Raw genomic sequence first — 66652 nt, 5'->3', positions numbered from 1 at the left:
AACCAAAAAATTAGATGAGTTTTAACATAAATCATAAAGAAACTGATTGTGAAACATCAAACAATCAAGAAAATAACCGAAGTAATAAACTTTAGAGAAAATGAAAACGGTTTTACTTCAGATTATATGATTAATTTTAATCAACTAGAAAAAAATAACAAGCTTAAATTCAAGCTTGACACAAAAAAACGGTTTTTTAATCAACCTAATCACTTACAGAGTTAGTCTCAAGAGCTTTCTCTAGAAAAAATAAGATTTTCTATTGCTTCAATACTGAAGAACTTTCAGTAGATATAAAAGATACTTTCGGAGAAGTATATCTACCTCTTCTAACTAAAGGAGAAATAGCAAAAAGACTTTTTGACTATGAAACCTGATGTTAAGAAGAACCATGAACATGGTGCATATAGGAGCAGTAAAAATTCTTCTAAAGGCACAATTTAGAGATGGAATTAATTTTCTTATAAAAAATGGCTCTAGTTGACAATAGAATTGTTACCAGACAAGATGCTCTTTTAGGAGAAGTACAAGGAAATTAGCATATGGAAAATTTATGTTTACCATATATCCTAAATTTGTCTTACATCGAGATTCAAAGATTTCGATAAAAACTTTAAGTTTCATACATCAGTGTGAAAGAACCGACCCTTATGGAACCGGGTAATAAAGTATTTACGATTAATTATTTAATTTCGTATGCTTTAACAAATAGTCTCATTCAATTGAGTATAAAGAGAAAGAGAGTATAACAATCGAAGATATATTCTTAGAAATTGGAACTGTCGAAGGAAGTAAATTTTCTGAACCATCACAGTTACAAGAAGATTCGGGCAATTAATATTGCTCGTAATAAACAACCTCTAGTGTCCCGACCTAGACACGGTTTTACTGGAAACCCTTTAAGAATAGGAGAATCCAGTTTTACTGAATCACAATTAATATGATCTATGTCTGAAAAGGTTGACAGATATGGTGAAATTCTTAAGGAAATAGCTGGGAAATGACATCGTCACAGCCAATCCATAAAAATTTAGAGCTTCTAAATGAAGAAATCATCTTAGAATAAGCTTCAATACATATTCTTCTTATAAGAATAGAGCAAGTTAAAGTAGATATTATGGACAAGTCATAAAACAAAAACTCTAAAAATAAAAGCTTTGAAAGAAGAAATTGTGGCTATTAAAAAGAAATATTAATAATCTCAAGGCTAGAAAAGCAATAATTTCTATAGCATGAGTCTAATAAAGATCGAAGAATCGATTAGAGAATTAATCAAAAAGGTAGAAGAATTAACTACCAACGAAGGCCTAGAAGCCATAGCGGCAAAAATTATCAAGATGTATCGGACAAAATTGATAAAATTAAAGAAGAAACGCCAAAACCCCGAAAAACATACAGAAAATACTTCTGAAGAGAAAAAGAGATTTCAAAAATACACTTTTCCCCAATTTTAAATGTTGGAAACCCTTAATTAGGAAGTTCTAAAAGTCCAAATGCATTGGAGTGGCCTTTCGGATCTACCTCAAAAGACTAATAAAAGTCAGATGAGAAATCCTAATCAAAAGATAAATCCAGAAATTAGAATGAATTATTCTAATCTTCAAAATATCTTTCAAAAATAAATGAGCTTCAAAATGACTTAAGCAGCCATCCATGTGATAGGCTTAAAAAACTAGATCTTTTGATGCAACAAAAAACGAAATTTCGAAAGAGAAATACAAGACCTTCAAAATAATAAAGCTATTTTGTCTTGTAAATAAATGAGTTCTATCACACAAAGATAAGAACAAATTTTTGACGAACAGCTGGAAAATTATTCAGCCGAACAAATACAAGAACCTCGTTCAACTCATGACCTTAAGTGATCAAGAGTGCGAAAAGAAATTTTCTGAAAATAAAAAATTAAAAGAAAAATATTTTCCCAGAAAACAAAGAAAAAATCTTTGCTATAAAAGAACCCGAAACTGAAGAAGAATATTCTTCGGAAGAAGAAGTTCCAAAATATAGGATGAATCAATCCAGCGCTGCTAGTAGTAGTAACCGCAAGCCATCCTACAGGAAAGAGAACACAAAATATGAATTCTCTATGCTCTATCATAAAAGGATACCAAATTCCGATAAAAATAATGGTAGTTCAACTGAAATTGGCACCATAAAAATTGATTGTATTTTTGATTTTAATCAAAGAAAAGAAACAATCGACAAATGGAATACTGAAATTAGTCTGATTATCCAGTCTAATCAAGAAGAATTTTCCAATGCCAAGGCCTTATGTTACTAATAGAACATAAGTCCGCAGGAATAGTCCAAGATTTTATTAAAGGAACAACTTGGAATGAAGAATTACATGGGGATGATCTCTTTGATCAAATTATCGATGCCATGTATATGATGTTCTTAGGTCTTGATTTTCTTACAAATAAAGATCATGATAATCAAAAATTGCTTGAAAAGGCAAGACAAATATTAACCTAATCACAACTTTATGATATATGTCTTTTAGATGACTTTACTTGTCTTTTTGAACAAAACTTATATAAGCTAAGCACAGGTGAATATCATTCTTGGATAGAAGTTTACCTAATGAAAATTCATATTGTTGGCGAAAAAGCTAAAGAACGATGGAATAAAGAAAAGAACGACTTAACAAAGCAATCACTAGGTTTTGCTACAAGAATTGTTAAAGAAGAAATTGCTGTTTACTGCGATTTTTCCAACAAGCAAAAACAGTTAAAAAGATTTAACAAAAATTGTTGTCATAAAATTGTTGTCAATTATCTTTTGGGTGTGATGAGGATAAAAACAAATATTTCAAAAAGAAATATAAAAGAAAATACAAAACTAAAAGAAGGTTTTGGAAACCCAAGAAAAGAAAATTCATCCCTGGAAAATACTTTTCAAAAGAAAAACCTAAGGTTTGTCCCCAAGGAAAAAAGAAACGTCATTGCTGGATCTGCGCGGAAGAAGGGCATTATGCCAACGAATGTCCTAATAGACAAAAGTTTCCGGAAAAGGTAAAACTCATTTATGAAGCAGAAATTGAAGGTTATTATCCTTCCGAAAATATTTTGATGACTATATGCAGGTATATTCATTTGAAATAACGTATGATTCATCTTCAAACAGTAGCAACAGCTCAAACATTTAAGAGATGAATAAAAATAAAACTTTTAATAGGGGGGGGGGGGGGAAGAAGACAAAATCCCAGAAAATAAAAATTTTTTTATTACAAAATGTTTGGGAGGTTTTCTAGATATTCTCTCGACATTGAGCATCTCAAGGGAACCAAGAACGTGCTGGCTGATTGCCTGACACGAGACTTTCAATAAACGTGAAAACTATTCACACCTTTTTTCATCTATTTAAAGAGCTAAAAACCCCTCAAATTGGTATAAACAATTCTTTTCCATAAAAAGAAAAATCTCATGGAAGAACTCAAGGCATTACGCCTTAAAGAAAAAATTCTTCTTATAGAATTAAAGTCTATTCAAGAAAAAATAGCACTCTATGACGAAAGTCTAGAAACAACTGCTAATTCAGAGCAGGAATCCGAAAGGAGACAATCTGAATCTATTCCCTTTCAAACAGCAAAGGGTAAAGAAAAAACAAGTCCGTTTACTCCTGTTGCTTTGAAGAACTAAGATCTTCATCTACTCCAGAAGCAAACGGCTCTAGTAAAGATAAATCAAATCCGTTGATGGCTGACAGTTTGCTAAAAACTGAAGAGGTCTCACTAAGACCAAGTTACTCTCAAATTACCCAGAGACCAGAAAATCCCAAAACAAGGTTTTATGTCATTTTTGACGGTGAGCATAGGGGGATATACGAAGACTGGTCAACAGTCAAAAGTTACGTAGATGGAAGCAGCCATCCATTCAAAAAATTTAGGACGTTAGCACAAGCCCAACAAGAAGCCACCCGCTATTCAGCAAATTTTGGAAAGAGGGAAATACCTTTGACGATAACACGTAAGCTCCAAGGCTTCACACCAAGTCTTCACTGACATAATATGCATGCTTAAGTAGGGTCAGGCATATTTTTCCTGAACCTTTAAAACCAGGAAAACAAGAAAGAACCATTGAGTTCAGAAAAGCTTCACCATTTCTCTCAAAAAAAAATTTTTGAGAAAAAAGAAGAAGAAGAATCCTCAGAGATTGTATCTCTTGATGAATTTAGATCATTATGGTCTAAAGCGCGGTCCTTAAGTCAAGATGACTTTGAAACTGAGCACATTTACACAGAAGATAAAGCTACTAAAAGTTTAATTGTCTTTTGTCCAGGCGCAAGCCCAGAACTTATCTCCTCAGCATTTTCTGCTGGGTTAGCTAAGTATATTTACCCTTCCTGTAATTTATAAGAAATTAATTTAATGGCCGAAGGAATGAAGAAATCTATCAAAAACTTTCGAAAAAAGATTGCAGCGGCAAAAGATGCTAACATCTTCATCAAGTGTACCTCTACACTCCCAGATTGGCATCAAGGAAAGACTTTCCAAAGTTACCATCATCTGGAAATCGGTCTTGCTAAAATAAGAACCGTAAATCCATCGAAAGTCATGGAAGAAAATTATGAATATCCGAGCAATTGGGTTGAAATAAGAGTCAAGAGTTTTCTAAAAATACTTGAAAACTTGCAAAAAATAAAAGCGGGAAGCTTTAATAAAGTAAACTATAACAGTCACCACTGTGAAATTACCAGCTTTAGTAGTCTTCCACTACCAAAGCACGAGAAATAAGCTTTAAAAAAGATGGAGCAAAGAATCATCTTTAATAAAGTAGAAGCAGGACCAGTCACAAAAGAAAGACTTTGTCAGGAGCTTCAGCGCACTTATGGAAATCATAATTGCAAATACTGTCCAGTCAGTATAAAAGAAGATAATAGCTCTCAACTTTACAGCTATTACTCGGATGAAGACACCAGGGAACTGGACCCAACACATGGGTATGTCGATTAAAAACGTGATGCATGACGAATTAAGAAGGGAATTTTTGTCCATTGTATAAATCTTCTCCTCCTATATAAAGGAGAACGATTCTTAAGTTTAGGCATCCATTCTTAGTCGCACTCTTTCCTATCTTTCTTTTCTCTACTTGTAATCATGTGTAATAGTGAGTAATCTCCTTGCTAAAGGAGAGTATTATGTAAATACCAAGAAGTTCTTCCCTCAGGAAGAACAGTTGTGAAATAAAAATACCAGTTCTTATTATCCATCAAGTTCATCTTTAAGAATTTTGCAAAACCTGGAGCCCTGGAGCCATAAGAGTACCATTGAGGCAGGAGGCCGTAGGGAACAAGTTGGTTGGGTTGGTCACTTGAAAAATTTAAAAGATTTTCTTAGTTGGATAAGAAGAAGAGGTATGATTTATTTTATGACTGTTAATTTACTTCAAAAGTATTTATTATAATCTCTCCTTAAGCATCTTTACAAAAATTTGATTTCTCAAAACAAAACTCGATTAATCTTTATCGAAACTAAATGATTTCTCTTTGGGAATTTAATAAAACTAAGAACACAAATGAAGACTTCATGTCTTTCATGAATACAAAGACATATACACATGTCTTATAAAAAATTAATAAACAAATAAAAAATTGTTAAGAGTTGTCGTTCAACTTTCACACAATTAAAGAATTACCTATGTCTTTCACAAAGATAAAAATAAATGAAGAGTTGTCAGATAACTTTCATGCAATTGAAGACCTTTTTATGTCTTTCACAAATTTCTTCATACACATGTTGAATATAAAACTCATTTTTAAAAAATGGTTTATAGACATTCTTAAATTGCTTTACAACATAATGAACATTTATAAATTGCTTAACGGCATAACAGACATTTATAAACTGCTTAACGGAAATAAAGATTTCCGCATTCTGGTATCAGGGTTAATTCTTCTCCTCTCCGCGGAGCTATTAACGTTGGTAAATCGATTAAACATTTATTTACTTCTTAGAAGGCTTGCTCTGCTTCCGGTGTCCACCGGAATTGTGATTTCCTAAAGTGATTTCTCGCACTTCTCACTTTAATAGGGATGATTTATTTTGAGAACCATTTGAGTTTTAAGAACTTAAGAACCAATCATATGGACCAGATTCAACCACATCATATATTCATTAAAATAATAAAAGGGTAATGAGGTCTTTTACACATCACATTATCTCTTATAATTAAATTCAACACACTATGTATCTTCATTATTACCATTTAACATCCTTATATTTTATAATTAAAACATTATATATTTATCTCTATTATTCTATTATCATAATTTTACATTAATACTTTTTGTCTAGCCATAATCAAATAATAAAGTTAAACAACTCAACGTGGTTAAATTGGAAGTTTCAATTTCTTTATAATGTTGAGTAAAATCGTGTACTTGTATGGTTAAAAAAAAGTCGGTAAGTAGAATGTATCCAACATGGTTATCACACATTTTTCATATTATTTTTAGGATATTATAAATTTGTATATGTTTTAAGTTTTGGTTTTTAGTTACACAATAGCATTAAACTTATTCAATCAGTGATATTTTATGTAACATGTGTAATGTGTATTATTATATGTAATATGTGTATTTTGTGTCATATAATTTATGTACTTTGTGTAGTATATGTAATTAATGTAATTTGAATAATTTGTGTAATCGGTGTAGGTGTAATTTCGGCAACTTATGTCATTTTGTGTATTGTGTAGCTACTTGAGGTAATTTATGTAATTTGTATGGTTTTTTTTTAATTGTGTAGTTTGAGTAAATTATATGTTTGTCTATGTAATTCTCTATAGAAACTAAATTGATGATTTTTTAGATTTGATTAATCTAAATATTGAAAAATGTGATAGTTTGAGCAAGATGCTATTACATATAGATACTTGTTGGTTTATATATAAACTCATTTTTTGTAGAAAAAATTATTGAACTTTAATTTTTATGTGAACAATTGTCAAATCTATATTATAAAAAACTTATTTAGTTTAGAGGTCAGTTTTTTATATTAAAAAATTGATTTGGTTAAAAATAAATAAATATTAGAAAACAATAAATGAAAGACATTATGATTGATGTTTTGTCTTTTTTTTTTTTTTTTGCATTTTACTTAAATACCCTTATACCATTTAATATTATCGTTTCTCTCTCATTATGTAATTTTTGTTGTGGTTTAATTAACAACAAATCCTCAAATACTTAATTAAACATGTGGTTCATATTTAGTTTTTAAAGTTCTAACAACTCATAAGATTCTCAAAATATACCTCCCATATATATATATATATATATATATATATATATATATATATATATATATATATATATATAAAGAGAGAGAGAGGTTAGCGTACAATAATCAATTATCGTACATTAGGTACGCGAGCTTTTTGAACGTCGATGTTAATTTCACGCGGTGGCAGTTTTGTAAATAACCCAAACAGTAGTTCGTGATCAAATTCATCGATTTAGCATCGATTCCAATCCAAATTCTGAACTCCTTAATCTATCTCATCCAATTTCTAAACTCTAATCACAACTTACAGTATGAAATCTCAAAAGTCAAAAAAAATTGAAATAGAACGTCACTGAACATTAAAAATCTTCAAATTGATAAAAAAAATTGATGATTTAATCAATCGAATTGATGTTTAAGAGGCTTTAGAATCATCAATCAATTATGAAAATACATATTAACACACTTAAGTGAGGTATGATTAGGGTTCATGTTTAAATGTTCTGCTCAAAGTTTATACGTTCTGACCAAAATGAACTCCAAAATGATGATTTAATCAATCGAATTAATGTGTAGAAGTATTTAGATTCATCAGTCGATTATGGAATTGCAGAAATAATGCACTCAATCGAGCTCTGATTAGGGTTCAAAATATTATGTTTAAACGTTCTGAAACAAAACTGAAAACCTATAAACGTTCTGATACGTTCAATGAAGTTCTGGGTGTTAAAAAAAATGAACATCTTTAAACGTGCTAATACTTTCAATGAAGTTCTGGGTATTAAAAAAATGAACATCTATAAACGTTCTAAGAAGTTCTGGGTGTTCAAAAAAGTTTAAAAGTTCTGAACTTCTAAACTAACAAAAAAAAATTAAACACCTGTAACATAAAATTGAACACTGAAATCACTTCATACATTCTCGTAATCATCAAACAATTATCAATCAACCGTCAATTTGATCATTGATTCGATCATATGAACAAAATATGGAACGTCTGCAACTAGGTTTCAGCAAATGGCGTATTTCAATTCAAAATCAATTGAAGTGTGTGTATGCAAATGACGCCGGTGAAGATGGTGGAATCGATGCAAAGGTTAATTAGGATGGAAACGATTTGAAATAATTTACAAATTTGTCACCGCGTGTTTTTTGAAATATAGGGTTGAGGGTGTCGCGTACGTAATCTACGATAAACAATTTTCGTATTTGATCCTTTATATATATATATATATATAATATATGATCTAATACAATAATCTCTTATCGTGCAATAGGTACGCGAGTGTCTGGAACGTCGATTTGTGGAAACACGCGGTGGCAAGATTGTAAATTTGTTCAAGACCGATTTCGTCCCTAATTAAATCCTTCGCTCATCAACCACGATCATACATCGACTCATAAATTTCAGAACAAGATCAGAAACATAATCAAATTTAAATTGAAAATGGAACGGTGTTCTCCATCCTTGTTCTAGTTTATGGAGTCAGACTAATTAAAGATTGAGAATTGGACTAATCGAGCAATTTAACATAACGAACAATAATGAGCCCTCAATTTTGTTTTAGAGTAATACATCTAAAACCTAATTTTAACAGATCTGAGCCATTGAACGTTTAAACGTTCAAAGGTTTGTTTAGTACAAAAAGTTTAGAAGTTCAGAACTTTTAAACTTTTTGAAAACCTAGAACTTCTAATTTTTTAACGTATTAGTTGAACGTATTAATTTAGTGGCATTTTTCTGGTTTTGATTAATAACTCTATTCGTTTAATCGTGTTGAACGTTTGAAGATTTTGGCTTGAACGTTTAAAGGTTTGTGTTTCTGGGTGTTCAAAACTAAGAACTTCAGTATAAAAAGTTTAGAAGTTCTGAACTTCTAAAATTTTTGTTCTGGACTTTTTTGTTCAAAACGTTTAAAGTTTGTGCAGAATGTTTAAACATGAACCTTTATTCAGAGCTCAATTGAATGTATTATTCTGCTATTTCATAATCGACTCATGATTCTAAAGCCTCTTACAGATCAATTCCATTGATTAAATCATTTTTTGATCAATTTGAAGATCATTGATATTCAACGGCGTTTTATTTCAATTTTGGTTTTTGACTTTTGAGATTTCGTACTTTAAGCTGTGATTAGAGTTTAGAAATTCGATGAGATAGAGAAACGAGTTCCGAATTTGGGTTAGAGTCGATTTGTAATCGATGAATTTGATCGCTAACTACTGTTGGGTTATTTACAAAATTGCCCACCACCGCGTTTTTTTAATCTAACGCTCTGTAAGGTCGCGTACGTAATGTACGATAAGCCATTATTGTACGTTAACCCACCCCTATATATATATATATAGGTATTGGATCATTTCAGAAGTTTTTTTATAGCGAGAAGTGCGAGAAGTAAATGTGTAACTCCATTAATCCCTAATTTCACTCCATTTCTTATGTGTATGTGCGTTGTGTAGGTGCATATGTATGTGTGTAGGTACGTATGTTTGTATATGTGTACGTATGTTTTGTATATGTGTAAGTATGTTTGTATGTGTGTAGGTACATAGGTTTGAATGTGGCTCGATACATTTATATGTTTGTAGGTAGGTTTGAATATTTAATTAAGACATAAATACAATCAACCTACATATATGTATGTAACATCATATGAAAAGGAGTGAAATTAGGGATTAATAGAGTTATACATTCACTTCTCGCTGTAATATCACTTCTCGCAAGATCCATCCCCTATATATATATATATATATATATATATGAGTATATATATATATATATGAGGAAAAGTTAACATACAAATGAAATTAACGTGCTAAACGTGAGAATCAAGTAGAGTTATTATGTATTTACATCATAGAAGAATTATCATTGAGTAATTGCATAATTACTCTACTTGTATATATAATTACTATACTTGATTCTCACGTTTAACACGTTAATTTCATTTGTATTTGATTCAAACCATATATATAAATATATATACACACACATAATACATGAATTCCTCCCTCACAGGCTCACATGCGTTTGCAAAAGAATTTTACTAAGACCGGTAATCTTCGTAGACATGACCATTCTCAGCATCATTGTTGTTTCCACCCTTCTCAAATACTTTCGAAAGACCAAAGTGCCAGTTCCTTCTTTCACGTGGTACTATTCCATTAGAAAACAAACTTTTTTAATAAAAACAGCAAAAAGTATTTATATTTAAAGTGGATTCAAGGAACATATAGGTGAATGTTGTTGACATTTTAAAGGTGGAGTGTTTTTTATAACAAAACAAAATTCTATTACTTGAAAGACTTGAACCCCAGATCACCCACACTTTAGTGTTTTAACGGCTTCGTCTTTACTAATAGACCACCTACCCCATTGATATTTTAGTGATGGAGTATGGTGGTAGATGTGATGAGGGTTCTAAACTAGTAAGCTATGGTACCTTCCACCCTTGTTTATAAAATTTCATTTAGACATTAAAGTCTTAAGGTTGGCTCCAAACACTCCCCTTGCAATGAAAACCACCCTTCCTAGCAACTTTCTCATCCTCATACTCATAATGCATGATGCTTGCGTATATGCATGTATACTCATGTCTGACTTGACCGCCAATGCGTCAGAGTTCATTTTGATATTCAGTCACCATTTCTTATTTAGAACATCAACAAAAACAAAGTATAAACTTTGACCCGTGCCATAAATGAGTATACAAATATAAACTCCCAGAAATACAAAAGGCTGTAGCCATCAGAAGCTGCTAATATCCAAATGGTCATGATGTTTTAGCTCGCTACGATCATGTTGCACTCTTCCACTAATTTCCAAACACAAACCTGTAGATATCCCTTTTCGCACATGGGTTCCCTTCACATCTACACTTTTCTTGCCCTGGCTCGGGTCTATGAAGATCGGTTGTATCTCAAGAGTCGGGTTGGGCTTGATCCGGTTCACTTCTCGTTCAGTTGCAGGTTTTAGCAAGATACTTTTCTCTAATTGATCCAAGGCTTCATCTTCATTCAACAGCACCTAATATGAAACTCCAACCTCTCAATTTTAAGTAATAATGTTACAATTTACTGTTTCACAGCTGTAGATGATATACACGTACATATATATCATTGTACAAACAAGGGTTAATGTTCGAAGTGCAACTGCATAAGAATACCAGAGTAATTAATTATTATTACGCTGCTTTAATGTTGTAGTGTAATAATAACTACTCTAGTTCAAGCATCGGTACTCTTAAGTATTCGTACGCTTCGCACATTAACAGCCGTTCGTTTCTAATATATATATATATGTGTGTGTGTGTGTGTGTAGCTATATATATCAATAAGTTTTTAAAAAATATAATTTAAATTCTAATTTTTTTTTCTTAACAGTATTACTAACTAGGATTGTTCATAAACAGTTAGAACCAACTATTATTAACAACGAAAATCAAGAGTACTAGTCTTCCAAAAAAAGATAAAAAGATGGATATATAAGCTGGAATGAAACCTGTTATTCAAACTATATGACCCCTATATAATCAACTCAACATTAACATAATCATTTCATCAAAACGCAGATACAAACGCTCTCTTATCTTAAAGACGACGTCTTAAACCGTGCCAACCTTCACAATTTTTAGCATATGAAAGATAAAAGATTAAATATAAGTGACAAAAACAGTTACCTTACGCCCAACTAGATCGAAAGATATGACAACTTTGTTGCGGTTGGCACGTTCCGCCTCTTCAATCTCCTCTTTCTTCTTCCTCAAAAGTTCCTTTTCCTATATACCATTAGATATTAGAACTTCAAACGACCACATATTCAAAACTTCAAATTATACAAATAATATTAATAATCAATAAACCAAGTAAAGATTATACCTCCATTGACAACCAAGTATTCCCTTCCATCTCATAATAATCACTTTGATCATCAATAACCGTGGTACGCGCAGCAGAGTTTCTATCATAATCAACAAGCCTCTTGGCATAAGCTTCAGCCGCCACCTCAGCATCCGACATTGGGCCCACTTGTTCCTCAAGCCCCGCGTATGTGCTTCCTTCTCGCAAAACAAGGGCCCCACAAAAACTGCAGGGTCCTTCACCTTCTTGTTCGCACACAATCTTCCCACATGATAAACAATTACTCACAAGCCTGTGTCTGCGCGCTTCACACGAACAGGGTTTCCCCTTTTGAAATATTATAGACCCTTTCGAAGCTTCTTCAAGTGATATAACTTTACCTGTTTTTTTCTTCTTTGACTTTGTTGGTTGTTGGTTTTGTGTCTGTTTTGGAGTGTTTTGTTTGACTGGTTTTTTAGCAATTTTGATTGGTTCTTTTGCAGGCGGTTTTATATACTCACGAAGTTGACTGGTTTGACCGTCTAAAGAATTGTCGGCGGTCTCTGCATAACCTCTTCTTTTCAGATATTCATCGATTACGTGTCGACCGGCTTCCTCACCAACTATATTCTGTATGCACGTAAATGATTGAATGGAATGATGATATAAATGAATGGTTGTTCGAAATAAAATTAAAGAAAGAGATAGATGAATGAATTACGTGGAGGTACTCTTTGGCGTCAATAGGAGGAGCAAGATCGCAGTAGGAGACTAAACCTGCGATGAGATCTCCGTCTAAATCCAAACCCTCCGTCTTCCGGCAAACATCCACCAGCGCCTTCTCCAGCCACTCTCCCGCACTCTCCATTATATTCTAGGGTTTCTTTCTTTCTTTCTTTCCTCCTTTTTCTTTTTCTTTTACGTTTACAAGGACCGGACGACTTATTATTAACCTGTTAATCACGTAACAAATATAAGTGTTTGGGGTTCGTTTAAACATTGAAATCGTTTAAACAGGTTATTGGTTTGACTTCTTTTTTCTTTTACTTTCGGTTTATTGGTCGGTTTCAAAATTTCCAAAATGTAGTGAACGGTTGGTTCGTTATTTATACCGGCAACCGGCTATATGAAACCAGACCAGACTGTAAATGTTGAATGCATTTTAATGTTTTTTATTATTAATTATTAGATATGTTTTGTAATATATATTAGATATAGTTAAAATTTAATTGAACGTAATCTTTGTATTACAAATAACTTGGCTATACAACTTCAAATTAACCTAATTGCAATGTGATTCATTTTGTGATCTTTGTTGTTATTATTTCACGTCCTAGATCTTCCATTAATATTTACCATTTATGTGGTTAAGATTATCATTTTTTATTTATAATCCCCTCAAGTATCATATTATGTTGGTTTTTAGTTAAAATTGATGGTACATTTAAATTAATTATTATTTTAAACTAAATTTATTATTAAATTTTAAACTGTGAAACCAAACTGGAATCAGGCCGTTAGTAACGATTCGGTTTCAACTTTCAATGGTTGAGTTTGGTTTTGGACGACAAAAAAATCAGTATTAACGGTTGGACTCACCAGTTTAACTTAAAAACCATCAAAACCGACACTAAACACCCCTACGTAACATATTAATTTATTTAAAATGAAAAAAATTATAACAATATCATATCCAAATTAAAGATAATAAAATGCTCGTTTTTATGATGTAATTTTTATATAAAAATATTAGCGTTTGAAAAGCCTATAGTCATTTAAAAATCATGGGTGAGAAGTTAGTTTACAACTTAAATTAAAAACATAATATGTTTAAAGATGAGGTACCAAACTTGTAGGTTGAATGGATTGTGTTTAAAAGACAAGTTTACCCTTACTAACACATGTACCTCATGCTTTAAATGTTGTAAATTACTTAAAAATTGATGTCTTAATTTGTCCTTTTTTGATGTATTATATATAGTATAGATTATTATTGTTATTATTATTATATAAGTTTTTAATTGAGATGTTTTATTTATACAAACACCGATGTTTGTGTCTTTTCTCAATCCACTAGCAGGACAGCCCCTACCGCTCTGTTTGATGTGGATAGATATAGGGTTTTTTTTTAAAAAAAGTGGGATCAGTAACCAAAAAATTAGATGAGTTTTAACATAAATCATAAAGAAACTGATTGTGAAACATCAAACAATCAAGAAATAACCGAAGTAATAAACTTTAGAGAAAATGAAAACGGTTTTACTTCAGATTATATGATTAATTTTAATCAACTAGAAAAAAATAACAAGCTTAAATTCAAGCTTGACACAAAAACGGTTTTTAATCAACCTAATCACTTACAGAGTTTAGTCTCAAGAGCTTTCTCTAGAAAAAATAAGATTTTCTATTGCTTCAATACTGAAGAACTTTCAGTAGATATAAAAGATACTTTCGGAGAAGTATATCTACCTCTTCTAACTAAAGGAGAAATAGCAAAAAGACTTTTGACTATGAAACCTGAGTTAAGAAGAACCATGAACATGGTGCATATAGGAGCAGTAAAAATTCTTCTAAAGGCACAATTTAGAGATGGAATTAATTTTCTTATAAAAATGGCTCTAGTTGACAATAGAATTGTTAACAGACAAGATGCTCTTTTAGGAGTAGTACAAGGAAATTTAGCATATGGAAAATTTATGTTTACCATATATCCTAAATTTGTCTTACATCGAGATTCAAAAGATTTCGATAAAACTTTAAGTTTCATACATCAGTGTGAAAGAACCGACCTTATGGAACCGGGTAATAAAGTATTTACGATTAATTATTTAATTTCGTATGCTTTAACAAATAGTACTCATTCAATTGAGTATAAAGAGAAAGAGAGTATAACAATCGAAGATATATTCTTAGAAATTGGAACTGTCGAAGGAAGTAAATTTTCTGAACCATCACAGTTACAAGAAGATTGGGCAATTAATATTGCTCGTAATAAACAACCTCTAGTGTCCCGACCTAGACACGGTTTTACTGGAAACCCTTTAAGAATAGGAGAATCCAGTTTTACTGAATCACAATTAATATGATCTATGTCTGAAAAGGTTGACAGATATGGTGAAATTCTTAAGGAAATAGCTGGGAAATGACATCGTCACAGCCAATCCTTAAAAATTTAGAGCTTCTAAATGAAGAAATCATCTTAGAATAAGCTTCAATACATATTCTTCTTATAAGAATAGAGCAAGTTAAAGTAGATATTATGACAAGTCATAAAACAAAAACTCTAAAAATAAAAGCTTTGAAAGAAGAAATTGTGGCTATTAAAAAGAATATTAATAATCTCAAGGCTAGAAAAGCAATAATTTCTATAGCATGAGTCTAATAAAGATCGAAGAATCGATTAGAGAATTAATCAAAAAGGTAGAAGAATTAACTACCAACGAAGGCCTAGAAGCCATAGCGGCAAAAATTATCAAAGATGTATCGGACAAAATTGATAAAATTAAAGAAGAAACGCCAAAACCCGAAAAACATACAGAAAATACTTCTGAAGAGAAAAAGAGATTTCAAAAATACACTTTTCCCAATTTTAATGTTGGAAACCCTTAATTAGGAAGTTCTAAAAGTCCAAATGCATTGGAGTGGCCTTTCGGATCTACCTCAAAAGACTAATAAAAGTCAGATGAGAAATCCTAATCAAAAGATAAATCCAGAAATTAGAATGAATTATTCTAATCTTCAAAATATCTTTCAAAAAATAAATGAGCTTCAAAATGACTTAAGCAGCCATCCATGTGATAGGCTTAAAAAACTAGATCTTTTGATGCAACAAAAACGAAATTTCGAAAGAGAAATACAAGACCTTCAAAATAATAAAGCTATTTTGTCTTGTAAATAAATGAGTTCTATCACACAAAGATAAGAACAAATTTTTGACGAACAGCTGGAAAATTATTCAGCCGAACAAATACAAGAACTCGTTCAACTCATGACCTTAAGTGATCAAGAGTGCGAAAAGAAATTTTCTGAAAATAAAAAATTAAAAGAAAAATATTTTCCAGAAAACAAAGAAAAAATCTTTGCTATAAAAGAACCCGAAACTGAAGAAGAATATTCTTCGGAAGAAGAAGTTCCAAAATATAGGATGAATCAATCCAGCGCTGCTAGTAGTAGTAACCGCAAGCCATCCTACAGGAAAGAGAACACAAAATATGAATTCTCTATGCTCTATCATAAAAGGATACCAAATTCCGATAAAAATAATGGTAGTTCAACTGAAATTGGCACCATAAAAATTGATTGTATTTTTGATTTTAATCAAAGAAAAGAAACAATCGACAAATGGAATACTGAAATTAGTCTGATTATCCAGTCTAATCAAGAAGAATTTTCCAATGCCAAGGCCTTATTGTTACTAATAGAACATAAGTCCGCAGGAATAGTCCAAGATTTTATTAAAGGAACAACTTGGAATGAAGAATTACATGGGGATGATCTCTTTGATCAAATTATCGATGCCATGTATATGATGTTCTTAGGTCTTGATTTTCTTACAAATAAAGATCATGATAATCAAAAATTGCTTGAAAAGGCAAGACAAATATTAACCTAATCACAACTTTATGATATATGTCTTTTAGATGACTTTACTTGTCTTTTTGAACAAAACTTATATAAGCTAAGCACAGGTGAATATCATTCTTGGATAGAAGTTTACCTAATGAAAATTCATATTGTTGGCGAAAAAGCTAAAGAACGATGGAATAAAGAAAAGAACGACTTAACAAAGCAATCACTAGGTTTTGCTACAAGAATTGTTAAAGAAGAAATTGCTGTTTACTGCGATTTTTCCAACAAGCAAAAACAGTTAAAAAGATTTAACAAAAATTGTTGTCATAAAATTGTTGTCAATTATCTTTTGGGTGTGATGAGGATAAAAACAAATATTTCAAAAAGAAATATAAAAGAAAATACAAAACTAAAAGAAGGTTTTGGAAACCCAAGAAAAGAAAATTCATCCCTGGAAAATACTTTTCAAAAGAAAAACCTAAGGTTTGTCCCCAAGGAAAAAAGAAACGTCATTGCTGGATCTGCGCGGAAGAAGGGCATTATGCCAACGAATGTCCTAATAGACAAAAGTTTCCGGAAAAGGTTAAAACTCATTTATGAAGCAGAAATTGAAGGTTATTATCCTTCCGAAAATATTTTGATGACTATATGCAGGTATATTCATTTGAAATAACGTATGATTCATCTTCAAACAGTAGCAACAGCTCAAACATTTAAGAGATGAATAAAAATAAAACTTTTAATAGGGGGGGGGGGGGGAAGAAGACAAAATCCCAGAAAATAAAAATTTTTTTATTACAAAATGTTTGGGAGGTTTTCTAGATATTCTCTCGACATTGAGCATCTCAAGGGAACCAAGAACGTGCTGGCTGATTGCCTGACACGAGACTTTCAATAAACGTGAAAACTATTCACACCTTTTTTCATCTATTTAAAGAGCTAAAAAACCCCTCAAATTGGTATAAACAATTCTTTTCCATAAAAAGAAAATTCTCATGGAAGAACTCAAGGCATTACGCCTTAAAGAAAAAATTCTTCTTATAGAATTAAAGTCTATTCAAGAAAAAATAGCACTCTATGACGAAAGTCTAGAAACAACTGCTAATTCAGAGCAGGAATCCGAAAGGAGACAATCTGAATCTATTCCCTTTCAAACAGCAAAGGGTAAAGAAAAAACAAGTCCGTTTACTCCTGTTGCTTTGAAGAACTAAGATCTTCATCTACTCCAGAAGCAAACGGCTCTAGTAAAGATAAATCAAATCCGTTGATGGCTGACAGTTTGCTAAAAACTGAAGAGGTCTCACTAAGACCAAGTTACTCTCAAATTACCCAGAGACCAGAAAATCCCAAAACAAGGTTTTATGTCATTTTTGACGGTGAGCATAGGGGGATATACGAAGACTGGTCAACAGTCAAAAGTTACGTAGATGGAAGCAGCCATCCATTCAAAAAATTTAGGACGTTAGCACAAGCCCAACAAGAAGCCACCCGCTATTCAGCAAATTTTGGAAAGAGGGAAATACCTTTGACGATAACACGTAAGCTCCAAGGCTTCACACCAAGTCTTCACTGACATAATATGCATGCTTAAGTAGGGTCAGGCATATTTTTCCTGAACCTTTAAAACCAGGAAAACAAGAAAGAACCATTGAGTTCAGAAAAGCTTCACCATTTCTCTCAAAAAAAAATTTTTGAGAAAAAAGAAGAAGAAGAATCCTCAGAGATTGTATCTCTTGATGAATTTAGATCATTATGGTCTAAAGCGCGGTCCTTAAGTCAAGATGACTTTGAAACTGAGCACATTTACACAGAAGATAAAGCTACTAAAAGTTTAATTGTCTTTTGTCCAGGCGCAAGCCCAGAACTTATCTCCTCAGCATTTTCTGCTGGGTTAGCTAAGTATATTTACCCTTCCTGTAATTTATAAGAAATTAATTTAATGGCCGAAGGAATGAAGAAATCTATCAAAAACTTTCGAAAAAAGATTGCAGCGGCAAAAGATGCTAACATCTTCATCAAGTGTACCTCTACACTCCCAGATTGGCATCAAGGAAAGACTTTCCAAAGTTACCATCATCTGGAAATCGGTCTTGCTAAAATAAGAACCGTAAATCCATCGAAAGTCATGGAAGAAAATTATGAATATCCGAGCAATTGGGTTGAAATAAGAGTCAAGAGTTTTCTAAAAATACTTGAAAACTTGCAAAAAATAAAAGCGGGAAGCTTTAATAAAGTAAACTATAACAGTCACCACTGTGAAATTACCAGCTTTAGTAGTCTTCCACTACCAAAGCACGAGAAATAAGCTTTAAAAAAGATGGAGCAAAGAATCATCTTTAATAAAGTAGAAGCAGGACCAGTCACAAAAGAAAGACTTTGTCAGGAGCTTCAGCGCACTTATGGAAATCATAATTGCAAATACTGTCCAGTCAGTATAAAAGAAGATAATAGCTCTCAACTTTACAGCTATTACTCGGATGAAGACACCAGGGAACTGGACCCAACACATGGGTATGTCGATTAAAAACGTGATGCATGACGAATTAAGAAGGGAATTTTTGTCCATTGTATAAATCTTCTCCTCCTATATAAAGGAGAACGATTCTTAAGTTTAGGCATCCATTCTTAGTCGCACTCTTTCCTATCTTTCTTTTCTCTACTTGTAATCATGTGTAATAGTGAGTAATCTCCTTGCTAAAGGAGAGTATTATGTAAATACCAAGAAGTTCTTCCCTCAGGAAGAACAGTTGTGAAATAAAAATACCAGTTCTTATTATCCATCAAGTTCATCTTTAAGAATTTTGCAAAACCTGGAGCCCTGGAGCCATAAGAGTACCATTGAGGCAGGAGGCCGTAGGGAACAAGTTGGTTGGGTTGGTCACTTGAAAAATTTAAAAGATTTTCTTAGTTGGATAAGAAGAAGAGGTATGATTTATTTTATGACTGTTAATTTACTTCAAAAGTATTTATTATAATCTCTCCTTAAGCATCTTTACAAAAATTTGATTTCTCAAAACAAAACTCGATTAATCTTTATCGAAACTAAATGATTTCTCTTTGGGAATTTAATAAAACTAAGAACACAAATGAAGACTTCATGTCTTTCATGAATACAAAGACATATACACATGTCTTATAAAAAATTAATAAACAAATAAAAAATTGTTAAGAGTTGTCGTTCAACTTTCACACAATTAAAGAATTACCTATGTCTTTCACAAAGATAAAAATAAATGAAGAGTTGTCAGATAACTTTCATGCAATTGAAGACCTTTTTATGTCTTTCACAAATTTCTTCATACACATGTTGAATATAAAACTCATTTTTAAAAATGGTTTATAGACATTCTTAAATTGCTTTACAACATAATGAACATTTATAAATTGCTTAACGGCATAACAGACATTTATAAACTGCTTAACGGAAATAAAGATTTCCGCATTCTGGTATCAGGGTTAATTCTTCTCCTCTCCGCGGAGCTATTAACGTTGGTAAATCGATTAAACATTTATTTACTTCTTAGAAGGCTTGCTCTGCTTCCGGTGTCCACCGGAATTGTGATTTCCTAAAGTGATTTCTCGCACTTCTCACTTTAATAGGGATGATTTATTTTGAGAACCATTTGAGTTTTAAGAACTTAAGAACCAATCATATGGACCAGATTCAACCACATCATATATTCATTAAAATAATAAAAGGGTAATGAGGTCTTTTACACATCACATTATCTCTTATAATTAAATTCAACACACTATGTATCTTCATTATTACCATTTAACATCCTTATATTTTATAATTAAAACATTATATATTTATCTCTATTATTCTATTATCATAATTTTACATTAATACTTTTTGTCTAGCCATAATCAAATAATAAAGTTAAACAACTCAACGTGGTTAAATTGGAAGTTTCAATTTCTTTATAATGTTGAGTAAAATCGTGTACTTGTATGGTTAAAAAAAAGTCGGTAAGTAGAATGTATCCAACATGGTTATCACACATTTTTCATATTATTTTTAGGATATTATAAATTTGTATATGTTTTAAGTTTTGGTTTTTAGTTACACAATAGCATTAAACTTATTCAATCAGTGATATTTTATGTAACATGTGTAATGTGTATTATTATATGTAATATGTGTATTTTGTGTCATATAATTTATGTACTTTGTGTAGTATATGTAATTAATGTAATTTGAATAATTTGTGTAATCGGTGTAGGTGTAATTTCGGCAACTTATGTCATTTTGTGTATTGTGTAGCTACTTGAGGTAATTTATGTAATTTGTATGGTTTTTTTTTAATTGTGTAGTTTGAGTAAATTATATGTTTGTCTATGTAATTCTCTATAGAACTAAATTGATGATTTTTTAGATTTGATTAATCTAAATATTGAAAAATGTGATAGTTTGAGCAAGATGCTATTACATATAGATACTTGTTGGTTTATATATAAACTCATTTTTTGTAGAAAAAATTATTGAACTTTAATTTTTATGTGAACAATTGTCAAATCTATATTATAAAAAACTTATTTAGTTTAGAGGTCAGTTTTTTATATTAAAAAATTGATTTGGTTAAAAATAAATAAATATTAGAAAACAATAAATGAAAGACATTATGATTGATGTTTTGTCTTTTTTTTTTTTTTTTTGCATTTTACTTAAATACCCTTATACCATTTAATATTATCGTTTCTCTCTCATTATGTAATTTTTGTTGTGGTTTAATTAACAACAAATCCTCAAATACTTAATTAAACATGTGGTTCATATTTAGTTTTTAAAGTTCTAACAACTCATAAGATTCTCAAAATATACCTCCCATATATATATATATATATATATATATATATATATATATATATATATATATATATATATAAAGAGAGAGAGAGGTTAGCGTACAATAATCAATTATCGTACATTAGGTACGCGAGCTTTTTGAACGTCGATGTTAATTTCACGCTGGGGTGGCAGTTTTGTAAATAACCCAAACAGTAGTTCGTGATCAAATTCATCGATTTAGCATCGATTCCAATCCAAATTCTGAACTCCTTAATCTATCTCATCCAATTTCTAAACTCTAATCACAACTTACAGTATGAAATCTCAAAAGTCAAAAAAAATTGAAATAGAACGTCACTGAACATTAAAAATCTTCAAATTGATAAAAAAAATTGATGATTTAATCAATCGAATTGATGTTTAAGAGGCTTTAGAATCATCAATCAATTATGAAAATACATATTAACACACTTAAGTGAGGTATGATTAGGGTTCATGTTTAAATGTTCTGCTCAAAGTTTATACGTTCTGACCAAAATGAACTCCAAAATGATGATTTAATCAATCGAATTAATGTGTAGAAGTATTTAGATTCATCAGTCGATTATGGAATTGCAGAAATAATGCACTCAATCGAGCTCTGATTAGGGTTCAAAATATTATGTTTAAACGTTCTGAAACAAAACTGAAAACCTATAAACGTTCTGATACGTTCAATGAAGTTCTGGGTGTTAAAAAAAATGAACATCTTTAAACGTGCTAATACTTTCAATGAAGTTCTGGGTATTAAAAAAATGAACATCTATAAACGTTCTAAGAAGTTCTGGGTGTTCAAAAAAGTTTAAAAGTTCTGAACTTCTAAACTAACAAAAAAAAATTAAACACCTGTAACATAAAATTGAACACTGAAATCACTTCATACATTCTCGTAATCATCAAACAATTATCAATCAACCGTCAATTTGATCATTGATTCGATCATATGAACAAAATATGGAACGTCTGCAACTAGGTTTCAGCAAATGGCGTATTTCAATTCAAAATCAATTGAAGTGTGTGTATGCAAATGACGCCGGTGAAGATGGTGGAATCGATGCAAAGGTTAATTAGGATGGAAACGATTTGAAATAATTTACAAATTTGTCACCGCGTGTTTTTTGAAATATAGGGTTGAGGGTGTCGCGTACGTAATCTACGATAAACAATTTTCGTATTTGATCCTTTATATATATATATATATATAATATATGATCTAATACAATAATCTCTTATCGTGCAATAGGTACGCGAGTGTCTGGAACGTCGATTTGTGGAAACACGCGGTGGCAAGATTGTAAATTTGTTCAAGACCGATTTCGTCCCTAATTAAATCCTTCGCTCATCAACCACGATCATACATCGACTCATAAATTTCAGAACAAGATCAGAAACATAATCAAATTTAAATTGAAAATGGAACGGTGTTCTCCATCCTTGTTCTAGTTTATGGAGTCAGACTAATTAAAGATTGAGAATTGGACTAATCGAGCAATTTAACATAACGAACAATAATGAGCCCTCAATTTTGTTTTAGAGTAATACATCTAAAACCTAATTTTAACAGATCTGAGCCATTGAACGTTTAAACGTTCAAAGGTTTGTTTAGTACAAAAAGTTTAGAAGTTCAGAACTTTTAAACTTTTTGAAAACCTAGAACTTCTAATTTTTAACGTATTAGTTGAACGTATTAATTTAGTGGCATTTTTCTGGTTTTGATTAATAACTCTATTCGTTTAATCGTGTTGAACGTTTGAAGATTTTGGCTTGAACGTTTAAAGGTTTGTGTTTCTGGGTGTTCAAAACTAAGAACTTCAGTATAAAAAGTTTAGAAGTTCTGAACTTCTAAAATTTTTGTTCTGGACTTTTTTGTTCAAAACGTTTAAAGTTTGTGCAGAATGTTTAAACATGAACCTTTATTCAGAGCTCAATTGAATGTATTATTCTGCTATTTCATAATCGACTCATGATTCTAAAGCCTCTTACAGATCAATTCCATTGATTAAATCATTTTTTGATCAATTTGAAGATCATTGATATTCAACGGCGTTTTATTTCAATTTTGGTTTTTGACTTTTGAGATTTCGTACTTTAAGCTGTGATTAGAGTTTAGAAATTCGATGAGATAGAGAAACGAGTTCCGAATTTGGGTTAGAGTCGATTTGTAATCGATGAATTTGATCGCTAACTACTGTTGGGTTATTTACAAAATTGCCACCGCGTTTTTTTAATCTAACGCTCTGTAAGGTCGCGTACGTAATGTACGATAAGCCATTATTGTACGTTAACCCACCCCTATATATATATATATAGGTATTGGATCATTTCAGAAGTTTTTTTATAGCGAGAAGTGCGAGAAGTAAATGTGTAACTCCATTAATCCCTAATTTCACTCCATTTCTTATGTGTATGTGCGTTGTGTAGGTGCATATGTATGTGTGTAGGTACGTATGTTTGTATATGTGTACGTATGTTTTGTATATGTGTAAGTATGTTTGTATGTGTGTAGGTACATAGGTTTGAATGTGGCTCGATACATTTATATGTTTGTAGGTAGGTTTGAATATTTAATTAAGACATAAATACAATCAACCTACATATATGTATGTAACATCATATGAAAAGGAGTGAAATTAGGGATTAATAGAGTTATACATTCACTTCTCGCTGTAATATCACTTCTCGCAAGATCCATCCCCTATATATATATATATATATATATATATGAGTATATATATATATATATATGAGGAAAAGTTAACATACAAATGAAATTAACGTGCTAAACGTGAGAATCAAGTAGAGTTATTATGTATTTACATCATAGAAGAATTATCATTGAGTAATTGCATAATTACTCTACTTGTATATATAATTACTATACTTGATTCTCACGTTTAACACGTTAATTTCATTTGTATTTGATTCAAACCATATATATAAATATATATACACACACATAATACATGAATTCCTCCCTCACAGGCTCACATGCGTTTGCAAAAGAATTTTACTAAGACCGGTAATCTTCGTAGACATGACCATTCTCAGCATCATTGTTGTTTCCACCCTTCTCAAATACTTTCGAAAGACCAAAGTGCCAGTTCCTTCTTTCACGTGGTACTATTCCATTAGAAAACAAACTTTTTTAATAAAAACAGCAAAAAGTATTTATATTTAAAGTGGATTCAAGGAACATATAGGTGAATGTTGTTGACATTTTAAAGGTGGAGTGTTTTTTATAACAAAACAAAATTCTATTACTTGAAAGACTTGAACCCCAGATCACCCACACTTTAGTGTTTTAACGGCTTCGTCTTTACTAATAGACCACCTACCCCATTGATATTTTAGTGATGGAGTATGGTGGTAGATGTGATGAGGGTTCTAAACTAGTAAGCTATGGTACCTTCCACCCTTGTTTATAAAATTTCATTTAGACATTAAAGTCTTAAGGTTGGCTCCAAACACTCCCCTTGCAATGAAAACCACCCTTCCTAGCAACTTTCTCATCCTCATACTCATAATGCATGATGCTTGCGTATATGCATGTATACTCATGTCTGACTTGACCGCCAATGCGTCAGAGTTCATTTTGATATTCAGTCACCATTTCTTATTTAGAACATCAACAAAAACAAAGTATAAACTTTGACCCGTGCCATAAATGAGTATACAAATATAAACTCCCAGAAATACAAAAGGCTGTAGCCATCAGAAGCTGCTAATATCCAAATGGTCATGATGTTTTAGCTCGCTACGATCATGTTGCACTCTTCCACTAATTTCCAAACACAAACCTGTAGATATCCCTTTTCGCACATGGGTTCCCTTCACATCTACACTTTTCTTGCCCTGGCTCGGGTCTATGAAGATCGGTTGTATCTCAAGAGTCGGGTTGGGCTTGATCCGGTTCACTTCTCGTTCAGTTGCAGGTTTTAGCAAGATACTTTTCTCTAATTGATCCAAGGCTTCATCTTCATTCAACAGCACCTAATATGAAACTCCAACCTCTCAATTTTAAGTAATAATGTTACAATTTACTGTTTCACAGCTGTAGATGATATACACGTACATATATATCATTGTACAAACAAGGGTTAATGTTCGAAGTGCAACTGCATAAGAATACCAGAGTAATTAATTATTATTACGCTGCTTTAATGTTGTAGTGTAATAATAACTACTCTAGTTCAAGCATCGGTACTCTTAAGTATTCGTACGCTTCGCACATTAACAGCCGTTCGTTTCTAATATATATATATATGTGTGTGTGTGTGTGTGTAGCTATATATATCAATAAGTTTTTAAAAAATATAATTTAAATTCTAATTTTTTTTTCTTAACAGTATTACTAACTAGGATTGTTCATAAACAGTTAGAACCAACTATTATTAACAACGAAAATCAAGAGTACTAGTCTTCCAAAAAAAGATAAAAAGATGGATATATAAGCTGGAATGAAACCTGTTATTCAAACTATATGACCCCTATATAATCAACTCAACATTAACATAATCATTTCATCAAAACGCAGATACAAACGCTCTCTTATCTTAAAGACGACGTCTTAAACCGTGCCAACCTTCACAATTTTTAGCATATGAAAGATAAAAGATTAAATATAAGTGACAAAAACAGTTACCTTACGCCCAACTAGATCGAAAGATATGACAACTTTGTTGCGGTTGGCACGTTCCGCCTCTTCAATCTCCTCTTTCTTCTTCCTCAAAAGTTCCTTTTCCTATATACCATTAGATATTAGAACTTCAAACGACCACATATTCAAAACTTCAAATTATACAAATAATATTAATAATCAATAAACCAAGTAAAGATTATACCTCCATTGACAACCAAGTATTCCCTTCCATCTCATAATAATCACTTTGATCATCAATAACCGTGGTACGCGCAGCAGAGTTTCTATCATAATCAACAAGCCTCTTGGCATAAGCTTCAGCCGCCACCTCAGCATCCGACATTGGGCCCACTTGTTCCTCAAGCCCCGCGTATGTGCTTCCTTCTCGCAAAACAAGGGCCCCACAAAAACTGCAGGGTCCTTCACCTTCTTGTTCGCACACAATCTTCCCACATGATAAACAATTACTCACAAGCCTGTGTCTGCGCGCTTCACACGAACAGGGTTTCCCCTTTTGAAATATTATAGACCCTTTCGAAGCTTCTTCAAGTGATATAACTTTACCTGTTTTTTTCTTCTTTGACTTTGTTGGTTGTTGGTTTTGTGTCTGTTTTGGAGTGTTTTGTTTGACTGGTTTTTTAGCAATTTTGATTGGTTCTTTTGCAGGCGGTTTTATATACTCACGAAGTTGACTGGTTTGACCGTCTAAAGAATTGTCGGCGGTCTCTGCATAACCTCTTCTTTTCAGATATTCATCGATTACGTGTCGACCGGCTTCCTCACCAACTATATTCTGTATGCACGTAAATGATTGAATGGAATGATGATATAAATGAATGGTTGTTCGAAATAAAATTAAAGAAAGAGATAGATGAATGAATTACGTGGAGGTACTCTTTGGCGTCAATAGGAGGAGCAAGATCGCAGTAGGAGACTAAACCTGCGATGAGATCTCCGTCTAAATCCAAACCCTCCGTCTTCCGGCAAACATCCACCAGCGCCTTCTCCAGCCACTCTCCCGCACTCTCCATTATATTCTAGGGTTTCTTTCTTTCTTTCTTTCCTCCTTTTTCTTTTTCTTTTACGTTTACAAGGACCGGACGACTTATTATTAACCTGTTAATCACGTAACAAATATAAGTGTTTGGGGTTCGTTTAAACATTGAAATCGTTTAAACAGGTTATTGGTTTGACTTCTTTTTTCTTTTACTTTCGGTTTATTGGTCGGTTTCAAAATTTCCAAAATGTAGTGAACGGTTGGTTCGTTATTTATACCGGCAACCGGCTATATGAAACCAGACCAGACTGTAAATGTTGAATGCATTTTAATGTTTTTTATTATTAATTATTAGATATGTTTTGTAATATATATTAGATATAGTTAAAATTTAATTGAACGTAATCTTTGTATTACAAATAACTTGGCTATACAACTTCAAATTAACCTAATTGCAATGTGATTCATTTTGTGATCTTTGTTGTTATTATTTCACGTCCTAGATCTTCCATTAATATTTACCATTTATGTGGTTAAGATTATCATTTTTTATTTATAATCCCCTCAAGTATCATATTATGTTGGTTTTTAGTTAAAATTGATGGTACATTTAAATTAATTATTATTTTAAACTAAATTTATTATTAAATTTTAAACTGTGAAACCAAACTGGAATCAGGCCGTTAGTAACGATTCGGTTTCAACTTTCAATGGTTGAGTTTGGTTTTGGACGACAAAAAAATCAGTATTAACGGTTGGACTCACCAGTTTAACTTAAAAACCATCAAAACCGACACTAAACACCCCTACGTAACATATTAATTTATTTAAAATGAAAAAAATTATAACAATATCATATCCAAATTAAAGATAATAAAATGCTCGTTTTTATGATGTAATTTTTATATAAAAATATTAGCGTTTGAAAAGCCTATAGTCATTTAAAAATCATGGGTGAGAAGTTAGTTTACAACTTAAATTAAAAACATAATATGTTTAAAGATGAGGTACCAAACTTGTAGGTTGAATGGATTGTGTTTAAAAGACAAGTTTACCCTTACTAACACATGTACCTCATGCTTTAAATGTTGTAAATTACTTAAAAATTGATGTCTTAATTTGTCCTTTTTTGATGTATTATATATAGTATAGATTATTATTGTTATTATTATTATATAAGTTTTTAATTGAGATGTTTTATTTATACAAACACCGATGTTTGTGTCTTTTCTCAATCCACTAGCAGGACAGCCCCTACCGCTCTGTTTGATGTGGATAGATATAGGGTTTTTTTTTTAAAAAAAGTGGGATCAGTAACCAAAAAATTAGATGAGTTTTAACATAAATCATAAAGAAACTGATTGTGAAACATCAAACAATCAAGAAATAACCGAAGTAATAAACTTTAGAGAAAATGAAAACGGTTTTACTTCAGATTATATGATTAATTTTAATCAACTAGAAAAAATTAACAAGCTTAAATTCAAGCTTGACACAAAAACGGTTTTTAATCAACCTAATCACTTACAGAGTTTAGTCTCAAGAGCTTTCTCTAGAAAAAATAAGATTTTCTATTGCTTCAATACTGAAGAACTTTCAGTAGATATAAAAGATACTTTCGGAGAAGTATATCTACCTCTTCTAACTAAAGGAGAAATAGCAAAAAGACTTTTGACTATGAAACCTGAGTTAAGAAGAACCATGAACATGGTGCATATAGGAGCAGTAAAAATTCTTCTAAAGGCACAATTTAGAGATGGAATTAATTTTCTTATAAAAATGGCTCTAGTTGACAATAGAATTGTTAACAGACAAGATGCTCTTTTAGGAGTAGTACAAGGAAATTTAGCATATGGAAAATTTATGTTTACCATATATCCTAAATTTGTCTTACATCGAGATTCAAAAGATTTCGATAAAACTTTAAGTTTCATACATCAGTGTGAAAGAACCGACCTTATGGAACCGGGTAATAAAGTATTTACGATTAATTATTTAATTTCGTATGCTTTAACAAATAGTACTCATTCAATTGAGTATAAAGAGAAAGAGAGTATAACAATCGAAGATATATTCTTAGAAATTGGAACTGTCGAAGGAAGTAAATTTTCTGAACCATCACAGTTACAAGAAGATTGGGCAATTAATATTGCTCGTAATAAACAACCTCTAGTGTCCCGACCTAGACACGGTTTTACTGGAAACCCTTTAAGAATAGGAGAATCCAGTTTTACTGAATCACAATTAATATGATCTATGTCTGAAAAGGTTGACAGATATGGTGAAATTCTTAAGGAAATAGCTGGGAAATGATATCGTCACAGCCAATCCTTAAAAATTTAGAGCTTCTAAATGAAGAAATCATCTTAGAATAAGCTTCAATACATATTCTTCTTATAAGAATAGAGCAAGTTAAAGTAGATATTATGACAAGTCATAAAACAAAAACTCTAAAAATAAAAGCTTTGAAAGAAGAAATTGTGGCTATTAAAAAGAATATTAATAATCTCAAGGCTAGAAAAGCAATAATTTCTATAGCATGAGTCTAATAAAGATCGAAGAATCGATTAGAGAATTAATCAAAAAGGTAGAAGAATTAACTACCAACGAAGGCCTAGAAGCCATAGCGGCAAAAATTATCAAAGATGTATCGGACAAAATTGATAAAATTAAAGAAGAAACGCCAAAACCCGAAAAACATACAGAAAATACTTCTGAAGAGAAAAAGAGATTTCAAAAATACTCTTTTCCCAATTTTAATGTTGGAAACCCTTAATTAGGAAGTTCTAAAAGTCCAAATGCATTGGAGTGGCCTTTCGGATCTACCTCAAAAGACTAATAAAAGTCAGATGAGAAATCCTAATCAAAAGATAAATCCAGAAATTAGAATGAATTATTCTAATCTTCAAAATATCTTTCAAAAAATAAATGAGCTTCAAAATGACTTAAGTAGCCATCCATGTGATAGGCTTAAAAAACTAGATCTTTTGATGCAACAAAAACGAAATTTCGAAAGAGAAATACAAGACCTTCAAAATAATAAAGCTATTTTGTCTTGTAAATAAATGAGTTCTATCACACAAAGATAAGAACAAATTTTTGACGAACAGCTGGAAAATTATTCAGCCGAACAAATACAAGAACTCGTTCAACTCATGACCTTAAGTGATCAAGAGTGCGAAAAGAAATTTTCTGAAAATAAAAAATTAAAAGAAAAATATTTTCCAGAAAACAAAGAAAAAATCTTTGCTATAAAAGAACCCGAAACTGAAGAAGAATATTCTTCGGAAGAAGAAGTTCCAAAATATAGGATGAATCAATCCAGCGCTGCTAGTAGTAGTAACCGCAAGCCATCCTACAGGAAAGAGAACACAAAATATGAATTCTCTATGCTCTATCATAAAAGGATACCAAATTCCGATAAAAATAATGGTAGTTCAACTGAAATTGGCACCATAAAAATTGATTGTATTTTTGATTTTAATCAAAGAAAAGAAACAATCGACAAATGAAATACTGAAATTAGTCTGATTATCCAGTCTAATCAAGAAGAATTTTCCAATGCCAAGGCCTTATTGTTACTAATAGAACATAAGTCCGCAGGAATAGTCCAAGATTTTATTAAAGGAACAACTTGGAATGAAGAATTACATGGGGATGATCTCTTTGATCAAATTATCGATGCCATGTATATGATGTTCTTAGGTCTTGATTTTCTTACAAATAAAGATCATGAGAATCAAAAATTGCTTGAAAAGGCAAGACAAATATTAACCTAATCACAACTTTATGATATATGTCTTTTAGATGACTTTACTTGTCTTTTTGAACAAAACTTATATAAGCTAAGCACAGGTGAATATCATTCTTGGATAGAAGTTTACCTAATGAAAATTCATATTGTTGGCGAAAAATCTAAAGAACGATGGAATAAAGAAAAGAACGACTTAACAAAGCAATCACTAGGTTTTGCTACAAGAATTGTTAAAGAAGAAATTGCTGTTTACTGCGATTTTTCCAACAAGCAAAAACAGTTAAAAAGATTTAACAAAAATTGTTGTCATAAAATTGTTGTCAATTATCTTTTGGGTGTGATGAGGATAAAAACAAATATTTCAAAAAGAAATATAAAAGAAAATACAAAACTAAAAGAAGGTTTTGGAAACCCAAGAAAAGAAAATTCATCCCTGGAAAATACTTTTCAAAAGAAAAACCTAAGGTTTGTCCCCAAGGAAAAAAGAAACGTCATTGCTGGATCTGCGCGGAAGAAGGGCATTATGCCAACGAATGTCCTAATAGACAAAAGTTTCCGGAAAAGGTAAAACTCATTTATGAAGCAGAAATTGAAGGTTATTATCCTTCCGAAAATATTTTGATGACTATATGCAGGTATATTCATTTGAAATAACGTATGATTCATCTTCAAACAGTAGCAACAGCTCAAATATTTAAGAGATGAATAAAAATAAAACTTTTAATAGGGGGGGGGGGGGAAGAAGACAAAATCCCAGAAAATAAAAATTTTTTTATTACAAAATTTTTGGGAGGTTTTCTAGATATTCTCTCGACATTGAGCATCTCAAGGGAACCAAGAACGTGCTGGCTGATTGCCTGACACGAGACTTTCAATAAACGTGAAAACTATTCACACCTTTTTTCATCTATTTAAGGAGCTAAAAACCCCTCAAATTGGTATAAACAATTCTTTTCCATAAAAAGAAAAATCTCATGGAAGAACTCAAGGCATTACGCCTTAAAGAAAAAATTCTTCTTATAGAATTAAAGTCTATTCAAGAAAAAATAGCACTCTATGACGAAAGTCTAGAAACAACTGCTAATTCAGAGCAGGAATCCGAAAAAAGACAATTTGAATCTATTCCCTTTCAAACGGCAAAGGGTAAAGAAAAAACAAGTCCGTTTACTCCTGTTGCTTTGAAGAACTAAGATCTTCATCTAGTCCAGAAGCAAACTTCTCTAGTAAAGACAAATCAAATCCGTTGATGGCTGACAGTTTGCAAAAAACTGAAGAGGTCTCACTAAGACCAAGTTACTCTCAAATTACCCAGAGACCAGAAAATCCCAAAACAAGGTTTTATGTCATTTTTGACGGTGAGCATAGGGGGATATACGAAGACTGGTCAACAGTCAAAAGTTACGTAGATGGAAGCAGCCATCCATTCAAAAAATTTAGGACGTTAGCACAAGCCCAACAAGAAGCCACCCGCTATTCAGCAAATTTTGGAAAGAGGGAAATACCTTTGACGATAACACGTAAGCTCCAAGGCTTCACACCAAGTCTTCACTGACATAATATGCATGCTTAAGTAGGGTCAGGCATATTTTTCCTGAACCTTTAAAACCAGGAAAACAAGAAAGAACCATTGAGTTCAGAAAAGCTTCACCATTTCTCTCAAAAAATTTTTTTGAGAAAAAAGAAGAAGAAGAATCCTCAGAGATTGTATCTCTTGATGAATTTAGATCATTATGGTCTAAAGCGCGGTCCTTAAGTCAAGATGACTTTGAAACTGAGCACATTTACACAGAAGATAAAGCTACTAAAAGTTTAATTGTCTTTTGTCCAGGCGCAAGCCCAGAACTTATCTCCTCAGCATTTTCTGCTGGGTTAGCTAAGTATATTTACCCTTCCTGTAATTTATAAGAAATTAATTTAATGGCCGAAGGAATGAAGAAAGCTATCAAAAACTTTCGAAAAAAGATTGCAGCGGCAAAAGATGCTAACATCTTCATCAAGTGTACCTCTACACTCCCAGATTGGCATCAAGGAAAGACTTTCCAAAGTTACCATCATCTGGAAATCGGTCTTGCTAAAATAAGAACCGTAAATCCATCCAAAGTCATGGAAGAAAAATATGAATATCCGAGCAATTGGGTTGAAATAAGAGTCAAGAGTTTTCTAAAAATACTTGAAAACTTGCAAAAAATAAAAGCGGGAAGCTTTAATAAAGTAAACTATAACAGTCACCACTGTGTAATTACCAGCTTTAGTAGTCTTCCACTACCAAAGCACGAGAAATAAGCTTTAGAAAAGATGGAGCAAAGAATCATCTTTAATAAAGTAGAAGCAGGACCAGTCACAAAAGAAAGACTTTGTCGGAGCTTCAGCGCACTTATGAAAATCATAATTGCAAATACTATCCAGTCAGTATAAAAGAAGATAATAGCTCTCAACTTTACAGCTATTACTCGGATGAAGACACCAGGGAACTGGACCCAACACATGGGTATGTCGATTAAAAACGTGATGCATGACGAATTAAGAAGGGAATTTTTGTCCATTGTATAAATCTTCTCCTCCTATATAAAGGAGAACGATTCTTAAGTTTAGGCATCCATTCTTAGTCGCACTCTTTCCTATCTTTCTTTTCTCTACTTGTAATCATGTGTAATAGTGAGTAATCTCCTTGCTAAAGGAGAGTATTATGTAAATACCAAGAAGTTCTTCCCTCAGGAAGAACAGTTGTGAAATAAAAATACCAGTTCTTATTATCCATCAAGTTCATCTTTAAGAATTTTGCAAAACCTGGAGCCCTGGAGCCGTAAGAGTACCATTGAGGCAGGAGGCCGTAGGGAACAAGTTGGTTGGGTTGGTCACTTGAAAAATTTAAAAGATTTTCTTAGCTGGATAAGAAGAAGAGGTATGATTTATTTTATGACTGTTAATTTACTTCAAAAGTATTTATTATAGTCTCTCCTTAAGCATCTTTACAAAAATTTGATTTCTCAAACAAAACTCGATTAATCTTTATCGAAACTAAATGATTTCTCTTTGGGAATTTAATAAAACTAAGAACACAAATGAAGACTCCATGTCTTTCATGAATACAAAGACATATACACATGTCTTATAAAAAAATAATAAACAAATAAAAAATTGTTAAGAGTTGTCGTTCAACTTTCACACAATTAATGAATTACCTATGTCTTTCACAAAGATAAAAATAAATGAAGAGTTGTCAGATAACTTTCATGCAATTGAAGACCTTTTTATGTCTTTCACAAATTTCTTCATACACATGTTGAATATAAAACTCATTTTTAAAAAATGGTTTATAGACATTCTTAAATTGCTTTACAACATAATGAACATTTATAAATTGCTTAACGGCATAACAGACATTTATAAACTGCTTAACGGAAAAAAAGATTTCCGCATTCTGGTATCAGGGTTAATTCTTCTCCTCTCCGCGGAGCTATTAACGTTGGTAAATCGATTAAACATTTATTTACTTCTTAGAAGGCTTGCTCTGCTTCCGGTGTCCACCGGAATTGTGATTTCCTAAAGTAGTTTCTCAATGTTGTTAAAAATGGGAATGACTTGGTAGCATGGTTTGCTAAGAACCTGTTCATGGCCATTAGTCTTCCGTTTAGCGTTTGAACTTCTTTTAAAGACTTCGGAGATGTCATGCGTGAGATTGCTTGCACCTTCTCAGGGTTGGCCTTAAAGACGTCTTTTGTCTTTATGACCCCAAGGAATTTCTTTTCCTCCATTCCAAACGAACATTTGCTTGGGTTAGTTTCATGCCGATCTTCCGTAGTCTTTTGAAGGTATCTTCTATGTCTTTGAGCATTTGGTCTTCCTCTAGGCTTTTGATGATCAAGTCATCCATGTACACTTATAGGTTGTTACTGATCTGTTCTCCGAACTGTTGATCCATCAGACTTTGGTATGTGGCTCCCGCATTTTTCATTCCAAAGGGCATCCATTGTAACACAATGTGCCTTTGTTTGTGCGGAATGATGTCTTGTCTTGGTCTTTTTCCGCCATGTGAATATGATGGTACCCCTTGTATGTGTCTAAAAAACATTTGAAGCGATATGGTGCTAGTGCGTCTACCTTTATGTCTATCTTGGGCAATGGATAACAGTCTTTAGGGCAATCTTTGTTTAGATCTTTGTAATCGATACACATTCGCTATGCTCCTTTGTTTTTAGGTATCATTACTGGGTTTGCCACCCACGTTTGATACCTTATTTCTCGGATAATCCTTGTCTTTAACAATTCTTGCACTTGATCATTCATTGCTTTCGTCTGATCTAGGCCCATTTTCCGTCTCTTTTGGATGATCAGGGTGAATGATGGGTTAACTTTCAAGGTGTGTTCCTCTATGTGTCGTAGAACTCCTATCATATCGACCGGTTGCCAAGCAAACACATCGATATTTAAGCATCAATTGCTTCATATTTAAATTCACACTGCTGGATAAAGTAGGTCCTATGGTGATCGTTTGATCCAGGAACTTGGCGTTTAACTTCCATTTCTTCGGCTCAGCGTTATCAGTGATTTTCAATGCCTTTGGGGGGTTTTGAATAGTTAATGCATTGTTTTGCGTTTCGATCTTTGTTTAATGTACTTGGAAAATAGTTTAAAGTATAGGGGTAGTTTGGTAATTAATGTAATGACTCATGTAACATCCTACTTTTGGTTATAATAATAAAATAAATTTCGTTTATTTTATATTGTGTCGTTTATCGGTTTAGATAATAAGCTGTACACGGTTGGGCTTGGACTTTAAAAGTTGGAATATAAGATGGAATTGGCCTTAGGTCTATGGGCTTAAGGGAGTATAAATACCCCTTAAACCCTAAACCTTTCGATTTTCTTCCATCTCTACACCATAGCGTACACCATAAAAAAAACACACACACAAACACTATCCTATAACCCAAGTCAAGATCTGAAGGAGAAAACCCGAGATTGTTGGTGCTAGAACGTTGTGGCGAACCGAACCTACATCAAATACCAGCTCATGTTCGTATACCGACTCGTTTAAGGTACGCATATAATTAGGAATCTTTCATTTAGGTCCGGATTCATTTAGATAATCTTAGATCTGTATACATATGGTAAAAACGAACCAAACGTGATGATTCTTGCTGAAAACCATTAACGATTGATAGGTTAATTGCTAACCTAAAGAACCCGTAACATATATGCCTAAAATTGCACCCCTTAAACATGATTATTTGGATGATCAAAGGGTTAGGGTTTGTAGGCGCTGCAATTCCGAATCCAACGATACCAGATTCGTGTGTTTTCGTTAAGTATTGAAGGTCTAATTGCAGATCTGGCTATAGTTGACCAATTCGTGTTCTTATTGATTTTGACTTTGACCCTGAGTCAAAGTCTGAAAAAGATTGGTTTAAGGTAACGAATCAACTAGCCAATTCGTTAAGGCAAGGTAATGAATCAATTCGCCAATTCGTTATGTCCAAACGACGAATCAGTTCACCCATTTGTTATGCCCAAATAACGAACTAGATAACGAACCAGATAACGAATCAGGTGATTCGTTACTCGCCAATTCGTTCAGAATAAAGTAACGAATCAGGGCTTGTTCAGATGACGAATTGGAATGACGAATCAGATGATGAGCAGATGACGAATCAGTTAGCGAACTAGATTATGAAAGTAACGAATTAGCTAACGAATTAGGCTTAATTCGTTATGGCGAAGGAGTTAGCGAATTAAATAATAAATTAAAATCTTAATGGAAAATGTGTTAAGACAGTTAATAGAAATAAAATTTTTCCAAGCTGACCTGGCAGCTCGACCCCAGCCAGAGGCTCTGCCCCTTGGACCCTGCTAGGGGTTGCCGCCCCTAGAACCCCGTTGCGAGGGGCGCTGCCCCTGGACCCCCATTCGTTGAGGTTTATAATTAAACTAGATAGCATGATTCGAGTAGTGATAGTTAATTGATGTATGTAATTATTATTCAGTTAGCCGTGCACAATTAAAGAAAGGGATTACTATTTTCTCTGAGCGTAACCGGATCCAGGTGAGTTTCTAGCCCCATTTCCTTGTTATGTTTTCGGGGCTGTGTGCATACTCGATGTGATAGTTAATACACTTACCTTAAATGGTAAGTGTATGCCATGTATGATTTATATGTTATGTATGTATATCTTAAATGTGAATGAAAGTTTGTCGATACGTGAACGATATTCGGATATTGCACGTGTTGACAAGGGAGGTATGTATATGATGGTTGAATGTGTATGATAGATATTTGTATAACGTATGGATGTGTATGAATGATTAAAGAAAGTATATGTATGTTGTAACACCCCGTAACCGCAGCGGAAACGTAAACGGGATGCGACAGACACCTCTGATATCAACCACATTGTTTATAAAGAAAACTGAATGCATTAATATACTTCAAAATTTCATTATCTCGTATTTCATTACCGTCTAGGTGATACACACATCATACAATATGATACATAATTCTATCTGTTATAATGTTTCCTAACATCCCGCACGCAAATCTTACACACATCAAGCACTTAGCACGTAAGCAATCACTTCATCTTAATTGTACCTGAAAAGCATGTGAGAAAACGGGTCAACTACGAATAGTTGGTGAGTTTCACAATTTTAGTAAACCATGATAAATCCATATCATAATATAATATTATCTGGGGACACTGTTAACCCAGTACTGTACTCACTCCGGGGGCAATGTTAACCCGGAAACACTTCTAGGAACCCCTGGGGACACTGTTAACCCAGTACTGTACTCCCTCCGGGGGCAATGTTAACCCGGAAACACTTCCAAAGACATCTGGGGACACTGTTAACCCAGTCCTGTACCCATTCCGTACGATTCCCGTACAATCAAATATTTATAAACACACGCAAGTCCATGCGTTCAGTATGTACTTAAACATTTTAATAGAAACATGCTTCCGCCCCGGGAAAATATTTGAAAACAATTCAGAAAAAGGGGCTCGTGAAACTCACCTTAGCACATGTAAGCAGGTAACAACAATCATTATCAATTAACACGTCCAATCTGTAATATGATCCCTACGATCGTTATTATACAATTATTGTTTATATAATCTTTAACCTTATCAATCGGTACATCTGGGGACACTGTTAACCCAGTACTGTACCTGTTCCGGGGGCAATGTTAACCCAGAAACACTTCTCCGGACTCAGATTGTGATGTCGTTTAGAGTTCCATGGTCCCAATTACTATTAGTCGTTTTTCTCGTTTTGGGTGCCTAGCACGGTTATTCGTTTTTATGTTTCAAAAATGAGTTTGGTCACACACGACCCGAAAATAGTCATTGACTGATAGTTTAAGTAAAGTTGTGAAATTTGAGCTCGGTTTAGACGCCCCGTTTGGCCGCGGGACCCGTTTCCGTCTTTAGCGTACCAGAAACTTGTTAAAATAGGTTAAAATTACTCAAATCATCCGAATTATTTTCGGATGATTTATTTTTACTTGTTTAACTCATTTATATGAAAATAGTTCATTTTTAGGGTTTTTATACATCAGTCAGCTCGCTTAAGCGAACTTCACTGGTTTACGCGTTTTAACTTTAAAAGTTTGATAATTAGCACAAATAATTATCCGTTTACTCTCGGATCTTGAAATTTTGTACAAATCACTTTTTAACAGTGGGGAATTTTATAAAAATATTTCCAGAATTAATTTCTATATTTAAAATTTATTTATCTATTTTTAAACACCATTTAAACACTAAATATGTCGTAAATACCAAACGATCTTAGAAAAATCCCAAATTTTTCCTGGATATCCCCTGCCATCCACATAGTCCCCTGTAATTTTTCCAGAACCAAAATCTTCTTTTACATGCCTTTTTTACTAAAACCGAGCTAGAACACCCTAGAACTCGTTTAACCGAAAAGCCTACTTAGACTTCTCCAACTGAACTAAAATTTTGTGTGTGACTTATACATGATATAAAAAGCTTATCTGCAATTTTCCAGAATTTTTCATGATATTTAACTATTTTTCACCATTTTTGGCCAAAACCGAGCATTAAATTCACCAAATATTCATCCTTTATCCAAAAATTACCAAAATTTCACAGAACTCATATTTTCATGTGTTTAACACCTCTGTAAAATTTCATGACCTAACTCTAAAGCATCAACAATCTATCCAAATTTCCCAAAACCGAACATAACCGAATATACCTTTCGTTTTCCGCCACTACGAGCTACAAACTCGTCTTTCCGCCTTATCTACCACTAAATACAGAGCCTAAAAACAACATACCACAATACCAAGCAAGTTACACTCACGATCAAGCCATTTCTTTCATGGTTTCGGTTATGATTCAAAAACAAAGGTTTAAACCGTAAAAATTCGTTTTTGGTTCGTTTAACTCCTTTCTTGGACCAAGATCCCTTGTATAACCCGTATACATCACTTGATCATGCAAGAATCGGTTTTCATCTTTGAAACCTCATTTTCTTGCAAACAAACTCAAGAAACGAAGATGAACACGTATATAACACGATTTTTACCTCGGTTTTCTTGCTCAATTTCCGGATTTTTGGATGTTAAAGTTGAGAGAGATGAAGGATTGTTGATAAGTTGTAAAGAAAAATGAAAATGTAAGGGGTATAACACCCCTATATTCCGATCGGCCCTCATGTGGGGGTGGGGTGGGACCCACAAGTTCATTTTTGGCCACTCATTTGGATATCCGCAATCGGATAATGTTTTGGATAATCTGGTTCAGTTCGTTTCTCGGTTAAACGTTTAATTCGGCTTAAAACGAGGCCAAAACGGTTGTTTTTTCGGCTAAAAAATGAAATTTATATAAAACCGATTTAAAAACTTTAAAAACTTAAACCATGACATTTATTAACTCAAAAAATCATATTATTAATTATTGTGCATCTTTTTCGGCTTGATCGATCGTCTCTTGCTCGGTTTGGTATTAAAGGTTTCGTTTAACGTACCGACGTACTATTAAATCGAAATCCTTTTTCTGTGCTTTAATCCACTTATCCCGAAGCTTTAATACTTCGTAACATCACTAAATATCATATATCTCGTCTATAATTGAACCCTAGATTCGTTAGGGTTTCAATAACTATCGATCGATTGATCGCATATTCAATACGATGAATTATATATTCACGTGCAATCCATACAGTGAACCCTGTATTCTCGTATAATTACTATGGTAATTCATGTACCCGACATTAAATATGACGTAACTACAGTCTACCGGTTAGGGTATACCTGGTTTCGTCGGAATCGTTACATATGTTATGGGTATGTAAAGGTAGTATTCACAAAGATGAAGAAAGAGAGATCAGACCCTTATAATATCTGAGATAGAGAAGAAAGGGATCAAACCTTAATAATATCTGAGATAGAGAAGTAAAAAGGGATCAGACCCTAATAATATCTGAGATAGACAAGAAAGAGACCAGACCCTAATAATATCTGAGATAGACAAAGGAAAGAGGGATCATACCCTAATAATATCTGAGATAGAAAAGGAATGGATCGGACCCTAATAATATCCGAGATAGAAAGGACAGAAATTTATGTAGTACGAAAGTAATAAAGTATGAACGAATGTATGAACTTATGTTATGAAAGTAAATCAGTAAAGTAATTATTATGTATCTTCGGATGCATAATTGAAGGTAAGTGTATGTATTGTATAATGTGTGAGTAACTAGAAACAATCAGCATAGCTGAATTTTAGTAGGCACGCAGGTGATAAGAATGAGACAGCTGGCTTGAGCGGGGACACATGGCGGAAGAATAAGAGTCTGGCATCTGAAGACTCAAAATGTTTTATATTTAATGTTTTAATTTTGAAAGACAAGAATGTTGAGACAAGTTGAGAATTATTATGTAATGTTTATGAATGTTTTATATTCCGCAAATGTTTTAAATAACTCTGATGATTAGAACTATGTCGATGAGTAAATCCAACGTCCAAATGTGAGGCACCGTTAACGGGGCCTTACAACTCATTCGTCAGATAATGGTAATGAATGAGTCAGTGTCTTTTGTGCCTCATTCGTTAGATATGTTAACGAATTAGGGTAATGCATGTAGTGTCATTCGTTAAGGTTTGTTTATCGAATGACTTAATGTATGAGAGACAAATGAGAGGCTCATTCGTTAGAAATGGCTAACGAATGAGACATGAATGTCTCATCTCCTATATACCCTGTATCTATTTCTAAATTAATAGATTTTTTATTTTTTATACGTTTGAGCCTTGTACGCTGCTCAAAGTGTCTCTCACCACACATAGTACAATTCTTATCCAAGACTTGTATCATTTAATGATGCCATGTGAATCGCTAGAAACATGTGAAGTGTATGGCTAACCCAACAACGAAAGTTTCGTAAGGGGACTGGAGCAGGCTACCATGAGACAAAAGATCTTCTTTCTAAAGAGATTCGATTCACACAATCAACGTAATCATACATAAACATAATCATATCAACGACTAGATCATATGTAGTGAATCAGACACTGGATTTTCAAGTGGTATCAGAGCCATTTGTCTAATTGATTATGTTTACAGCCTGATTTAGGCTAAATTGATCTGTTATTTGAGATGTAATTGTATTAGAGATTGTACGGAAGTGATTTTGGACTGTACGGAAATAAGAATCGATCAATTGAAGTTCATAGAGATGATAAGTGATTATGATTTGATGTCATGGTTGTTCGTATGGATCTGCTGATTGTCTAGACTCAATTAATTGTATTGAATTGATGTTTATCATTGATTTCGGATTTAGCGGGAAAGTGTTTGTCTCTAAGCGTATAGTTTTGAATTTATGAGTCAAAATTAAAGGTGAATTGGACTGGATTGAGTGTTCATATTGGTTCGGATTAGTTAGAAATTGGTTTGTGAGTAATTTGGTGTGATTTGGACTGGTTTGATGTAGTTTAGATTGACTTTGTTTCTGGACAATGTATAGATGATGATGAACTCATACATTAATTTCTTGGAAATTATGAGTTCATTCGTTATAGTTAATTAAACTTATTTGTTAAGCGGTTATCAGGTTGTTATAACCATTTTAACAACCCATTCATTACACTGTTTATACATTCGTTACATTGTTCACACATTCGTTAATATGTCATTCGTTACGTGGTCACTAATTTGCTAAATCTCGTTCGTCTTGATTCATTAATCACTGCTCATTCGTTATTGAGCAGTGTCAATCGTTTAAACTCATTCGTATCATCCTATGTTGGTTATTCGTTAAACCAGAATTCCTCATTCTTTTACCTGAAAACTTCTCATTCATTATAACAGTTTCAAATTAATCAAGTTTCACCCTTTAATTTTCAAATTAATAGTTTCAAACCCTTGAGCTTGTCATATTGACAAATTATTATGCTTTGGCGTCTCAAAATGCCCTTATGCAGCATATGTTAACAAATAAATATGAGATTGTATCTAATACAAAACGCCCAAGGCTCAATAATCTTTGTGATTTTCCAAAATGGGATTTACGATTTCGAATTCATTTGGGAGCAATTCATCCCGATTGTATGCAAAGTTTGGAGAATACTTATGAACTATTATCTGTTGATACTCCTGCTACTGGTCGGGTAGCCTAATTATTTACTCAAATGACTGCTAAGAAAAAGAAGGCATATGAAGTTGAGATGAAGGCTTATTCTACCTTAACAATGGCATTACCTGAGCATATATTTCATCAGTTTAGTCATATTAAAGAATATGCTCCATTGTATCAAAATTTAAACCAAGAAGCATGGGTAATACAAAAGAAAGTAAGAAGAACTTCAATCTTATGCCTGGGGAAACAGTTGGAGAATTGTTGATAAGGATATGTCATTTGACTGTTGAACTTACCAGATTTGATATGAATCCTGAAGAAAGTGATATACTTGATACCGTGAAGAATGCTCTTCCAACTTCATATTCTACCTATTTGATGGTTCTCACAGAAAATGGGTATATTAGAAGTGAAAGGCTTACTGCTATGGATTTTGACCAGAAGCTAGACGAGAGGCAGTTTGAGTTGAAATGTCAAGGTTCATCTAAGGATAATAATGATCCAACGTTGTATGGTGGGACAATTCTAGTAAATAAGAGTACATACGTGCTGATTACTGGTTTTTACTCTCAAGCAAATCAAGAAGTTCCTCAAGAAGCTGTTTCTGAACATAGTGTATGTTGGATATTCTAGTGTTATTGGGTTCGTTTAACAATAATGTTATTTGGGCTTTGTTATTAAGTTTTACACTTGGGATTAAATATAATATTAAGTGGGCTTATAATTGGTTATTTTGGGCTCATGTGGGAATCGATCATATATTATGATCGATGTTATCCCTGGGATGATATATCTCGATCATATAGATACTCACAAAGGGAGAACATACGGTTACTTGGTTCTCTCTTGTTCATCCATATAGGAACATCAAAATTCAATTCCATGTACAGAAAAATCTCTGTCTTATCCGATAAATCATTGCGTGTAACCCACAAATAGGTTTATCTGAAAGTGATTCAGAGATTAATCCAGGCAATTGTTCAAGAAACCAAGATTGAAATCAAGATTACAGGTTTGCAATGATCGAATTCATCCTCCAGGTACGCAATATATACAACAGAGATAAACCTATTAGGGTTTGATTTGGTTATTAATGAACAATTTTTGGTTCAGTCTGGGTTTGACTGTAAGTTTTCTTGAAACCCTAATTTCACATATAGTGATTTTGGTTAGTATGGTCTAGTACAGATTTATTTTGATGATTAAGGAATCAATTTTCATAAAATTGGATTTATACTTTTTTATGTGATCGATGATGAACACATATCATTTTTGTGATAATATTAATGTCAGATATCTAAGAAATAACAATGCCCTTGAGTTATTTGATAAACATGAACATATTGTGGATGAAAGAATTAATCGATTGAAAACAAGAATTAATTATGCACATGATGGGTACATAAATTTTATATAAGTTATAATGGTAAACAAAAGGGGCATGAAAGGGTTTTCTACAAATTATTTTTTCTCCCTATTGTTCATGCACTTTGTTGAAAGTGCATTAAATTGTTTGTGGCTTTAAACTAATACGGGTGAATACAATGATGTGTATTAATTTGATATTTGATTGAATAAATTAACATGCCATACTTATATTTAAATTAATGTGGTCTTATATTTGATGTTAGTTTAGAAATAAATTTCATATTAGTTTGAAAATTTATTAAGCTATATGCATACTTCATGCAAAGATTTTGATGATTTAGTTATGTATGAAGTATTCATTTTGATTTTCATTCGGATAAGTGAAGTTATTCCACTGAAATTTCGGATGAATTAAATCTGAATGACACAACCTTAATTTGAAAAGGATATTGAATTAGAAGTTTGTGATATACCCATTGAAACAACACAGAGGTTTCGTGGTTATCTTTTCTTATTATTTAGATTATTATATATTAAATGGTGTGATTTGCAGATTTATAAAAGGTCGATTTGAAACTGTTTCATGCGGAAATCTTGTATCCATGTAATTTGGAATATATATATAATTGAAAAGATATGCATAGATCACCAAATTAAGATTGTGATTTTAATAATTCTATTGGGGTCCCGTATGATTCAAATTTAGTGGAATCAATGGAGACTGTAAACGCCACTTAACAAATTTAGTGGAATCGATGGAGACTGTAAATGCAACTTATTTGGGATTGTTTCTCTTTGAGAAGGCACAAATAGTAGATAAGTGGCAGGTGCATAGAAATTTGATGGAAATGATTAAATCACAAGAATCTGGTATGATGTTTTATTAATCCAGATTCAGTTTTCATGGCATATTCTTTTATATTATTATTTGGGAAGGTTAAGGATGTTTGTGATTGTCAATTAAAATGAAAAAGTCGATAAAATATATTTTATACATATTATGGTTAGCTTTATTGTTTGAAGGTTATGTTACTGTGAAACACATTTCCAGTAAACTGAAAATCATTAGTCAGTTTCTTTAGTTATATTTGTTTTGGGTTCCAAAATATTCATTTTGGCCATTGATATTTTGGGTTCAATTTTTACTCAACAATTTTAAATTATTTAATTAATTATGGCAAGTGGATATAAGCGGAATTTTAACCGGGACAATGATTATTTCACAAAGAAGGAAAAGTTGTTTTGTTGGAGATGTGAAAAACCATGACACCTAAAGAAAGATGTCGAGTGAAGATGGCGAATAGAAACAAGTTTAAAATGGCGGGTCCAAGTGGGGTACTTAAACAAGTTTAAAGACTCAAATGCTCCATAAGGTATGTTTAGTGTTTTACTTAAATTTGACAAAACGTATGAGTTTTGTAGCTGATTCAGTTAGTCACTCGGTATTTTTTTCAAATCTAAAGTATAATTAGTAAAACACAAAAACTAGATTTGATTCAAAGAAACAAAATTGATTTGATAATTTGAAAGAAATAAAAATGTTATTATAATATTTTTCCAGATGGTACACACATGGGGTTGATGGGATACGACCCAAGTAGCGATAAGCCCATTAGAGGTATACAAGTCGGGAAAACCCGTTGGGATGTGGAATAAATGAAACTCGATATTCGGGTTTGTTATTGGACTCGAAAAGTCTAATGGTTTTTAAAATAATTCGGTGAAGAATTATTTGTGGTTTATTTCTTATTCCTAATATGTACATGATGAAATGCTTGCATGGTGGGTAGACTCAGGTGACACGAGTCATATATGCAAGGATCTGAAATGGTTTAAAGAATTTGAACCGGATGAAGACTTGTATTTACTTGTGGAAAACATATGTTTTGGATTATGTGTTGTATGTTTTAAGGATTAGAAAGAATCTTTTGTCTGGGATGTTTTAAATCACTTCTGGTTTTAAGCAGGTTATTGAGTCAGATAAGTTTATCTTATCGCAACATGAAATATTTTGGATTTGGATATTTGTGTAATGGAGTATTTAAACTAAATATTAATGCTCAATTTGTTATTGAATCTATTTGTATGTCATAATCTTTTCAAAGCATGGTAGACTATATGTATATATTGTGACATGGCAGGTTAATAGGTCATGTGAATTATTTTGGAGTGAAAAAAAAAAGAAACTTAGAATCCTGAAGGAAATGATTGATTCCTTCTTATCTTACTCGGGTTTGAGTGATTGATTAGACAAAAAAATTATTATATTCTAGTTTTGATATAAAGGATCTGGGGGAGGTTGATATTATCCTAGGTATAATAATAAAAAGGAGTAACAGTCTTATAGCTATTACTCAATCTCATTAAATGAAAATATTGAAGATATTAAATCAGTTTGATTGTTCTTCAGTTATCACTCCTATAGATCCTAATATCAAGTTTAATTTCTAATCAAGGTGATTCTATATTACAATTAGAGTATTCAAAGTTAATTAAGATGTATGCTATGATTAGCACAAAGACTTACATAATTTATGTTGTGGGTAATTTGAGCAGATAAACTAGTTATCCTAGTGCTCAACATTGGCAGCATTAAACAAACTGCTTAACAATGGATGTGTATTCTCTTTTGGAGAATGCTTCATTTCTTAGGTAATTAAGGAATGAATTTGTATCACTTGACAATGGAATGCGAGTTTCTAGCATTTGCAATAACTGATAAAAGTTGTTGAATGACTAAGAAACTGAATTTATGAAATTCTATTGTGGTCAAACCGATATCACCAAAATCTATCAGGCGGGATAGTGATGACTATGGGTTATAGTCAGAAGTATAATGGAAAGTCTAGACGGTTATATGTTATACAATACAATGTGTGATATCAGTTGGTTTGTAATATATGAGTATAATTTGACTGATAATCTAACTAAAAGGTTAGGAAGAGATCTCGCGAACATATCAGTCATGGGGATGAGTTCAAAGTCCATACTTTAATATCCTATGTCGAGACACCCAATTCCCATCTAATACAACGTTAGATGCTGAATTCATTGCGGAAAGCTTGTCATGGAGATATTGGAACACAATATCATAAACATCCCAAGGTTTGTGTTCGGACTGCAAGATAAAGAAGGTTGAAGTATAGCTTCTTAATAGTTAATTGATAAATTGCAGTGCGGGTGCGAGAATAATGAACTACCTATAAGAATATGAAGTTTAGCTGCTTCAAGAAGCTTTGGAGTTGAGCTTTGATATATTCTTTGAAGGATTAGGACACATGCTAGTAAAACATTGTGTCGAGTGGAATTTGGATTTATAAACGTATGTGTATTTTACCTTCAAGTATTCAAATGAATAGCAAGGGTTCAATCCATAGGACACCCCGATATTCGAGTATTTGGATCGTTTGATTTACTAAGATGAAAATTCAATCCGTAGGACATTTTCATTTATGCATGCGTTTGTGTTTCTGTGGAGATGGTTAAGTTAATCATGGATATCACTATGATGGGGGAGGATTGTTGGATATTTTAGTGTTATTGGGTTAACTTCTTGATCGAGGAAAAAACGTTAGAGATTAAACGAATTACGGGACGCCGGAGTGCGGGCTCGTTTAATAATAATGTTATTTGGGCTTTGTTATTAAGTTTTACACTTGGGCTTAAATATAATATTAAGTGGGCTTATAATTGGTTATTTTGGGCTCATGTGGGAATCGATCATATATTATGATCGATGTTATCCCTGGGATGATATATCTTGGTCATATAGATACTCACAAAGGGAGAACAGACGGTTACTTGGTTCTCTCTTGTTCATCCATCTAGGAACATCAAAATTAAATTCCATGTACAGAAAAATCTCTGTCTTATTCGATAAATCATTGCGTGTAACCCGCAAATAGGTTTATCTAAAAGTGATACACGATTCAGAGATTAATCCAGGCAATTGTTCAAGAAACCAAGATTGAAATCAAGATTACAGGTTTGCAATAATCGAATTCATCCTCCAAGTACGCAATATATACAACAGTGTATCTCCAAGTTCATCTGGATTTGGCGTTGGTTCAGTTCCTATGTTACACCACCACCTAATGTAAACATGACGGAAGCCGAATAACATTTTGCCTTCATGGGAGCATTCATGACCTCTTATGAACAATTGTGGGTGGTTAAGTGGCAAGTAGTGATATGACTTATAAGGATTATGGTCAGGTTGATCCTGATGATCTTGAGTTGATGACCTTTATGTGGAACATGGCAATGATTGTGCAGAAAATTAAGAAGTTCATAGAAAGAATTGGGAAAGATTTGCATGCTATGAGCAAGAGGATAAGGTTTGACAAGTTGAAGGTTAAGCGTTATAATTGTCAAGAATTTGGCCAGTTTTCTAAAGAGTTGTTAGAGCATTAATGTCTAATGCTAGGTCTTGTGGGCTAAATATGTCAAATATGTATTGTAAAGGGCTTAAAATGTCAAGTTTGTAAGATCCGTATAAGTCTTAGGGGCGTATAAGCTTATACGGAGCGTATAAGTCTTATACGCTGGATAAAGACTTATACGGGTTCACTGTAGTAGTATATATATGGCTTACATGTTCATTTTTATAACATGTTTTGGTAACAGTCCTGATAATTGTGTACTCTCATTGAAATATCAACATACGAAGTGTATGAGTGATCGTGTTGTTAATCCTTTATGATGTTATTCCGCAATGTCGTTTAGTATAGCAAATACAATTTTATCGATCCTAATCATATCGTTTACACGTACATGATGCATTGCATGATCCGGATCATGTTCTTTCAAGTGGTATAAGAGCATTTGGCTCATATTTGCTACTGATTGCAACACATCACATGGTTAATTGTTGAAGATTTGAAGATTCATTGTCAAAGTCAAAGCCGACTGCAAATTCTTCAATTAAACACTTGTTTATGGATAAATTTTCAATTGCTTTAGTGAATTTGTTTGTTGGTGCATAACAATCATTTCTGCATGAGTGATTTTGATTAATTCAAGCTTAAATTCGATATTTTGATCATAAAAGATGAATAGTGGACACGGCGTATACGATGATCTACATAAGCGTATAAGGTATAGTATCCGTATAAGCTTGTGTTGGCAATATAAATGGATACACGATATATAAGTGTTTCTGGCCATATAAGCTTGTTGATGTATAAGTAGTTTTGTCCGGATAAGAGGTTATAAGCTAAAAATTAATGAAGCTGGAGGCACTCAGAAGGTCAAGAGGAAACGTAAGCATGTTATTAAAACTGAAGTTGTTACTTCTCCTGATCCTATTCCAGATACTATTATTGCTCCACAACAACAACCTTGTGTTGATGAACCTGCTGTTGATAAAACAGTTGATGATGAAGAAACAGAATCTGATTGTGAGATTCCGAAGAAAGTATTATTTGATCCTTGATCTACGCATGATATTTGAAAGGAACGTCGATCAAAGAAAAAGTTTGATGATGATGAGACATATGTTCCTGAACCCATTCAGCCGAAAAAGAGACGAGTCAAGCATATGGTAAAAAGGTTTGTAATTGATACATGTTTAGTTGATGAACATGAGGATGTTGAAGTTAATCAAGGAGCATTAGTTGATAAGACTCCAGAGGTGGCTAAAGCACCTGAAGCTGAAAAGACACTTGTTTTTTAGTTGAATTTGGATGATGCCATTGATCAGTTGATTAAAACACCAAAAGCTCAAAAGTATACACCAAAGATTGATGAACCTATGCATCAAGAAACACAGAAAGATGATCCAAAAGTTTCTTAACAATCGTTTTTTAATATATACTTGCAATTAGATGGTCCTTCAAAAGAAGAAGTTGAATTGTTGAAAGAAAAATTTGCAAATCAAGATGTGAAGATTAGAAGTTTGGTTGATGAAAATGATCATCTAAGGGCTGATAATGTTGAAATAAATAAGAGGTTATACGAGAGTGAAATGAAAAAGGAAGTTAGCTGATGATTTACTTGTTGAGCATAAGAAATACTTTGTTCTAATTGAGCAAAAATTTGGTATTCGTTTTAACTCAGAGGTTGATAGAGCTGAAGCCAGTAACACTGTGTTTGAAAGGGTTTATTGTGGTGATATTGGTGTGGCTGAAGTGTCTTTTCGTGTGGAATATGATTCTGAGAAAGCTGCTGATAAACACAAGTCTAAGATAGAAGAACCTATTTTTGTTGATGATAATGTAGGAGCTTCTGTGCAAGCTGAGGAATCTAGTCATGCTGATGTACAAGCTACTGAATATGTGAGTGAGCTTCATGTGGTTGATCCTGCATTAAACAACCTGTTGAACAACCTGTTTAATCTAGTGATGAGGTAAAGGTTGTTTAGGAGGAGGAGGAGGAAGGTAAAGAAGATGAGGAGATGGTAGATTATGGAGATTCTAATGATTATTTTGATGATTTAGATGACGATGCTACACCTCAAGGTGGTGTTGGTGCGGTTGCTGGTAACTCTGAGAAGAAATTTGATTCTGTTGGTGGTGATGTTCAACAAGATGAACCACAACAATAATCAGAGTCTAAAAGTGCACCAACTGAGAAGCCTTTGGAGGAATCAGAAGACTTGATTACTTCTAACTTCCGTGTCTAATATGGTGGATGAACTGGAAGAGGGGGAGATTCCTGTAGACAAGTCTGAATTGTCAAAGATGTTAGAGGTCTCTGTTGAGGACTTAAACATTTGATTTTGAGAAGGATATTCCTGAACCATATTTTCATGAAGACTGGTTGAATCCCAATGTGGATTTTATTGATAAACCATAAGCGGTCAAGTATGTTTGTGAAAAAGAAGAGTTTGATGCTTTTGATGAGGATCTAGATATGGAACCGGATCCATATGAGCAACCTAAGAAAGTTGAGAAGGTCAACAAGAAAGATTGGTTTCCCAATCGTGTGGATGAGCCTAAACCAGTTTATCTGAATCTTGTGAAATATTATCAGAAAACTCAGAAGGATGTTGCGATGGGAAAATGTTTGAGTATTGCTTATCTTAGTAAGATTCGAAAGATCGGGATACGAAGCCTATTTGGAGTACAATACTTCAATAGTTTAATGGAATTGAAGAGTTTGCCGTGGTTTGATGCATATGATATTTGTATGCATTATGATTTTCTGTATAAACCAAAGAGTGGTCCGGTGAAGGAGATTTGGGAGATTATGGTAAGTGAGGCAAAACGTGGTTTTAAGAAATGGACACCTCAGTTGCCTAAGGTGTTCAAATCAAGAAATCATAAGAATCCCGATGGTGAGTTAATAAGGACATTGAGGTATACAAGGCCAGGCTCACTACGTGTTATATCGTTGTACCCAACAGAACAGGATTTTCATCCTTACTAACTTTGTTGGTCTTATTTGGCGTTTACTGGTGAAGCGAGCATATACTTAGATGGTGGAAAAGAAAAGTATGATGTTATTCAAGTGTATGATCTAATGTGGCTGGTAAATTGTTAGTCGGAAGGAATTGAGACATTACATATGAACAAGATACATTGCAATGATGACAAAGTTAAGACGCAAGCCAACAAGTTCCAGAAAGTTATGAATTTATGTTTTGATAAGAAGATACATTCTGGTAGGGCTTGGGAAACTAACTAGAGGGTAGTGAGTGAAGAACAAGAAACGCTTGAGGCTGAAATAGAGACTAAACCTCAGTACCGAGTTACTAAGGCATCGTGGAATAGATTTCAATTTAAGTCTATAGGTGTTTCTTGTCCTACATCACAATGAAAATCGACAAAGCCATCTTTTGAAGAAGCGAAAAAGGCGTATCGAAAAGAGTTTTTGGTATGGATTGAAGACCTAGCAATATCCAAGGGGGAGTTTGTTAGAGCATTAATGTCTAATGCTAGGTCTTGTGGGCTAAATATGTCAAATATGTATTGTATTGGGCTTAAAATGTCAAGTTTATAAGATCTGTATAAGTCTAAGGGGCGTATAAGCTTATATGGAACGTATAAGCTTAAAATGCGACTTCAAGCTTGAATGAACTTGAGAATGCTTTTGAAAAATCTAAATTGATTAACAAGAGTAAATCTAAACCAAAAGTGAAAAATCAAGTGAAGTTTCTTGAATCCATGAAATTTGTAAGTTCAACTGGATCCGATACACTTCGGAGTTTTTCCGATTGTTCTAATCTAGAATTTTATAATAATAAACCTGCTAATCAAATGGGTAATTCTAAAGTAAAGGTTGCATATTTTGAACTTGAGGATTCACATGATGTTGTTGATTCACCACACACTTTTGTGGATATGAGAACTTTCTTCTCATGTGGTGAACGTGGTCACGTTGTACGACAATATGTATATAGGGTTAGAATGACTGAAAAATTCTTAACCAAGGAACAAGCTCCCATGGTTAAGAAGATTTTGAATAGACAATATCCTTAAGTCAAGCTTGATGACACTCACAATATGTTTCATGATGTTAATCCATGAAAGGTTGCGCATGTTAATGTAAAACAGTCTAATGTGAAAAGCAAATCGTTTGACCATGTTAAACCGATTTGTAATAACAAGGATTCAAATGTGATTAAAGATGCATATCCCAGAAGAAAGTCAATGAAATATTTGACTTATACTCAAGTTCATCAATCACAAATGAAACTAAAGATTATCATTCATGAGAAGGAAACAAAAGAGGAGTCCAAAACTGAGGCATGGGTTGCCTTTTTAAACTAATCATTTACCTTGTTGTGAAGAGTACATCCAAGACTATTTCAGGAGACAAATGGATTATGGATAGTGTATGCTCTCGACACATCACTGGCAACCTTAATCTACTTTCAAATGTTAAAGATATTCAATGTCAGGTCCCTTGATTTCAGCTGGATTTACTTAATCATCTCATAACTCACACAAATAAATGTGTCAACAAGAGAGTTAATGACGGGTTGCTATATTTAGAAAGATAACCGTTTGTTAAAGGCGGAATCAATAACAAACATACGGTTGCTTAATCAGTATTCAAAGGTAACCAACACAAACAAGATTCACTGAAAAGATTTCCATTTATATAATATCAATTATACAAGCTGGATAATCGATTTAGGGTTTCTTGAAGGAGGGTTTTTCGGTACGTATTCTAGGATAGCATTCACACAAAATATTCTATTTCAATTAATGTGTCACTCTCTGTCTTAGGCGGCGTGCCCTAAAACATTCTATTTATAAGCCTGCCACCCTTTGACAGCTGTCATTCCTTCTAGAAACCCCAAACATTAATACATATTCAAATTACATAATCACAAAATAACCTAAGTGTAAAACAAGTCTTCCGGGTAGGCTTTGCATTAATCTTCATTCTTCGAGTACGCTGTGTACTCTGCCATCCTTCAGGACTTGGTAACATAGAATTGTGCTCGGATCAGTTTCCGGGTAGACTTTACTTAAAGAGTATTTTACCAAGTAAACTACTCACTGGGTAGACTTCAATCTTCTTGACTTTGCCAGACTTTTCCCGACAAACCCTTACGAGCAACCTTGTTCTTCAATGGTCCATTTTAACTTTTTGCTATAAAATAACTTATTAGCAAAGTGTACTCGAGAGTACAGTTCCTTGCTTGAGTTGAACCTTGCCCAATATTACTTAAATATATTCATCTCAACCATCAAGCTTGTTCGGACCACTATTATTAATGAATACCTTGCCCGGTCTTCCAATAACTTGGCTTCATGAGCTTGGTTAGCCAAAAGCTTACTTGGGAGTGAACTTTACTTGGCTTTGAAGAACAGACTTTCTTGACAAAGTGAACCTTGCCCGGATTTACATAAACTAGTGAACCTTGCCCGGCAATGCACTAATTTGCAAACCCTGCTCGGATATCCACTAAAGAAGACTACATGAAGATAACCTTGCCCCGATAGAAAAAATATCGTACCCGGCTAAGTAAAAGCTTGCTCGGAGGTCTAAGGTGTGCCCGGATCCATACTTAGCAAATTCTGAGGAGGTTGAGAAGATTCCAATCTTCCATATGTCTCATTTTGGTCAAATCTTTGACTCAACATTCAAGGGGGATATGTAGCGTTTGCTGATAATTAAGGTGGTTTGATTACGAACGAGGGAGAAGTCTCAAATGGTTGTATTACATTTGAGCGAGTTAATTATTGTGACAAAGTGGATCACAATCTGTTGAGTATGTCACAGATTTGTGACAGAAAGTTTACCACTTTATTCACTGATAAGGAATGCGTTTTTTCTTTAACCGGGTTTCGCAATTCCTGAAGATATGGTTGTCATGCGATCTCCTCGATCGAATGATATTTATGTACTCAATATGGGTTCTAGCGTATCATATTCTTCTATTGAAACATGTTTTGTAACGAAAGCAACCGAGAAGGACACAATCTTATGGCACAAGAAAATGGGTCACATTCACATTCGCAAGATGAATCATTTAATGGCGAATGATTTGGTGGATGGTGTCTCGTTTAAGAACTTCAAATTAAACGACCACTTTGTTTCATGCAAGAAAGGAAAACAGAAGAAAACATCACACTCGTTGTGTCACACCCCAACCTACAGCGGAAATGCTGGGGCGTGAACTGATTGTCACAACTCTCAAGGTTACTATCATGCAACATTTTAAATTTCAATATCTATTTAATAATTTCCATTAAAACAATTATTCATTACAATATCTCAAAAAAAAATAATAAATAAACTTCAAACAAATATAAAACCATAAATAATATTGTCTCATTTAAATTTCTTCTAGCATAAATCCCTAAGTGATCTTCAAACTTCAATTACTTCACATGATACGATGACCTGCATATGCATTGAAAATAAAATAGTTTTGTCAACACAAGGTTGAGTGAGCAACACACCAGTTTAAATGTACATATACTATGTATAAAAATAAATAGTGCAACAAGTCATACGAGAATAACAAATTAACCAAATGAGCAAGTATGACTGAGATGCCCAGAACCACAAAGCTATAATGACTAGCGTATGATCATACTATTCTGAGATTATGTTGGACATCTCTGAATGCGGAAGCATATAAAGCAAGTAAGCACATAAACAAGTAAGGTATAAGTTGTTAACACATAAGACAATAGTTGCAGTTTTGACTATAAGTATATATAAGATATATAATTTACGCATATGTCCCCAAAAAGTGGAAAACAAGTAAAATAGGGGAATGTGGTACTCACCTGATCGGATGAACGAAATAAGTGACGATGAGAGAAATATGAACCTTTTGGGATATACCGTCAAGGATTCCTATAGCAACGATAGTTGAATGCTGACTGACGAGTTGCGGTTGCCGGCCAAAAGAGCGAACAGATCGAAAGATTCAGAGTTGTGTAATGAAATTAGATTTGGGGTTTATGATCGCGAGACAGAAGAGCAGATGTATACCAACTTAATTGAGATTTGATTAAGTTTATACCGGTTTATATGAAATCTTTAAGTCGGTTTGTTATTTAATCAATTAAATCAATACGCGATCTAATATCCTTAATTCAAATGACGGTGAGGCCGTATATGGTATGAGGAACAATAAGCAAGATTCAATTTCCATGTTTTCGACGAGAATTGTGGTCCAAGCTAAAGATTTGTGTAAAAGGGTTTGTTAATCAGGTTCGGATACGGGTTGGGTAAGAAAAATGGGGTTGGGTTTAATATAATATATTAAAGAAATCAGAATTTGCATATAGGTCCCTAAACTAATTGGATGGAGACATGTAGGGTTTAAACTATAGTTTAGGGTGTAAAATGTATATAATTCGAAGTTTATATTTGATAATTTATTATATATAAAAAAACAAAATAATAAAATAATAATAACTCGATAAATATGATATTTTATTGATTAAGTTACCCGAGAATGAAAATGGGTCAGATATTGGTAATTAATAGTTTAAACGAAAAACCCAAGCTGTTACACGTTGAAGCAGGTCAACTCATTAATACTCCTTTGGAACGACTTCATATGGATGTGTTCGGTCCAGTGAATCGTTCGAGTATTGCTAGAGATTTGTATTGCCTAGTCGTTACCGACGACTACTCAAGATTCTCATGGGTGTTATTTATGAGTATTAAGTATCAGACATCAGTTCTCGTACAGAATTTGATCAACCAGATCGAATCACTTTACAAACATAAAATAAGACGTATTCGAAGTGATAACGACATAGAGTTCAAGAATAGTGTGTTAGACTTTTTCTGTATTCAAAAGGGAATTCACCGGGAATACCAGGCTCCATATGTTTCACAACAGAATGGTGTAGCTGAGGGAAAGAACATAACATTGATTGAAACAGCTAGAACAATGTTGATGGATTCTAAGCTTAGGTCCAATTCTATAACGAGGCTGTGAATACTGCTTGCTATACATAGAATGATGTTCTAATGGTTAAAAATCTCAAGAAATCAAGTTATGAGCTGCTTAATAACCGTAACCAAATCTTCATTTTCTCGAACCATTTGGGTGTTCTTGCACCATGCTTAAACGTGGGGCAGATTCATTCCTGTGATATTCATCACAAAGTCTCTTTCAGCAATATCCATTCTTTTCAACTTTTCTGTCCTCTTTGACCTGTGAAGTTGAATCATTCTCCAACTTCTCTTTTCCTTTAAGAACTTGAACCCCTTGTCAGCTTCATCTCTCAAAAATTTTGACAGATCGTTCATCTTCCTTCAGCCATCTTGTTTCTATTTCTGAAGTCATACAGATTAAGATTGGCCACTCTTTCCAGTTGCTCTTCTGTATACTCACGGAAGTCACTTCTTACAACAATTTCCCTCAATTGCCTACTTTCCATAATCACCTTCAATGACTCAGTGACATAATCAAAGTAGATTTCTCTTGGAAGATCCACATCAGATTGTGGTCTTGTTGTTCTTTGTTGTGCAAATACACTTGATTCACCTCTTCCTCCTTGTGGTTGTCTTCTTGAGATTGGAGGCCTAAAAGGGATAGATTTCTTTGGTTTTCTAGGCCTTAAGTTGAAAACTTTAATGTAGATGGCCTCCACCATTTATGTTGGAAGGTTAGCCAAATCAACAATATTCTGTCCTGCTAATTCTTTAAGATCCAGTAGCATTCTTGCCATACCAGGAGTGTTTGCCAATCCAGCAGGCACAAAACTTCCATCCGCAAAGGTTCTAGGGTTATCACTTTCCTTTAAAGCTTTCTCCCATTCAGCCTTTTGTATATAAAAAAGTTCTTTCAAATCTTGTTTCTCCAAGACATTAAAATCTTCTTCACTCATTTTCCATTGATCAATCATAATCCTTCTTAGAATATTTATCATCTCTTCATTTTCCCAAGGGACAATGGGTTCTTCTTCAGATTCAGGTTTCTCTTCTTGTGGGGTATAAGTTTCAACTGTTCTGACCTATTCTTTTAACTTCTCCCTCATGGTCTTAATTCTTCTTTTCTTTGCTTGAGGTTCATCAGTTGGTTCAGACAGTTTGGTAGAGCTCTCAGTTTGGACTCTCTTCAATTTTTCTTTTCTTTTCAATTTGTTGTACTGGTCCAACACTGATTCTCTAGATAGGTTCTCAACAATCTCAGGCTTCATACCTCTCTCCAGCAGGTATCCACACATACCTCCATACGTTTTCTTCAAAGTTTCCATCTTCTCAAGTTTATCATTTTCTCTAACACATTTCTCAATCACCTTTTCTCTCTCACTGTTATATAGATCTTGGAGTTGGTCAAAGTTAAAGTGAGATAGATCTTTCTCCGAATAGTTATGCCTTCTGAGGTATTCTCTAAACTTTTGACTCTCCCTGTTTTTCTCTTCCATCTTTTTCTTCAAGGCATCTCTCTCTTTATAGTCTCTTTTGCAACTGATCATCATCAAGATCAACCAAAGATTCAAAACTTATCCCATATCTTCTCAGCTTTACAACCAATGGATTACTCTTTTTAGCTTCTCTCATACTCAACTCAATGTTGGCTCTCTGCACATCTGTCATTTCAACTTGTGGAGATTCAACATTCACAGCTTCTCCACCTTTTCCTTGATCATCATTGTTTTCATCAGAATCATCAGTTTCATCATCCTCTTCAGTTGATACATTGACTGCATCTATCTTTGGTTCATCTGAGGGTGGATGATCTGGATTCTGTTCAGACCTAGCAGGCACATCAGGAACACCTGGAATCTGTTGTCCTGTTGCAGTGTTTGCAATGGAATTGCCCTGATTGGGCTATTATCATTATCACCTTCATCTTCAGAAGTCTCAATATAACATTTGTTCTTTTCATCCCATCTCCCTCTCTTTGTTTTCCTCTCATCATTCCTTTTCTGTTCATCAGACTTCCTCTTTCTCATATACAATTGTTCAAATCTTTTAGCTCTTTCCATCCTGATTCTGGTGATATTAGCCATCATTTCCTCAACAGATTCACCAGTTGGCCTTTCAGGTTCCCTTTCAGGTTCCTTTTGAGGCATTTCTTGAGATTCACAAGCCTTTTTAGATTCCTTTTCAGGTTGGCTCTGTGGTTGAAACATACTTATCACCATAGCCAAGGAATTGTCAACTTCCTCAGTTCTGTTCATCATAATCAGTGTTTCAATTGCTTCTTGATCAGCTACATCATCAAAAATTTCTTTTGCAAGTTTGGTTTGTTTGATCAAGATTTCTTGTTCTGCCATTTCTTTAGGAGTCATGGATTGAGCCAGTATCTCCCTATCCCTTGTTTCTCTCAGAATGTTCTCTTGTTCTCTTAGGGCATATTCATTGGCAATAGCATCATCTTTAAATGACACATCTTTTCCTGGATATGCTTTAACAGGCTCTTCTACACTGATTTTTGCCTTTCCTTTTTCAATTCTCCTCCTCACATCCTCTTCATCCTCAAACTGTTCATAGTCATCTATTTCCTTTTCAAGTGCTTCTAATTCAGGGTCATACTCTCCCCTCTTGGAGCTTTCTGGTTGTTCAGTTTGAGTAATAGGCTCCTCAGTAGCAGTATTCCCTTCATTAATCACTTCAGTCTCTACAACAGTCTGAAAGTCAGTTAAGACATCAGTAGCTGTATCAGTAGCAGCTACATTTTTTTCAACATTTATCTTTTCAACCCTATCTTCTGTCTCAACATTCTCTTCATCCCTCTCCAGATTTACTGTTTCATCATTGTAATTATAATCTTGTTCTCCCACATCTGATCTATCACCATCATACTTATCATCCTCAGCTCTCCTCTCCTCACTACTCTCCTCTCCATCATCATAAACATTCACAATTAGTTTTAAACTGTATGCAGTCTCCACAACTGTTACTGTTTCAGCAACATTTACACCAGAGACAGTTGGCATATTCTCATTCTCCCCCTGTTTTGGGGCAGCTGAGGTCTTCTCAACCTCCTGCTCCAGGGCTTGAATTTTCAGATTTGGTTGTACCAACTTCTCAAATAACATCACATTCTCCTCTGTCACCTCCTCGTTCCTTCTCTTTAGTTCAACATTTTCTTTTAACAAGGTCAACATGTCAGTGTCAGTGGGTGGTGTTTGTGATAATCGTCAATTTCAGGTTAACTCCGTTAACTCAACTCCGTCAATTCAAACTTAAAGATCACTGAATCTATAACGCACACCTCATTACATTTAAACTAGGGTTTAAATGACGCTTGACAATTACTACATGTGTAGTCTTTCGGGAATTGCACCGAAACACAAACGAGTTGACGCTAACCATTGATGAATAAACGAAAAAAGTCAAAACAATAATTATGTGATAATTATGTGTTAGACTTACGTGTTATGTGATAACATTGTTATAAACGTTAACTCAATGTGCTAGAACTAGTTAATTAAGCTAGAAAAGAAGCAATTGGAAGTTGAGGGACTAGAGTGTAATATATTATTATTATTAATATAAACCTAAAACCCTAAACTCCCCTCTCTCTTCCTCTCATACCCGACGGCAGCCTCCCCCCCCTCTCCTCACGTTCGGTTCACACACACACACATATTGCTTGGTTTTTGATCTTGGTTCTCACAATTGAAGCATCCTACATCCGTTTCTAGCCATCTTCTACCTTCCTATTGCTTGTGTTGGTGTTTTTGAAGGTATAATTGTGAACCCTAGGTTCCAAAAATCTTCATATAATGTGCTCATATGATTCGTTTGATTTGATGATGTATTGATGATGATTTGATAACTAGAATTGATATTGTTACATGTTAATTGTTGTGTCTTTGATTTTGAGATCAAATAAAACCCTAACCATGTATGAATGGTGTAATTGATATGCATGGATAGTGGTTATGGGGTCTAGAATGTTATATGAATGATTTGTGGTCTATAGATGGTTAATATGTTGAGTTTTGTTGCAAACAGTTTCTGGACAGATTGTGTTGTTGATGTTCATTTGACCGTATCGGGGTTTAAATGTGAAAATTGGTTGAGATTATTGATACTACAGTAAACTAGGTTGAGTCTAGTTTCTAAAGAATATAAATTTGCAATTTTTGGACGTGTAAAAGTTAACCTTTATGATTTTACAAAAACGTTGTGCAAAGCTGAGTTGTTAGACCTGCTGTTAGGTTGTTTTGTAAATATTATATCTCATGAATTACGAAACCAATTGGGTTGGTTCCACTTCTGGAAGTTGACTTGTTGAGTTAGGAACCTAACCCAAGTGGTCTTGCATTTGTTGGATCTTTCATTTAACGGGAATTTCAAATAACTTTCTGTTGCGCATAAATTTGACTGATGTGAGTTTGCTGTGGTAAATTGGTTATTGTGAGAAATATATATGGAATAAAAATACAAGGGATGTTTTGAGTGTGGTCAAGAGGGCCATTTTAAGAAAGACTGCCCTAAGCTGAAACAGAACGACAACAATGGAGGTAATGGAAGTGGCAGTGGTGGTGGAAACAATGGTAAAGGAAGAGCTTTTGTTATTGGGTCGGGTCAAGCCCGCAATGATCCGTACGTGGTGACTGGTAAGTTCCATGTGAACGATTGTTTTGCTTCTGTATTGTTTGACACTGGAGCTGATAGGAGTTTTGTGTCGAAAGCCTTTAGTCAACTCTTAGACCTAACTCCAACCCCGTTAGATGCTAAGTTTCCTGTTGAATTAGCTGACGGTAAGACTATAGTAACGACTCATGTACTTGCGGGATGTAAGTTAAAACTGTCAGGTCATGTTTTTGATATCGACCTTATTCCTTTTTCTCTTAGTAGTTTCGATGTCGTTGTCGGCATGGACTGGTTATCCGAGAACCGAGCAGAGATTATATGTCACGACAAGATAGTCCACATTACTACCCCTTCCGGCGAGAGCATTTCGATCCGGGGCAAGAGAAGCGGCATGACCACCAGCGTTATCACCCTCATGAAGGCGCAGAAGTATCTACGAAAGGGTCATCCTACAATTTTAGCGCATATTATCGAGAAACCAGCGGAGGAGAAACGAATCGAAGATATACCGATTGTGCGAGATTTTCCGGAAGTTTTCCCGGAGGATTTGCCTGGACTCCCTCCTATACGACAAGTCGAATTCCAAATCGAATTGACCCCCGGTGCAGCACCCATAGCCCGAGCCCCGTATCGGCTCGCACCGGCGGAGCTTCAGGAGTTGTCCACCCAGTTGCAAGATTTGTTGGATAAGGGTTTTATCCGACCTAGCTCATCGCCATGGGGAGCCCCTGTCTTATTTCACAGAAAGAAGGACGGGACTTTCCGCATGTGCATCGACTACCGGGAGTTGAACAAGGTGACGGTCAAGAACCGTTATCCTTTACCCCGAATTGATGATCTGTTTGATCAGCTTCAAGGATCGAGTTACTACTCGAAGATCGATCTGCGGTCTGGTTACCATCAACTAAGAGTGCGCGAGGAAGATATTTCAAAGACGGCTTTCAGAACACGGTATGGTCACTACGAGTTTTCGGTTATGCCTTCTGGCCTAACCAACGCACCAGCCGTATTTATGAATCTTATGAATCGAGTATGCAAGGCGTACCTCGACAAGTTTGTGATTGTGTTTATTGACGATATCCTGGTCTATTCCAAGGACAAGGCTGACCATGAAAAACACTTGAGGGTAATTCTGGAATTATTGAATAAGGAACAACTGTACGCAAAACTCTCGAAATGCGAGTTTTGGCTTCGCGAGGTTCCCTTTTTAGGACATGTGATCAACGAGAACGGTATCCATGTCGATCCCGGTAAGGTAGAGGCCATCAAAAACTGGGAAGCACCTAAGACTCCGACTGAGGTGCGACAATTCCTAGGACTGGCCGGCTACTACCGGCGTTTCATAGAGGGATTTTCAAAGATTGCCCAACCCCTCACCGCTTTAACTCACAAAGGCACTAAGTACAATTGGAGTGACAAACAAGAATCCGCTTTCCAACTGTTGAAAACCAAACTCTGTAGCGCCCCTATTCTAGCCCTACCCGAGGGAACGGAGAATTTTGAGGTACACTGTGACGCATCGATACAAGGTCTCGGTTGTGTGCTGATGCAACTCGAGAAGGTTATAGCCTATGCCTCTCGACAACTACGGGTTCACGAGAAGAACTACACGACCCATGATTTGGAACTCGGAGCTGTGGTGTTTGCCCTTAAGATATGGAGGCATTACTTGTACTGTACCAAGTTTACCATTTACACCGACCACAAGAGTCTCCAACATATCTACGATCAGAAGGAGCTGAACATGCGACAGCGTCGTTGGGTCGAGCTGCTTAAGGATTATGATTGTGCCATCAAGTACCACCCTGGCAAGGCCAATGTAGTGGCCGACGCTCTCAGTAGAAAAGAAACAGATAAACCCAGACGAGTACGAGCATTGCAACTCACGATTCATACCAACTTACCTGACCAGATTCGCGATGCCCAACTCGAAGCTTTGAAAGATGATAATCTTCCATCGGAACTCATGCGGGGCATGAACAAGCAACTTGAAACCAAATCGGACGGGGTCCGATATTTTGAGAACCGGATTTGGGTTCCACGATACGGAGAGTTGAGAACTCTAGTGATGGACGAAGCACACAAGTCCCGATATTCTATCCACCCTAGCTCAGATAAGATGTACCATGACTTAAAGGCACTTTACTGGTGGCCGAACATGAAGGCCGACATTGCCACCAACGTGAGCAAATGCTTGACTTGTGCCAGAGTCAAAATAGAATACCAGAAACCATCTGGCCTACTACAGCAACCGGAACTTCCAATGTGGAAATGGGAACACATTTCAATGGATTTTATCACGGGATTACCTAAAACACCGACGGGATGCGATACCATCTGGGTGATCGTTGACCGGTTGACTAAGTCGGCACACTTTTTAGCGATTAAGGAATCGGACAAAATGGAAAGACTGACTCGCGTCTACATGAAAGAAGTGGTGTCTAGACACGGATTGCCTGTCTCAATCATTTCAGATCGAGATTCCCGTTTCACTTCGCACTTTTGGAAGTCACTGCAAGGCGCACTAGGCACCCGTCTTGATATGAGCACAGCATACCATCCTCAGACGGATGGGCAAAGTGAACGAACTATTCAGACCTTGGAGGACATGTTGCGTGCATGTGTGTTGGATTTCGGAAAAAGTTGGGAACCTCACCTACCTTTGGTAGAGTGTTCGTATAATAACAGCTACCACGCAAGTATTAAAGCAGCGCCGTTTGAAGCACTGTACGGACGGAAGTGTCGATCACCTCTCTGCTGGGCAGAGGTGGGTGACAGCCAAATCACTGGTCCAGAACTAGTACTCGAAACCTCGGAAAAGATTGTTCAAATCCGAAACCGCATGGCAACAGCACAAGATCGCCAAAAGAGTTACGCCGACAAGCGCCGAAAACCTCTCGAATTTCAAGTGAACGATCAAGTGCTACTCAAAGTCTCACCTTGGAAAGGTGTGGTTCGCTTTGGAAAACGAAACAAACTCAACCCACGATATGTTGGTCCTTACCGGATAACGGAACGCGTTGGTCCGGTGGCGTACCGGCTGGACTTACCAGCGGAACTCAGCAGTGTACACAATGTTTTCCAAGTATCCAATTTGAAGAAATGCCTATCTGATGAAACCCAAGTAGTCCCTTTGGACGAACTGCAAGTTGACGAACAGCTACGCTTCATTGAAGAACCAGTCGAAGTTTTGGATTGGGAAACCAAAACGCTCAAGCACAACAAAATTCCAATCGTTAAGGTTCGTTGGAACTCAAGACGTGGACCGGAGTTCACGTGGGAACGCGAGGATAAAATGATGAAAAAGTATCCTCACCTTTTTGAAGGGCTGACCAAACACCGAAAACCGCGAAACCCGGCAAACTGTCAGAAATCACCGGAGGTATGAATTAAATTTCGGGACGAAATTTCTTTCTACTAGGGGAGATATGACAAACTGAAAATTTTTCTTACTTTTTCAGACACTCATCACGACTTGACTCAAATTTTCGGGACGAAAATTCTTTAACATGGGAATGATGTGACAATCGTCAATTTCAGGTTAACTCCATTAACTCAACTCCGTCAATTCAAACTTAAAGATCACTGAATCTATAACGCACACCTCATTACATTTAAACTAGGGTTTAAATGACGCTTGACAATTACTACATGTGTAGTCTTTCGGGAATTGCACCGAAACGCAAATGAGTTGACGCTAACCATTGGTGAATAAACGAAAAACGTCAAAACAATAATTATGTGATAATTATGTGTTAGACTTACGTGTTATGTGATAACATTGTTATAAACGTTAACTCAATGTGCTAGAACTAGTTAATTAAGCTAGAAAAGAAGCAATTGGAAGTTGAGGGACTAGAGTGTAATATATTATTATTATTAATATAAACCTAAAACCCTAATCTCCCCTCTCTCTTCCTCTCATACCCGACGGCAGCCTACCCCCCCTCTCCTCACGATCGGTTCACACACACACACACACACACATATTGCTTGGTTTTTGATCTTGGTTCTCACAATTGAAGCATCCTGCATCCGTTTCTAGCCATCTTCTACCTTCCTATTGCTTGTGTTGGTGTTTTTGAAGGTATAATTGTGAACCCTAGGATCCGAAAATCTTCATATAATGTGCTCATATGATTCGTTTGATTTGATGATGTATTGATGATGATTTGATAACTAGAATTGATATTGTTACATGTTAATTGTTGTGTCTTTGATTTTGAGATCAAAATTAAAACCCTAACCATGTATGAATGGTGTAATTGATATGCATGGATAGTGGTTATGGGGTCTAGAATGTTATATGAATGATTTGTGGTCTATAGATGGTTAATATGTTGAGTTTTGTTGCAAACAGTTTCTGGACAGATTGTGTTGTTGATGTTTAATTGACCGTATCGGGGTGTAAATGTGAAAATTGGTTGAGATTATTGATACTAAAGTAAACTAGGTTGAGTCTAGTTTCTAAAGAATATAAATTTGCAATTTTTGGACTTGTAAAAGTTAACCTTTATGATTTTACAAAAACGTTGTGCAAAGCTGAGTTGTTAGACCTGCTGTTAGGGTGTTTTGTAAATATTATATCTCATGAATTACGAGACCAATTGGGTTGGTTCCACTTCTGGAAGTTGACTTGTTGAGTTAGGAACCTAACCCAAGTGGTCTTGCATTTGTTGGATTTTTCATTTAACGGGAATTTCAAATAACTTTCTGTTGCGCATAAATTTGACTGATGTGAGTTTGCTGTGGTAAATTGGTTATTGTGAAAAATATATATGGAATAAAAATACAACAAAATATGTTCTGGAAACCTAACACATATATGCTTTTGTGATGATTTTTGGTAAATTAATTGAGATGCTATGATCGGTGGAATAGACTAGTTTTACAAGTAGAATTCTGTCGTTAAGAAACTAGTTGCTGAATTTTGTAAAAGTTGCATGAAACATGGTATTTGCTAATTAATTGTCGTGTTTTGACCAAATTGCCCTTGAGGGGAATGATTGCTAATTAATTGTCGTGTTTTGACCAAATTGCCCTTGCGGAGAATAATTGCTAGTTAACTGTTACGTGTTGACCAAATTGCCCTCACGGGGAGTAATTGCTAGTGATGTACATTATTAATATATGACACGTAAATAATTGCTCACACATGTAATGTATCCCAAATGTACTTGTTAAAGTCACACACGATTCAGAAACGAAACACGAAACATATTGTGTGCATAGGTATTATGTGCCGAGTCTAGAGACTCGATAATAGTTCCGACACTTAGAAAAATCTCTTTGTTGTTTTAGAACGCTAGAGAGAGTTTTTCTGTGACGCGCATCCTTTGGTGATTTATTTTGGGAATTCTTCGCAAACAGTGAGTTCACTTACCCCTCTAAACTGTTTTCAAACGCTTTTCACTTGGGGAGATAACATACTCCGAAAACGCATTTAAGATTTTGTTAGTATAAATTATATATCACTTGTAAAGACTAAGTGGCAAACGCAATAACTAAAGTCCTTTATTCACATCGAACCGTTTAGTATTGGATAATAGCGAGTCATTGTTGAGTAGTACTACTGGGTTTGACAAACCCCACCCAACGCTAAACTCGACTGGAGGTCGAGTGGGTGTAATCTTGGCTAAACACATACCATGGTCGGGATAGACCTGGTGGCAAGGCAAATGATAAACAGTCAGCTTCGGTGTCGAACACTTAGTAATACTTGTTTTATAGGCTAGCTACCTATAGATATATAATTGACATAACACTATCTGGTAACGCAAAACGCTGAACGCAAAACGCTGAACGCAAAACGCTAAACGCAAAACGCTGAACGCAAACGCTAAACGCTTTATTTTATATAAACTTGTGAACTCACCAACCTCGTGTTGACACTTTTAGT

At 34.1% G+C, this 66652-nt stretch overlaps 2 protein-coding genes across 2 annotated transcripts; both read right to left on the bottom strand.

Moving 5' to 3' along the window:
- Positions 1 to 10852: 10852 nt before the first annotated feature.
- On the bottom strand, positions 10853 to 12951 carry LOC143619054 (uncharacterized). Its single transcript, XM_077091082.1, has 4 exons — positions 12786 to 12951; positions 12104 to 12694; positions 11905 to 12003; positions 10853 to 11252 (listed from the first exon to the last, which is right to left on the bottom strand). The coding sequence occupies exons 1-4, from the start codon at positions 12930 to 12932 to the stop codon at positions 10974 to 10976; spliced, it is 1116 nt and encodes a 371-aa protein (XP_076947197.1). The 5' UTR covers positions 12933 to 12951; the 3' UTR covers positions 10853 to 10973.
- A 12103-nt stretch (positions 12952 to 25054) lies between these two features.
- Positions 25055 to 27153, bottom strand: LOC143619053 (uncharacterized). The gene is made up of 4 exons (XM_077091081.1): positions 26988 to 27153; positions 26306 to 26896; positions 26107 to 26205; positions 25055 to 25454 (listed from the first exon to the last, which is right to left on the bottom strand). The coding sequence occupies exons 1-4, from the start codon at positions 27132 to 27134 to the stop codon at positions 25176 to 25178; spliced, it is 1116 nt and encodes a 371-aa protein (XP_076947196.1). The 5' UTR covers positions 27135 to 27153; the 3' UTR covers positions 25055 to 25175.
- Between the last annotated feature and the right edge of the window lie 39499 nt (positions 27154 to 66652).

This window comes from Bidens hawaiensis, unplaced genomic scaffold (assembly GCF_021521415.1).
Source record: "Bidens hawaiensis isolate Kalapana, Puna unplaced genomic scaffold, B.hawaiensis_p1.1 tig00002405_1, whole genome shotgun sequence".
NCBI classification, from domain to species: domain Eukaryota; kingdom Viridiplantae; phylum Streptophyta; class Magnoliopsida; order Asterales; family Asteraceae; genus Bidens; species Bidens hawaiensis.
This window is presented reverse-complemented; position numbering and strand designations above follow the sequence as displayed.

Coding starts and splice junctions, on each gene's coding strand:
- LOC143619054 (XM_077091082.1), bottom strand. CDS start 12,932: ATGGAGAGTGCGGGAGAGTGGCTGGAGAAGGCGCTGGTGGATGTTTGC. Junction 12,695..12,785: donor ACGCCAAAGAGTACCTCCAC/GTAATTCATTCA, acceptor ACGTGCATACAG/AATATAGTTGGTGAGGAAGC. Junction 11,253..11,904: donor TCGATCTAGTTGGGCGTAAG/GTAACTGTTTTT, acceptor GTTTCATATTAG/GTGCTGTTGAATGAAGATGA.
- LOC143619053 (XM_077091081.1), bottom strand. CDS start 27,134: ATGGAGAGTGCGGGAGAGTGGCTGGAGAAGGCGCTGGTGGATGTTTGC. Junction 26,897..26,987: donor ACGCCAAAGAGTACCTCCAC/GTAATTCATTCA, acceptor ACGTGCATACAG/AATATAGTTGGTGAGGAAGC. Junction 26,206..26,305: donor ATACTTGGTTGTCAATGGAG/GTATAATCTTTA, acceptor AATGGTATATAG/GAAAAGGAACTTTTGAGGAA.